This window comes from Sorex araneus, chromosome 3 (genome assembly GCF_027595985.1).
Source record: "Sorex araneus isolate mSorAra2 chromosome 3, mSorAra2.pri, whole genome shotgun sequence".
NCBI classification, from domain to species: Eukaryota; Metazoa; Chordata; class Mammalia; order Eulipotyphla; family Soricidae; genus Sorex; species Sorex araneus.
The window spans coordinates 96,328,363-96,388,866 of record NC_073304.1 but is presented as its reverse complement, the minus strand read 5'-3'; the positions used below and the strand labels follow the sequence as shown (position 1 = coordinate 96,388,866).

General features: G+C 47.5%; 4 protein-coding genes across 5 annotated transcripts in view; 1 reads left to right on the top strand and 3 right to left on the bottom strand.

Moving 5' to 3' along the window:
• Positions 1 to 822: 822 nt before the first annotated feature.
• On the bottom strand, positions 823 to 19,230 carry HYKK (hydroxylysine kinase). Its single transcript, XM_004611763.3, has 5 exons — positions 19,092 to 19,230; positions 15,479 to 15,826; positions 12,321 to 12,460; positions 4,817 to 5,000; positions 823 to 2,963 (listed from the first exon to the last, which is right to left on the bottom strand). Exons 2-5 carry the CDS (start codon positions 15,822 to 15,824, stop codon positions 2,518 to 2,520), a joined length of 1,116 nt encoding a protein of 371 aa, XP_004611820.3. The 5' UTR covers positions 15,825 to 15,826; positions 19,092 to 19,230; the 3' UTR covers positions 823 to 2,517.
• Positions 19,231 to 19,296: 66 nt separating this feature from the next.
• Positions 19,297 to 28,361, top strand: LOC129403682 (uncharacterized). The gene is made up of 2 exons (XM_055133880.1): positions 19,297 to 19,621; positions 27,539 to 28,361. The coding sequence occupies exons 1-2, from the start codon at positions 19,297 to 19,299 to the stop codon at positions 27,709 to 27,711; spliced, it is 498 nt and encodes a 165-aa protein (XP_054989855.1). The 3' UTR covers positions 27,712 to 28,361.
• On the bottom strand, positions 21,198 to 27,553 carry LOC101557263 (zinc finger protein 501-like). Its single transcript, XM_055133879.1, has 2 exons — positions 26,955 to 27,553; positions 21,198 to 24,866 (listed from the first exon to the last, which is right to left on the bottom strand). Exons 1-2 carry the CDS (start codon positions 26,986 to 26,988, stop codon positions 23,644 to 23,646), a joined length of 1,257 nt encoding a protein of 418 aa, XP_054989854.1. The 5' UTR covers positions 26,989 to 27,553; the 3' UTR covers positions 21,198 to 23,643.
• A 28,495-nt stretch (positions 28,362 to 56,856) lies between the features above and the next one.
• Positions 56,857 to 60,504, bottom strand: part of MAPK6 (mitogen-activated protein kinase 6) — a 32,473-nt gene continuing 28,825 nt past the window's right edge. Inside the window, exon 2 of one of the 2 annotated variants that reach the window (XM_055131066.1) lies at positions 56,857 to 59,110. In XM_055131066.1, coding sequence (XP_054987041.1) covers positions 58,009 to 59,110 — 1,102 coding nt within the window. In that variant the 3' untranslated portion in view covers positions 56,857 to 58,008. The remainder of the gene's footprint in view (positions 59,111 to 60,504) is intronic. The other variant, XM_012933498.2, reaches the window with a different exon arrangement.

Here is a 60,504-nt window from a genome sequence, read left to right as displayed (position 1 = left end):
TCAGCAATTACTTCACTATTTTTTAAGTGAACTTTTAAAGCATCTGTTACTCCAGCTGAAAATGGACATTTATCAGAACCATACCACTCATTAATTTATTGTGGAGGTTACATGAGATAACTCACAGAAAACAATAATACATGGTTGGCCTCTGTCCTGAAGCCTGGTACAAAGGTCCTAAAGACCCCTTGTCACTCCTCGGTGAAAATCAGCCCCTTACCTAAACTTACACTCATGAAGTGATGCTAGGGGAGGGGACTGGCTGCCAGAGGTACCTCCATTCATCATCAGACCCTAGAACTTTCCATATAGCCCATGGATCTTTATGCAAGGAGAGAGGTGCTGGGGATTGGCATAATCATCAACCGTCAGTGATTTCATTCTTCTTGCCAACACATTGAGGCCTTCACAGTAACTCCAAATAGAGGGGCCAGAAGGTGGTAAGGCCCAGGTCTCAGGCGCTTCATGAGCCAGGGGGCTGGAGTGATAGTACAGTAGATAGCATGCCTCTCCTCTGGCTCGCCTGTCTTTAATGAGTGCAGAAAGCACTGCCCTGAGTTCTATAAGCTGTTCCAGCACACCGCCAAACTCAAGAGGGCTGTGAATCCTTATTTACACGCCCCTTGGCCAGATGGGAGGCTGAGGACTTGGACCCCTGACTGCTCCTGAGTGGATGCAGTTTTGCGGCTGACTCGGAGTACTTCCAGAATTGTTCAATAGGAGAGAAAAACCCTGTGGCTGGTATCAGAAGGAAGAATGAAGTAAAGTTTTTAAGTAATGGTTTTTATTACATACTGTTACAAACTTAAGGCAAGAGAGGAAGGTTCGCGTAAATTTCTGATTTCTTAAAAAATCATAACACTGTGAGTGGCAAATAAAAAGTCACTCCAATATTATTGCTTTGGGTAATCTGGAATGTTTTACTTAGTAAATATTTATGTCTATTATGTATCAAGGACAGGCTGGAGCGATAGCACAGCAGTAGGGCGTTCACCTTTCATGCGGCCGACCTGTGTTTGATTCCTCCGCCCCTCTCGGAGAGCCCGGCAAGCTACCGAGAGTATTGTGCCTGCACGGCAGAGCCTGGCAAGCTACCTGTGGCATATTGAATATGCCTAAAAACAGTAACAATAAGTCTCACAATGAGAAACGTTACTGGTGCCCACTCAAACAAATCAATGAGCAACGGGATATATCAAGGACTGGAGCGATAGCACAGCGGGTAGGGCGTTTGTCTTGCACACGGCCAACCCAGGTTCGATTCCTCCATCCCTCTCAGAGAGCCCAGCAAGCTACCAAGAGTATCCAACCCGCACGGCAGAACCTGGCAAGCTACCCGTGGCATATTCAATATGCCAAAAACAGTAACAAGTCTCACAATGGAGATGTTACTGGTGCCCACTTGAGCAAATCGATGAACAACAGGACAACAGTGCTACAGAGCATTATGTATCAAACTGGGCTAAGAACTTTGCATTATTCTCTTTAGAATTCTCACAACCCTTGCAATAGATATTATTGTTACTCCAACTTAACTGATAAGGAAGCTAAGTCATAGAGAAGTCTAAGATGAATACAAAAATGATACAAATGAATAATATAAGAAAATTCATTGGGAAACCTAGTTTGGGGACTTTCGATTGACAAGTGGAGAGGTAGATATGTGGATTAACAGAATTACAGTACTTTTCTGCTAATTGAAAGAGTGTTAGGTACAGCGGGAGTGATAGTACAGCGGGTGGAGCACTTGCCTAACAGTAGAGTGGAATTCTAGAATGGAGAGAGAAGAGACAGCTAAGAGAATTGGTGATCTATTAGCTAGGTCTGTATGCTATGGCCGTGATTTAAATATGTGAATATATCTATAAATATGTATCTTTCCAAGTCTAAGTATTGATCTTAGGATGGAAACAGCCCCGAGAGAGGATCTTATTGAAAGTATCATTCTGCATATTTTATACACATGGCACATGAACCCTCCAACAAAACATGCTATTGCTTATGGAGTACTTGAGTTTGAAAGTGATCATGACATTGAAGAACATAGCACTGATTCATTCCACCAATTTATATTTTAGCTGTGCATGGAAATTCTCCATAAAATTAAGATTTTATTCTGGAGCCAGAGGGGAAAGTGCTTGCCTTGCACCCGGGTCAATCCCTGGCATCCCATATGGTTCCCTGAGCACCACCAGGAGTAATTCCTGAGTGTAGAGCCAGGAGTAAACCCTGAGTATTCCTGGAAGTAGCCGAAAAGCAAACAAAAAAATAAAGATTTTGTTCTATTGGGGTTTTGTTTTTAGGCCACACCCAGTGATGCTCAGGAGCTACTCCTGGCTCTGCAATCAGGAATCACTCCCTCAAAGGGCTCAGTGAATCATATAATGTTTCAGAGATCCAACCCAGGCCGGCCGTGTGCAAGGCAAGCCACCTTTCCAGCACTGTACTATCTCTCCAGCCCTCTACTGAGTTTTTAATTACCAGTTCCTGTGAACTTTTATCTAGTCACATGGAAACCTAAGATTTGTAAGACTTGGCAGTTTCGAACCAGATTTCTTCTACCGCTTTTTGACCCATGTCATACAGTTGCTGTAAGTGCTTCCACCCAGTTTTTGCAGTAATCATGATGTATTCTCTGTTCTCTGGCTGGAGCTGGCAAGAATACGCAGCCATGACCAATGACTGGCAAAAGCGACTGCACACAAGTAGGTACAAAGCACTCCTCTCTACAGCTGTCAGCGGAATGATGCTCTCGAACCCCGCCAGAACATGGCCTCCCACTTGAATAGGGTCCTTACTCTCAATCATCATGTACATAATGGTGATAGCCACCTCAAACACATAGTAGCCGTAGCTCATGTCATCAAAGTCGAGAACCCCGGACACTTGGTGTCCATTTCCTGAAGCCGACTTGCTGGGCTCTACCAAGATGTTGTGGTCATTAAGGTCCCCGTGATTGATACCTGAAAGGAGAAAAATCAAACCATGTAAATAAAAAGGTTACTTCAGACCCTACATTAGTCTCTTTTCATTACTCATTCTCAGGCATGATTGCTCAAATAACTGGATGAGCAGTTGAAAGGTAGAAACTCAGGGGCTGGAGAGACCATACAGCGAGTAGGCCCCTTGCCTTGCATACGGCTGACCTGGGATCGATCCCCAGCATCCCATATGGTTCTCCAAGAACTGCCAGGAGTGGATGATCCTGATCACTGTGTCCCAAAAAACAAAACAAAAAGACAGTTGAAACCAGGGGCTGGTGTACATGCTGCATAAATGCCTTACATGCTGTACTATACTCCGGACCCTGGCATGAGACCTTCCTAAGAGACACCAGAGAGCTGCCTCCTCTCTCTCCTGCTGAGCTCAGAAAAGGAGGCCAGCCAGCACCCAGGCACAGCTCTCACCAGGACCCTCACGTGGGGCCTGATAGCAACGTGTCCAATCTCCAAAATGGTGAGAAGTCCTGTTGCATGTGTGAATGAACTAGAAACTCAGAGTAAATGGGTCAATCAAAATAACAAACCAGGGGCTGGAGTGATAGCACAGCAGGTAGGGCGTTTGCCTTGCATGTGGCCAAACCGGGTTCAATTCCCAGCATCCCATATGGTCCCCTGGGTACCGCCAGGGGTGATTCCTGAGTGCTGAGTCAGGAGTAACCCCTGTGCATTGCCAGGTGTGACCCAAAAATTAATTAATTAATTAATTAATTAAATTAAATAAAAAACAAGCCAGTTTAAAAGCAGGTCACAGAATGATGATTTATAGGGTGATGCCATTTATCTAAAGAGTGAAAAGATGCAAAACACAACTATACATCATTTCTTTTTTGTTTGTTTGTTTGTTTTTGTTTTGGGGCCACACCTGGCAGTGCTCAGGGCTTATTCTTGGTTCTATGTACAGAGATGACTCCTGGTGGGGTTCAGGGGATATAAGGAGTGCCAGGGATCAATCAAACCCAGGTCTGTCATAGGAAAGACAAGTACCCTTCCTGCTATACAGTCTATACATAATTTCTGAACACACAAATAGTCATGATGTTGAAACCTATATGGAAATTTAGTTAAAAGAAAGAAGTAAAATACTTAAAGTTTAGAGTGGGCGGGGCTGGAGTAATAGCACAGCGGGTAGGGCGTTTGCCTTGCATGCAGCCGACCCGGGTTCGAATCCCAGCATCCCATATGGTCCCCTGAGCACTGCCAGGAGTGATTCCTGAGTGCAGAGCTAGGAGTAACCCCTGTGCATCGCCAGGTGTAACCCAAAAAGAAAAAAAAAGTTTAGAGTGGGCTTTAAATCTAGAATGTTAAGGAAAGTAAAAGTACTATTTTTTGAAAAGCAACAGGAGGGAACATAGCAAAAAAAAAAAAAAAAAATTGAGGGGGTCATGCCTGGTATTGTTCAGAAGTTAACTCCAGACTCTGCATTCAGGAATTATTCCTGGCAGTGCTCAGGGGACCATAGAGGAAGCTGCAGATCGTGCCCAGGTCAGCTGCGTTCAAGGCAAACACTTTGTACTATCTCTTGGGCCACGTATGGCAATTTTTTTAAAAAATTATTTTGTGTTTATTTTTGGGTCATACCCAGCAGTGCATAGGGGTTACTTCTGGCTCTGCACTCAGGAATTACTCCTGGTGGTGCTCGGGGGACCACATGGGATGCTGTGCATGGAAACCAGGTCAGCTGTGTGCAAGGCAAATGCCCTACCCGCTGTGCTATCAACCCCTGACAAAAATTTTAAAGCAAAGTCATACCTATATACTTTCCTGATGTCTTAAAATTTAACTATCAACTTTAAAAAAAATAGGGGAGTACTCACATTCTCGAAACTGCTTTAACTTGGCTGTTACTTCATTCTTGAACAACTGGATAACGTGCTCAACAATCTCTCGATTTCGATCCTGCCCCAAGGCATGCAGATACTTCTCCAAAAGAGGAACGTTTCTCAGATTCCAGATGAAGTTCTCCCGATGGAGACTACTTAACTTTGGATGCTGGAATTTCTAAATCAAAAGCAAGAAACTCTTAGACTCCTTCTAAGCTAGGGTGGGGCTTCTCAAGCTTTTACACTTGCAGCCCCTTTTTGCATGAGAAATGCAACTTGAAGGAACACTGCCAGAAACAGGCAGATTCCTAAGTAGTTGATCCTAGATTTTTTGCTGGGGACGGGAAGTGTCACACCCAGTGGTGCTCAGGGATTACTCCTGACTCTGTGCTCAGAGACTCTTTGTGGTGTTGAATATCAAATCCAGTTGGCCAGGTACAATCAGATGTCTTACTTGCTGTCCTATCACTCCAGCCCTGAATTTATTTTTTGTTTCTGAACTCTCAGAAATTTTTTATTGCCAGACTTTTCAAGACCCCCACATTCAATTACAACAGCATTTCTCCTAGGGTCCTTGACCTGCTCTAGTTAATGAGCCCACAATATAACAACACTTCATGTGAGTCCCGAGCAATTATTATCTTTAGCAGGGTGGGTGGGGCCCTTGCCCCACATGTGGCTGATTTGGGTTGATCCCTGCTACCCCACCTGCTCTGCAGAGCCTACCAGAGTGATCCCTGACTGCAGAGCCAGGACTAAACTCTTGAGTACAGCTGGGAATAACCCAAAAAAGAAAAGAAAAAAAAGAAAGAAAAAAAATAGCCCGGCAGGCTATCGAGAGTATCCCGCCAGCACCACAGAGTCTGGAAACATACCTGTGGTATATTGTATTCAATATGCCAAAAACAGTAACAAGTCTCAAAATGGACTTGTTACTTGTTACTGGTGCCTGCTCAAGCAAAACCGGAAGACAGTGCTACAGTGCACATTAGTTTCAAGATGAAATATACTTCTTTTTCCATTTAAGCAGTGCTAGGAATACCAAGACCCTCCTGTGCTTGGGGGTCACTCCCAAGGTGTTCAGTGAATCCTATGTTGCTGGGGACTCAACTGAAGGCTTCCAGCTATAAGACATGCACTCCAACTTTTTTTTTTTTTTTGCTTTTTGGGTCACACCCGGCAATGCACAGGGGTCATTCCTGGCTCATGCACTCAGGAATTACTCCTGGCGGTACTCAGGGGACCATATGGGATGCTGGGATTCGAACCCGGGTCGGCCGCGTGCAAGGCAAACGCCCTACCCGCTCTGCTATCACTCCAACCCCAACTCCAACTTTCTAAGCCATCTCCCCATCCCTGAACTACATTCCCCATCACAACCCAGCATACAGACACCCCCACTCATGTAAAGAATATGATCCCGGTCAACAATACAGACCAGAGGCAGGTGATACATCCGGAGGTTTGTATTTTGTTTGATTTCTCATCTTTGTGTGTGTGTGTGTGCATGGTGTGAAACTGAAGCATTGTGGGGGAGACTAGAAATCAAATCTAGGCCCTCAAATATGGGTGGGGGGAAGTGTTCTACCACCGAGCCATATTTCTAGTCCCTATTTTGACTTAAAAAATAAAGTGCTCCTCAAGAGACAGACAAACCAACTTCACTCATTTGTGGGATACAAAAAATAAAAAAACAGTCACTATCACTGTCACTGTCATCCCGTTGCTCATTGATTTGCTCGAGCGGGCACCAGTAATGTCTCCATCGTGATAAAAAAAACACACCATAGTATAAAACTAATATACAAGGACAGTAGAAACAATGGTCCATGCTTGGAAGCTTCCACAAATGGTGGGGGATGGGAGGAATGGATGGTGGGAGGTAACAGGATAGAGAAGGGATCACTATAACAATAATAGCGCTGTAGCACTGTCGTCCTGTGGTTCATTGATTTGCTCGAGTGGGCACCAGTAGCGTCTCCATTGTGAGACTTGTTACTGTTTTTGGCATATTGAATAAGCTACAGGTAGCTTGCCAGGCTCTGCCATGTGGGCGGGATACTCCCAGTAGCTTGCCGGGCTCTCCAGAGGGATGGAGGAATCAAACCTGCGTCAGCCGTGTGCAAGGCAAATGCCCTATCCGCTGTGCTATCGTTCCACCCCAATGACAACGACAATGATAGTTGGAAATAATTACTCTGGACAAGAACTGAGGGCTGGAAGGAGGTAAAGGGATATATATGATTGTTGGATATTAACACAAAGTGTTTTAGGTTTCATCAGCCCCTTTTCCTCTCCACAGAGAAGCTTATCATGCTTTTATGGGCACTTGTATACCCCGAGTTTATCTTTAACCTTTCTTTGTGCTTTACCTCTCATTCTGTTAGCCTCTAGATTCCTCAAGTCAGGCTTAGTTACTTAAAAAGTCAAACCTGTGTCTCTGGATTTGTTTTTCCTTTTGGGTCACACCTAGGGATGCTCAGGAATTACTCCTGGCGGTGCTCAGGGAACTATATGGGATGCCAGGGATTGAACCCAGGTCATCCGCATACAAGGCAAACACCCTACCTGCGGTACTATCGCTCCAGCCCTGACTCTGAATTTATCTGTAGTGAATTACTTGCCTTTCTCTTTCCCTATAACCTTTTCATATTTTACTGTGGAACAATATTCTTTGCTTAAACACAGAAAGACCATTAATGCTATGCTCCCAATATTTCAGTTAGTTGACTCTGAGATATAAGTATCTCAGACTCTGGGCATCCATCATAATTAATTGATTCGGTCTTCAGTTGCCGTCGTTCTTAACACTGGAACAGCATCCCACCAAGGCACCTCTGGGTGGACCCAAAGGGCAAGCAGCAAAGCTCCCCGGCATTGAAATGGGACAGTCTAGAAAGCATAAAGCTCAGTCTCAACATAAGCCATGATGACTAGAGACAGGACCCATGGGGTAGGGAAAGCTAAACCAGACTGAGGGACTAGTCTGGGAATTATGGTAAAAGCCTAGCTGGCTTTTAACCCTTGCTTGCCCTCAGAGCCCAGAGAACTACATTTTAGAATCTATATCTCTGTGTTTACCACATAACTGCAAGCTTTAATAAGAAGTAAGCTTACTTGTTTAGCATGTACTAGCAGCAAGGAAAAAGAGAAAAGCAATATAGGTGGTACTGGGAGACAAAACGTTTCTTTGAGTTAATCCCCCCAAAAGAATTGCCTCCGCCAAAACGCTTTACCTCTGTAAATGGTCAATCACACCTATGTGCAGTCCTGTACCTCGAACCCCCTCAGATCGTCTATATAAGTTATTCAGTTTTGGAATTAAACTGACCATCTGGATCATGTGTCCATGTCATCCCATCTCTTTGTTCCTCTGCTGGGGAGGGCTGGAGGCAGCTCGCCGTCACCAAACATGTTGTGCACCTTGGTACCTTTCAGTACTCATATTGCCAACCATAATGCCCAGAAGGAAAGAGAGAAAGAAAGAGACAGAGACAGAGATAGAGAGAAGAAGGCAGACTGGGGTGAGGAAGGGGTGGCAGGAGGGAAACTGGGGACACTGGTGGTGGGAAATGTACACTGGTGGAGGGATTAGTATTGGAACATTGTATGACTGAAACCATGGACAATTTTATAACTATGCATCTCATGTTGATTCAATTAAATTGTTTTCTTTAATTTTGTTTTAAAAATGCTCCTCAAAATTGGGGGGATAAAAAGATTAGAAAAGTAAAAGGCTGGAGTGATAGTACAGCAAGTAGGGCGTTTGCCTTGCACACAGCAGACCCGGGTTCAATTCCCAACATCCCATATGGTCCCCTGAGCACTGCCAGGAGTAATTCCTGAGTGCAAAACCAGGAGTAACCCCTGTCCATCGCCAGGTGTGACCCAAAAAGCAAAAAAGTAAAAAAATAAAGACAAAATTGAGAGAGCACCTACTCCCAGAGCCTGGTGTTTGAAATCCTTCCCATACCCTTGTTGTCACCATATCCCCTCTGAGCGGCCATGTGTGAACATTTCCCACGTGGTCAGAGAGTACAGGGGTTAAGGCCTCGCGTACAGCTGACCCTGGTTCCATCCCAGCACTACATACGGTCGCCCAAGTATTGCCAGGGGTCACTCCTCAGTACAGAGGCAGGAATAGCCCCTGAGGATTACCTGAGTATGGCCCAACACTACTCTCACCCCACCCGCACTCCCCAAAGAAACATACCTGCCACGCCACACGAGGTGCCTTCCCTCCTGCTGAGCGGCTGGCCTGGCCCCTCCTCTGGCCCAACCTCTCTGATAACACCCACACCAGGGGGTTTACGGTAACAGGGGCCTCACAACAGGATTAATCCTTCACTCCAGGACTGTCCGCCCAGGAGCCAAAGTGTGGACTTGTCCCCTTTCTGCAGAATCAACCTTTCCAGTGCTTCCTCTGCACCGGGACTCACTCTCCTGACCACCCAGTTAACCAATGCCACGCGGACCATGAACCCTGCAGGGTAAGCACTAAAAAGCAGCGAGGGTTGGGTACAGAGTACAGATGGAGGGGATGGAGGGGGAGACCAGTTTGTACCCGAATGCTGCTGTTATACTGCTTATTTTCATATGTTACTTTCATTCTTCAAAAAAATATGAGGGGGGATGGGCCAAAGCGACAGCACAGTGGGGAGGGCATCTGCCTTGCACTCGGCCAACCTGGGCTCGATTCTAAGCACCCCATATGGTCCGCCGAGCACTGTCAGTAGTATTTCCTGAGTGCAGAGCCAGGAACAACCCCTGAGCATTGTTGGGTGTTACCCAAAAATCAAAAAAAAAAAAAATGAGGAGGGCTGGGTTGATAGTACTGCAGATAAGGAGTTTGCCTTGCATGCAGTTGGCCCAGATTTGATTCCTGACACCACATATGATCCCCAAACCCCGCCAGGAGTGATTTCTGAGCGCAGAGCCAGGAGTCAGCCCTCGGCACCACTAGGTGTGGCCAAAAACAAAACAAAAAAAGTGTTTTTAATTAAAATATGAGGGGCTGGAAAGATGCCTCGGATGGAAGAGCAGAACACAGCCTGTGTGAGGCGCTGAGAGGATCCCTGACACTGCAAGCGCACCCCGCGATGCCAGAGCAGAACAGTGCTAGGCTGCACTGGCCTGAGGCACTGCGCCACTGGAGCCTGTCTTTTTGGTTGTTTTTTTTGTTTTGTTTTGTTCTTTTTTGTTTTTTGTTTTTTTTGTCTTTTTGGGTCACACCGGCAATACACAGGAATTACTCCTGGCGGTGCTCAGGGGACCATATGGGATGCTAGGAATTGAACCCAGGTCAGCCGCGTGCAAGGCAAACGCCCTATCCACTGTGCTATCACTCCAGCCCTGGTTTTTGTTTTTTTGGGCTTTTTTTTGAGGAGGGTGTTTGGGCCACACCTGACAATGCTCAGTGGTTACTCCTGGCTTGGCTCTGCACTCAGGAATCACTCCTGACAGTGCTCAGGGAACATATAAGATGCTGGGAACTGAAGCCGGGTCAGCCACATGCAAATCAAGCGCCTTACCCATTGTACTATCTCTCCATTCCTCCATTCCCAAGCAACCCCTATTTTTAAAAGGTGAAATTGGGGGCCGGGGTGTGGCTTAAGTGACAGAACATATGCCTTGAGTGTATGAGATCCTGAATTCAATCCCTGGCACACCATGGTCTCTCAAGCCCTGCTGGGCAGGGGGAAGGGTGGGAGGGAAAGAGGGAGGGAGAATTGTAAGACTGGTTGGGCAGTAGTTCACCAAGGCAGGCTTACGTCACCTTCTATGACAGTGGCACTGTTACCTCGTGTCACCCACAGGAACCTCAGCTCCAAGCACCCTCCAGTGGGCTGGGGGAGGATACTTGGAATCCACTTGTGGAAACAGATTTGGGTTTCAACTGGCCCCACCACTCACCAGTTCAGATCTTTGTCTCAGGGGCCAGAGCAGTAGGACAGTGGGCAGGGTGTTTGCCAATCATGTGGTCAACCCGGTTCAATCCCGGGCAACCAAGAGGGTCATCTGAGCCTGCCAGGGGTGATCCCTGAGTGCAGAGGAAGTCCTGAGCACCACCAGGTGAGACCCAAAATCAAAAAAAGGAATGAAATGAGAGTATGGAGAGCACTCTTACAGTCATCTGCATAGGCGGGAACAGACTGAAGGCCCGGCCCAAACAGGAGCGCCCTGAAAGTGCTGACTCTGCCCGACCCACTCTCCTCCTGTCTCCGGCAAATGCCAGCCTGAGCCTGAGAGTTTAATCCTGGTTCCCATTTCCCACACACTGTTCCCTTCCGTACGAAGCTCCCAGCATGCAGCTCACAGGCATGCTCAGAGTAGTTCCTGCTTATCCTTGTTCCTGCTTCTCCTTGAGGGATACCTTCAGAGCCTGAGGTTGTCCTCCTGTCCTTCCAGCCACAGCCAAACTCCAGTCCAGGCAGCCAGAGCCCTTCACTTCAAAGGCTCCCCTCCCCTCTGCCTCGCACCCCCATACCTAGACTCATCAGTGGCCCAGCAACACCCCCAACAGGCCAGTCCCAACTTCCGCCACACCCACAGGATTAAGGGACTGCACCTGGGCCCTATCCTGAACGGATTCCATGCTCACGCCCAAACTGAGAACTTAAACACCTGCAGAGAGACAGGGTGAGGGGAGGGGAGCCAATACAGGTAAAGATACATTAGACGAAAACTGCAACACTCTACCGAGGGAGGAATGTGCTTCCTGGTTCCCGCTGGGGCTGCCCCTGTGCCTTGTAAGACAATTTCAAATAGTGCTGGGCAGAGGGGCTACAGCGATAGCACAGTGGGGAGGGCGTTTGCCTTGCATGCAAACAACCTGGGTTCGATTCCCAGCATCCTATACGGTCCCCCGAGCACCGCCAGGAGTAATTCCTGAGTGCAGAGCCAGGAGTAACTCCTGTGCATCGCTAGGTGTACCCAAAAAGGAAAAAAAAAGAAACTGCTGAACAGACCCCAGGTAGCTAACTACAGGGCAGAACTGCCTTGCCAAGCACAGACACATGACCGGGGCCAGAACAAAAGCACAGCAGGTAAGGCACTTGCCTTGCACATGGCCAACTGGGGTTCGATCCCCAGCATTGCCTATGGTCCCCTGAGTCCACCACGAGTGATCCCTGAGCACAGAGCCAGGAGTAAGGCCTGAGTGCTGCCAGGTGTGGCCCAAATAACAAACCCAAACCAAAAATTTTTCAAAAATTAACAAAACTCTCATAAACAGGTACACGACTTGCATGCAGCAGACTCCAGGCTGATCCTCAGCACCACCTGGTCCCCCAAGGACCGCCAGGAGCAGCCCTGGAGGACTCTGAGCACTGCTAGGTGTGCCGGGGTCCAGGGTCCCCAGCTCCCTAGGGCCTGAGCAGCACCACATCTGCACGAGTCAGTCTGTAGGCTGAGAATCTCGGGCAGAATCCCCCCTGAGCACTGTTTAGAAGGCCTCCTCCAGACCCAAACTCTTCGAAACAACCCCCCCAAGTCTTACCTCCAGGGTCTGATCCAACCTGGCGGCCAGCTTTCCAATTTCATATAACAGCTGGGGGCTCATGGGGATCTCTGCGATGGGTCTTCCAGGGAGGTAAGTCAGCAGCCTCACCAAGTAGCTTTTGGTTTCAGAGCCTTGATCTAAATGGATGGAATGATACATGCTTTCAACTGGCCTTGAAAAAAAATGACTGGAGACAATTCTGCCTCTGCAAATGATTGCCAAGAATAATAGAGATTAGAGAATATGGACCAAGAGGGAAAGTGCTAACCAAATGAACTGGGCAGGATTATATGAGACAGGGCGGGTGGATCAATCAAGCATGTAAAACAGCCTAAGCATGTGAAACTGCCAAATCGTAAAACACTGGAATCAGCTGTTTAGGTATCAACAAAATTATAACTCCAATTTGTTGGCCTTAGTACTAAACATAAATTATCTGCTTTGATAAATAAATGACTAAAACACCCCTTCATAAGCTTGAAATTGAGCAAAGTGTGGAATTTTTCTTCTTTTTTTATTAATTGAATCATACAACTGTGGGTTTTGGGGTTTTTTTAATGGCTCTCAGAATCACCAGTTTCTTCCAGGGCAAATCAGGAATAGTTTGTGTTTACAACACAGGACGGTATTCATTGAGAACTGTTCTGAGACTTGGTTGTTTAGAGGGAAGCAAATTTAGATAGAAAGGATTAATGATTGAGAGAAAAAAAACAGGGTCCAAGCGATGGTACAATGGGTAGGATGCTTGTCCTGCATGCAGCCAAGCCCAGTTTGAGCCACAGCACCCCATATGGCTCCCTGATTCCTATCAGAAGTGATCCCTGAGTGCAGAATCAGGAGTGTGTTCCCTGAGCATCGCTGGATTGCCCCTCCCCCCCAAATTCCATGCCTTCAAAACAAATTCCAAGCAACTGATTTCAGACAGCAGCTTAGAGGATTCTACTAGACACCTCTGTTATAACATTTGAGCAGTCAGAGGTAAAAGTGACCGAGACTCACAGATGAGAACCTGTTGCTTTATGAATTTCAGTTGTTTGCCCAAGGTCACGTAGACAGTGAAGATAAAAAGTAGAACCCAAACTTTCTGATGTCTACTTCCTATTATTTTTTCCACTATATCACAGCACCAAAGCATACAACTGTTCTGATTCATACCAATACTTCATCATCTTTCTGCTTAAAAACACAACAGAGGGGGCTAGTGCGATAGCACGGTGGGTAGGGCATTTACCTTGCACACAGCTGACTTGGGTTCAATTCCTATCATCCCATTTGGTCCCCCGAGCCAGGAATAATTCCCAAATGCATAATCTAGGAGAGACTGCTGTGCATCACCGGGTATGAAACCCCCCCCCAAAAAAAAGGGGGAAAAAATACAACAGAGGAGCCAGAGCAATAGTACAGCAGGTAAGGGGGGTGTGTCTTACATGTGGCCAACCCAGGTTCTATCCCTGGTACCCCATATGGTGCTCTGAGCCGTCCAGGAGAGGTCCCTGAGAGCAGACCCAGGAATATGTGCTGAGCACAGCTAAGTGTGGCCGACAAAACACCAACCAACCAAACAAAATCATAAGAGATGTTGGAATGGAGCCAAGTGTTAGGGTATATGCCTCACCTGTGTGAGGCCCCAGGTTTATACCAAATAAAACAAACCTTGTTCTGTGATTGTCACATCTTCTCTAAGCAGAACTATTAATACCAGGGGCTAGGAGATAATACAGCAGTTAGGGTACATGCCCAACATGCACATGGCCCAGGTTAGGCGCCAGCAACACATGCCTCCTGGGTGCTGCTGGGTGTATCTGCGGAGGCGCCCAGCACAGCAGGTTCCCAGCAGCTCCACACCCTCAGGCCCGAGCACTGAACCCCAAGCACTGCTGGCCAAGTATCACCAGATTCCCCCAGACTCTGAGCAGTGCTTCGGAATTCCCTCCCGCCCCCCAAAATATTATATCTAGGATAGAGAACTAGTACAGGGGTTAAGCGGCTTGCCTTGCATGTAGCAAACACCAGTCCGATTCCCAGAACTACATGATTCCCCAACACCGCTGGGAGCAGTCCCCTAGCTCCGCAAAGTCCAGCAACTCCCCAAAAGCAGAAGTAGGGGCTGGAGCGATAGCACAGCGGGTAGGGCGTTTGCCTTGCATGCGGCTGACCCAGGTTCGATTCCCAGCATCCCATATAGCCCGCTGAGCACCACCAGGAGTAATTCCTGAGTGCATGAGCCAGGAGTAACCCTTGTGCATTGCCAGGTGTGACCCAAAAAGCAAAAGCAAAAGCAAAAAAAAAAAAAAGAAAAAGCAGACGTAACACCTAATCCCAGGCCTAACAAATTCTGAACCAGAGTCCCAATCTACACTTGAATCATGGCCAGGCCTCTCCCAGCTGCTGAAAAAAAATATCCACATCTATATTTGGAGTCTCTTGCCCCCATGCCTGGCTGTCTTCACTGGGGTCCCTCAGAAAGGGTGGGCTGAGTTTCCCTCCCCACCCCGAGCAGAGTCCCCACAGCCAAAGACCTCCAGAACCCAGCCACAGCCATGCTCAAGGCCCCTCTCCACACGTTTGGATGAGCCTCAGCATGAAGGAACTGGCAGAGGAACCCAGGTGTGTGGGACCTGAGCTGAGACCTCCAAGCCTGCTCGGATGGGGACTGGGCCTCTTCCGCCCAGATTCCCCATTTTCCAGTAGCTAGGTGGTCACACCCAGAAACTGCTCCCAGCACCGTGCAATCCCATCAATAGTCAACATCCAGAGACTATAAAACCAAGCTCCCGGAAGCGACATCTTATAGCCTAGTTCTCCCTCTCGGAGAACCTGGCAAGCTACTGAGAGTCCTGCCCTCATGGGAGAGCCTGGCAAGCTACCTGGGCGTATTCATATGCCAAAACCAGTAACAATGATGGGTCTCATTCCTCTGACCCTGAAAGAGCCTCCAATGCGGCACCCTTGGGAAGGACGAGTAAAGAGAGGCTTCTAAAATCTCAGGGCTAGGATGAATGGAGACGTTACTGAGACTGCTCAAGAAAATCGATGATCAACGGGATGATGATGATGATGATGATGGTGATCTATATTTGGAACTACGAAATCTGGGTCCCTGTAGCCAAAAGGCAGCAACATCCATGGATGGTGGCGCAAGCTGGGAGCCTCACCGATGGACAGGAGTGAGGTGATGCTGTCTCCCTTGGTACGATGCACCGCAGCAGTGGGGAATCCAGCAGCGCTCAGAAACATGATGATGTGGCTCTGTACCTCGATTAGGTCTGGAGTTTTGCTGGACTCAGTGTTGTTGATTTTGAGGACATAATCGGTTGGACCCTGCGGGGTGTCTTCGGCTCTTGAAATGCACACATGAAAATTTTGGTCATCGTAGCTAGGAAGCGGCCGGATCTTGGACACTTTTAACCCAAACACTGATTCCACGAGTGCACTGGCTTGTGCCTCAGTGAAAGCAGGTTTGGTCAGGGCCTGTGCCTGCTGCTCATCAGCATTTGACATGTCTGTGTGGGACATGGAAAGGACACAGTAAATGAATATCTTCATTGAACTGATTTTTGATAAACCAATACTAATTTTTTTCAATACTATTTTTTTTTCATTTTTTATTTTTGAGACATAGCCAGCAGTGCTCAGGGCTTATTCCCTGCTTTGCACTCAGAAGCCACTTCTAGCAGGGCTCAGGGAAACCAAATGGGGTAATGGGGATCAAACCCAGGTGGGCCATGTGCAAGGCAAGTGCCCTTCCCACTGCACAACTGCTCTGGCCCCTATTTCTGCACTTTTCTTGAGAACTAATTTTCACCTAAACTTGGGGGGAAAAAAAGTAAAATCAGCAAAGGAGAGAAAACAGGTGTTCTGTCAGGTGAAGCAATATCTTTGCATCATCAATTATTTTAAGATTTACTTTGCAAACTGGAGGTTTGCTTCCAGGAACAGAACCCAAACCAGGAAAGCAACAGGGCACCCTCTAGACCAGGAGTCTTCAACTGCCTGACTGTAGGCGCAGAAAGGTTGAAAAACCACTGGTCTCCCAACTCAATCAGAACTGCAAATCCAGAGCTGGAGCGACAGTACAGTGAGTAGGGTGTCTGCCTTGCACGTGGCCAGCCTAGTTTGGATCCCCGGCATCCCATGTGGTCCCCCAAGCACCGTCAGAGGTAATTCCTGAGGGCAGAGCCAGGAGTAGGAGTAGTCTCTGAGCATTGCCAGGTGGACATCCCCCACCCACACACCCCACCCCCCAAAAAATTCCCTGTCGGTCCATGGACCTGTATGGAAGATAGGTTCAGGCCTATAGGTATAAAAAGGGTGAAGAGTGCCAGAAGACAGTAAAGTGGGTAAGGTGCTTGCAGGTTCAATTCCAGGCACCCAGATAGATCCCTAGGCCTGCCAGGAGTGTTCCCTGAGTTCAGAGCCAAGAGTAAATCCTGAGCACAGGCGGTGCAGTCCCCTGCCCCCAGAAAAAAAAAAAAACTAAAATATAAATCAAATATTAAAAAGGAGGACGAACTCAGCTTGTCTAATTCCTCCTCTCCCATCTCCCTTTCCCCGACTTTAGTTCCAGAGATAATAATATCCGTCGGTGAGGTTTAGTGCCTTGCCCATGTTACATTACCAAATTACAGAAAATCACTCTGTACACTAAACGCCCAATCCAGGATTATGTCCCTTTGATTATAGTACTGTACATTGTGGTGTTATAACGCATATTCAAATGATTATTTTCATTCACAAATTTTGTTATATCAGAAGGATTGTCTAGTGTATCATGCATAAAGGCAGGAATCAATGTGCAAAGTCTAGAGTGAAGCTCTGTGGGAGATAGGAAATGTGCTTAGTAAGCTCTCGCACATCTGAAAAATAACTCACAAACAGCCTAAGCAATAAAACTTAGAGACTGTTGAAAACAATTTCCCAAGGCGACAAGTACTAAACAGCACTGTAGCACTAGTACTTGTACTAGTACAATACCATTGTTTATCGATTTGCTCGAGCAGGCACCAGTAACATCTCCATTGTGAAACTTGTTGTTACTGTTTCTGGCATATCAAATACGCCACAGGTAGCTTGCCAGGCTCTGCCATGCAGGCAGGATACTCTCCGTAGCTTGCCGGGCTCTCCGAGAGGGACAGAAAAATCGAACCCTGGTCGGGCGCATGCAAGGCAAACACCTTACTGGCTATACTATTGCTCCAGTCCAGATGAAGCCAAAAATGAGCTTGCGGGGGCTGAAGCGATAGCACAGCAGGTAGGGCATTTGCCTTGCACATGGCTGACCCAGGTTTGATTCCCAGCATCCCATATGGTTCCCCCGAGCATGCCAGGAATAATTTCTGAGTGCATGAGCCAGGAGTAAACCCTGTGCATCAACGCCAGATGTGACCCAAAAAGCAAAAAAAGAAGACCTTGGATTAAGTACTACTGAAATGTCCAAAACTGTCTTTATTTAAATTGCAATGAATGGAGCTGGAGTGATAGCACAGCGGGTAGGGCGTTTGCCTTGCACTCGGGCGACCCAGGTTCGATTCCCAGCATCCCACATGGTCCCCTGAGCACCACCAGGAGTAATTTCTGAATGCAGAGCCAGGAGCATTGCTGGGTGTGGCCCCAAAAGCAAAAATAAATTAAAAATAAATAAATAATAATATATTTTCTATTGCTAAGAAGAATTGAACTTGAATTTTTTTTTCAAAAAAAAAAAAAAGAAAGTACAGCAAGTAGGGCACCTGCCTTAGATATTGTCAACTCAGGCTGGATCCCAAACACCATAGGTTCCCTGAGCCCCACCAGGAGTGATACCTGAGCATCGCTGGTGTGGCCCCCAAAACAACAACATAAATTTGTGCTGGAAATTTGTTTTTTAAATCCACAAGTGAGAGAAATAATTACATCCTAAGGAAAGATACTTATTCAAAAGAAGAAATCAAATTGAGATTTTGACTTTATTAGATAAGGTGAGGGTAAGGCCACTTAGGTAATGACAATCTCTGCCACTATCCAGTCAGTGTAGCTCCTGACTATCCAGGGACAAACCAAAAGCACTGGAATATTTCTAAACTTTATTTATTTATTTATTTATTTTTATTTCTGCTTTTTAGGTAATGCTCAGGGGTTACTCCTGGCTCTGCACTCAGGAATTACCCCTGGCGGTAATTTAAGTCCCTAAACTTAATTTTTTAATTTATTTTTATTTTGGGGTGGGGGTTAACACCCAGCAATGCTCAAGGGTTCCTGGCTCTGCACTCAGGAATCATTCCTGGCCGTGCTCGGGGAACCATATGGGATGCCGAAGATGGAACCCGGGTCAGCTGCATGCAAGACAAACACCCTAACTACTGTGCTATCTCTCCGACCCCAAGGGCACTGGAAGATTTCTGAACGTCCTTCAAAAGTTACTTTAATAAGTTCCTTACACTCACTTTTCTCTTTTCCCAAAACACTCCAATTCCAAGCTTCACTCCTGCTAAACTGTAAATAACACAACCCCTTTGCATTTTATGGTACAGTATTGGATGGCCCTTCGATGGATGCTGCATTCTACAAAAAGAATGGTCAGCTCTTGTTGCTCGAAATCAGAACAGATGTTTCTCCTGGTAAGGAACAGGTTTGGGGGAGCTTGCTGGGAGGAAAACGTCCTAGCCCGTTTTTGCAGAGGCTTTGGGTACGCGGGTACGTTTTTCAAAACTTATGCCTGAAACTTACTCATCAGACTTTGCACTCTTGAGTGTCACCGACTTGCAAAGGTGAAAACAGGGAGACACTTACCTCAGTGGGGGACCCGCCGGCCGGGACCAAGGGGTATCGGAGAGCTGATTTTCCCGGGGTGGGGGGCGGCTGCAGACCCTCTTCGGGGGAAGCCTGGGCGTCACTAGGCAGCACCGGCCGGGCCCAGAAAGACTTTTGCAAATCACGGGCTTGCACTCAGTTCTCGCAGGATCTCGTTTCACTGGAAACCAGCCTTTCTGCCCCGATGCGGGATGTGGCGCCGACGGCCTCGGAGCCGCTCTGCCCTACCTGTCCCCGCCCTCGGCGCCGACCCGCTGGACTCTGGCACCCGCCAGGACAAGCGCGGCCGTTGCGGCCCGCCACGCGACGGCGCATGAGCAGCTCGGCCCCAGGCCTCCGGGGCCAACGGGCCGGTTGGAAGTGGGGCCGCTCCCCGCCAGCGGGCTCTCATGCTGGGCTCGCAGGGGCCTCCTGGTCGCGGGGACCTGGGCGAGCCCTGTGCACCTGGCTCCTGAAGTCCCGCGAGACTGGGCACCGAGTCCTCGGGAGGTGTGTCTGGACCGGGCCAGGTGGGTACCCGCTGCGGGGCGGCCTGGCGCCAAGGTGCGCGCGGGGTGGCCCGGCGGCCCTGGTCACCGCAGGGAGCTCGAGCTGTCTCTGAACCGGGGACCTGGCACCAAGCCCGGCGAGCGCCTGATGCGGAATTAGTGTTTTCGCACAACTGATGATTTGGGGCTTCCGGGCCGCAATCCGGTCCCCGGCGTGGATCCGGAAGGCAGGAGCACCCCGAAGCGCCCCCAGAAGCCCCTCCAGATGCCCCCGGTTAGCGCCCGTGCTGCAAAGCTACCTGTAAGCCCCACCCGTTTGCGCCCGAGCGCCTAGTTCCCAGGCTAACGGGCAGAACACGCGGGAGCCGGGCCCGCCCACGCCCTGGGCTCCCGAGTTCCGACTCGTGTTTTCCGGGTCGGCCCGGTCCTGGCCCGCCCGGGGGCGCTCTCTGCTGGCTGGCGGCGCAGCCTCCGGATGCCCCGGAGTCCAGTTTCCCGCCAGGGACCAGGGCCCGGAACGCGCCTGCAGCAGCCCTCGGGGTCCCCCCGGGGAGCTCGCGCCCTAATGAGATGGTCTAGCGGCACGCACGGCAGCGCCGGGGGAAGCCTGATCCGGCCCCCCTGCAGGCCCGCCGAGCTCCTGCGCTGGGTCGCTGCCCGCTGGTACCCGGAGCTGCTGAGCGGCTGGCTGGAAAGTTGGGGCGGAGACCGGGGCAGCAGGTCTCGCAAACCGCCCCGAGTACCTCCGCATCTCTGGGCAACCCGGCGCGTCTTCAAGGGGCGCAGCCACCTTTATCCCGGGCCGGTGCGGACCCCGCCACAGCTCCTGCCCCAAGGGGCAAGACCCCCGCGCAGGAACTGAAGCCCTGAATCGCCAAGCTTTACCCACCCCCCGACCCCCGCAGGGTTTGCCCGAGCTAAATGTGCGCTCTGCAGTAGTGGGTGGGAGTAAGCTCTGTCTGGATAGGGGAAGGTGAACTAGAATAATACCTGCACCTACTACGTGCCAATGAAAAAGTAAAACACAACATTGCATTAAAAATATGTTTGGGGCCAGGGCGATAGTTCATCAGGTACGGCATTTGCCTTACACGCAGTTTTCCAGGGCTCAATGTGGTACCCGGATGTGGTACCCGAAACATTGCCAGGAGTGATCCCTGAGAACCAATGGCTGTGGGCCCCACACCAAAAAAAGTAAACAGCCACCATTGAGGGAAAAAAAAAAACAATTTATTTAAGGGAAAAAAAAGGGGGAGGAAGATCTTTGGTTTTGAATAAGGACATAGTTGTGTTATAGAAAGGGATGGGGTAATTAATCCTAAAGCAGAAAAGAGAAATTAGCTCTGAAATATAGATCATGAAAGACGCAGCTAAGAGAGAATAATGTGTATCATTAACGGAAAAACATTTTTCTTTTTTTTTCTTTTTGGGTCACACCCGGCAATGCCCAGGGGTTACTCCTGGCTCTGTACTCAGGAATTACTCCTGGCAGTGCTGGGGGGACCATTAAGGGGTGCCAGGGATCAAACCCGGGTAGGCCGCATGCAAGGCAAACGCCCTACCCGCTGTGCTATCGCTCCGGCCCCTAACGGAAAAACTCTTAACAAATACTTTAGAAAAAGATCAAATAGCAAAGTTGGGTAAGACATAATCTAAGACCATTCAGTGTTACACAGTGTAAAATATACCTGTGTCAAAAGATGCTCAACTTTCACAATTATCAAAGGAATGCAAAACACAACATCAAAAGGCTGAGCAAAGTTAACAGGAACAGTCAAGTTTAGGGGGAAATATATATGTATCATGAATCTCTTTCACTGCTGCTAAATATGAAATGCAGTAGACCTGAGGAAATGTTTGGTCTACAAGGAGAAGTCCTTCTGACAGAGTTGGTGCACGAGGCACATCCATGCCCATGTACATTTCCTCCTTCCTGGTTCCCATGCTCCTCCAGTGTCAAGTTCAATCAAACCCAAGAGTCTCTCTGCCTTCTGTGGTCCTAAGAAGAGTCCCGTGCAAAGAAATAGGGCAAGAGTTAATAAATTATCATTCACAACTAATAATAGTATGACTATATCATCCTCCTATATAATCTTCATTATGACATTCATCGTGTCCCAGTTGTCAGTGCTTAAATACAAAAGATTAGAATGTATTATCTGTACAAACAATGCTGTTAAATACAATTTTAGTTTCAAGCAAATACGGAAGTTTGCTAAGGGACATATTCTACTGGTACTTAATCTACAGTTACTGTTATCAAAAACTTAGAATGAAAGGTTCATTTTGGTGGCAGGATCACAAGTATTAAAATTCATTCATGAGCTGGAGTGAGAGTAAAGTGGGTAGGGCATTTGCCTTGCACACAGCCGACCCTACTTTGATCAACAGCATCCCATAGGATCCCCGAGTCTACCAGGAGTGGTTCATGAGCACAGAGCCAGGAATAAGGCCTGAGAACCACCTGGTGTGGCCCCCAAAACAAAAATCCATTCTTTTTTATGAGCTAGAGCAAAATAAATTCCATCTAAAGCAATTCTCAATCTCAATCTAAAACAGCCATGTAGGGGCTGGAGTGATAGCACAGCGGATAGGGCATTTGCCTTGCACGCAGCTAACCCGGGTTCGATTCCCAGCATCCCATATGGTCCCCCGAGCACTGCCAGGTGTAATTCCTGAGTGCATGAGCCAGGAGTAAACCCTGTGCATCACGGAGTGTGACCCAAAAAGCAAAAAACAAAAAAACAGCCATGTATTACTTAAGAGGTTCTGATCAATCGATAGGGTCCACCTCCACAATCCTGGTCCCAGAGGGCTCTACCAGATGAGCTTTCGTGTTATTACACTGAATGAGATTTGTACAATAACAAAAATCAACTGTGTATTTCTCAGATGCTGCAAGACACATGTATGTTTTCACAGTCTCAGATTATAAACTCAGAAGTGTACTGCTCTCTGGATATGTATGATCCCAGCATTTCCACCCCTGGGTTTTAAGAATGAGGCAAGTTACAGAGTAAAAGTGGGGTTCCTAAATTTTGATTTTTCAGAGAGCACATACATTTTCTGCAACCTCTTGTTTTGGGGGCCACAATCAGTGCTTAGGGCTTACTGAGCACTGGCTCTAAGCTCAAAGATCACTCTTAGTGGGGTGATCTAATGGGGCTTAGAGGAATCTCAAGGATGGAAACCTAGCTGGCCACATGCAAAGCTTTACCCTCTGTACTATCATTCCAGACCTCTTTTTAGTTTATTTTAGTTTGGGGGTTACACCTGGCCATGCTGAGGGCTTATTCCTGGTGAGGCTCTAGTGAACTATATGGAATGTTGGGGATCAAATCCTGGCCAGCCATGTGTAAGACAAGCATCCTACCTGCTGTACTATCTCTCCAACCCCCTTGATTGCATTTTCAAACAAACATTTTCCCCACTTTTGTCTTGCACCTGTAAAATTTCTTTCAAAAACAAAGTCTCATGTTTTAAATTGTATATTTCATATAGTCTTCTATATTTAATCTAACTTGTATGTTTTCTGCTGTGTAAGCTTTTATGTGCAATAGTTGCAGAATGGGAATGCCTTTGCTACCATCTTCAAAGTATTATTTCTCTTTTAATACCTAGGTAGTCTCAAACTTTCATGTTCTAGATCAGAGGTTCCCAAACTTATTTGTCCTACAGCCCCCTGTAATTACAGGGGAAAAAATAAATCACGCAGCTCCCCTGGAAATCTACCTTCTTAAAGCAAATGAACAGAAAAAAACTCTCAATTGCACCCAAAGTACTACACCCCCCCCCCAACACACACACAACCAAACCAGGGGGTGGGGATGGTGGCAGGGGGTAGGGTATTTGAGGGAAAACCGTTCTTTCCAGATGTCTACTAGTTACAGCATTTCTATAATATTACGATCCTCAAAGTTTGAAGCGTTGGGCACAGGAAAAAGGAACTGCTACATTCTTCATGTATCTGAAGTTTCATTCCAATATGTACCACCTGGAAGACATTTAGAGTTGATTTACTAACACCATTTCCATTCATATCTCTAAGCTTTCTTCCCAGAATGAATTGCCTGATGCAGATTTAGGCCTGAGCACCGGGTGAAGGCTTTGCCACATTCTTCACATTTGTAAGGTTTCTCTCCAGAATGAATTCGCTGATGTCGAGTGAGATCTGAGTACTGTTTAAAGGCCTTGCCACATTCCTCACACTTGTGAGGGTTCTGATCAGAATGAAACCTCTCGTGTCGAGTCAGGTGTGATTTCCAGTTAAAGGCTTTGCCACATTTTTTGCATTGGTGAGGCTTCTCTCCAGAATGAATTCTCTGATGTGGAATAAGGGTTGAGTATCGGCTAAAGGCTTTTCCACATTCTTTACATTTGTAAGGTCTATCCCCAGAATGGATCATCTCGTGCCGAGTAAGGTCTGTGTATCGGATAAAAGCTTTCCCACAATCTTTACACATGTGAGGTTTCTCTCCAGAATGATTTTTCTGATGTATAACCAGGTTTCCCTTCTGGTTAAAAAATTTGCCACATTGTTGGCATGTATAGGGCTTCTCTCCAGTATGTGTTCTATAATGCACAGCCAGACCTGTGGAGTAACTGAAGGATTTACTGCATTCTTTACATTTGTAAGGCTTCTCACCACTGTGATGCTGCTGATGCTGTTTAAAGCTTGTAGCCCATTTAAAGGTTTTGCCACAATCTCCACATTTGTAGGGCCTCGCTCCAGAGTGAATGACCTTATGTCTCCTTAGATATGACGAATCTCGGAAGACCTTCCCACAGTCTTGACATTTGGTAGGTTTCTCCCCGTTGTGAATTCTCTGACCCTGAGTCAGTTTTGAGAGTTGATTACAATCTTTGCCACATTTTTTATGTTTGCGAGGCCTCTCTCCATGGTGGGTTCTCTGATGTGTAGTGAGATCTGAGCAATGTCCAAAGCCTTTCCCACACTGTCTACATTCATAATAGTGCTGTGGGTCCCGTGTTCTCTCAAGTTCTACTTTATGGATGGATCTGCTGTGGAAGTCTTGCCCACAGTCTGAGCTTCCTTCCCCACATGAACTCTGCTTGCCTTTCATACAGTGATTAGGTACCTCGGAACATCCTGTCAGCCCTTCATACCCATGCTTCTTTTCCCTGTGCGTCCTGAAGAACAAATACCCAAAGTCACAGCTTCCATATCGTTGCAGCATCACATTCTTGAATGAATCGTCTATGTTCTTCTTCAGCAAAAGGCCCTCTGTGTCATTAGATGACATAGCTAAAATTTAAATAAATAACAAATTACCACAAGAGTCAGGTCAATCTGCTTTTCTTAAATATAGTTCACTTGCCTTCAGCCAACCCAAGTTTGATCCCCAGCACCCCATGTGGTCACCCAAGCCCCACAAAGGAGTGATCCCTGAGTGCAGGGCCAGAAGTGAGACTTAAGCAGAGCCAGATGTGGCCCAAAAACAACAATATAAGTAAAATATGGTTCCCTGAGCACCACCAGCGGTCACTTATAGGCAGAGTCAGGAATTATCCCCTGAGCATCAAGAGTCCCCCTGCCTAACCCTCTCACCCCACTCCACCACCACCCAAACAAGCACTGGCAATTTTCAGCCAACTGGATAAGATGGTTTAATACTAGTGCCCAACACAGAGACTGGGAGATAATATCTGCCCACACTCTTCTGACAAAGGATTAAAATACAAGCACTAGTAAATATTAATGAAAAAACAACCTTTGAGCCAGAGCAATAGTACAGCAGGTAGGACACTTGCCATGCCTATGGCCAAGCAGGGTTGATTCTGATTCCCCGGCATCCCATATGGTCCCCCGAGGCAATGCCAGGAGTAATTCCTTAGTGCAGAGCTAGGAGTAACCCCTGACCATGGCCAAAAAGCCAAAAAGAAAAAAAAAAAAAAACATCAAACAATGGAGAAAGATGAACAGAAACTTCCTCTAAGAAGACACAGATGGCCGAAAGACATATAAAAAATACTCTGCATCACTTATCACTAGGTAAATGCAAATCAAAATAATGAGGTTATTACCTTACACCAGTGAGAATGGCACACATCAAAAAAAAAAAAAAAAAGAAGAAGAAAAACTATCAGTGTTGGTGTGGATGTGAGCAAAATGACCCCTCATCCACTGTGCGTGGGAATGCTTCGTGGTTCAATCTCTTTGGAAAACAAGATGGACACTCCCCCCAAAATTAAGAATTGAGTTCCTATATGACACAGCAGTTCCACTTCTCAAAAAAATTCTAATCAGAAAAGACATTTGGGGGCTGGAGTGATAGCACAGCGGGTAGGGCGTTTGCCTTGCACGCGGCCGACCCAGGTTCGAATCCCAGCATCCCATATGGTCCCCTGAGCACCGCCAGGGTGATTCCTGAGTGCATGAGCCAGGAGTGACCCCTGTGCATCGCCGGGTGTGACCCAAAAAGCAAAAAAAAAAAAAAAAAAAAGACATTTGTGCTCTTATGTTCATTGCAGCACGTAAATAGTAAATCGTAAATAGACAAAATCTGGAAATAAGCCAAGCTACCAAGAATAGATAACTGGATAAAGAAACTAATGGTACATGTACACAGTGGAATATTACTAGGCTACAAGAAAAATTAAATCATGCAACTTGCTGCTATATGGATGGATTTGGAGGGGATCATGGTATAGAATGATTTCTCAGCATGCTTGGGGGTCTCCAGGGCTACCTCCAGTGATGCTCAGGACACAGGCACAGATTCTTAACTCCTCCACTAACTCACTGGCCCCAGATGACTTTGTGAAAGGTCAAAACATCTCAGCACAGGAGGTAAGGCATCTGCTCTGCATGCAGGTGACCTGTTTGACCCCTGGTATTGAATATGAGCACTGCTAGAGGTCACTCTTGCGCTAAGTCAGGAGTAGCTCCTGAACATCACCAGTATAGCCCACAAGAAACAAAATTGATAAATTAAAAGTAAAGTGGGGTTTTTTTAATTAAAAAGGACTGATAAGGGACCTTATTAGTCTAAATGTATAGCAGGCAGGGTGCTTGTCTTGCATAGGCCAACCCAGATTCAATCCTTGCATCCCATATGATCCCCTGAGGCCACCAGGAATAATTCCTTATCTCTGAGCACCATTGGGTGTGGCCCCAAAACAAAACCAAAAAAAGCCTAATAGTGTTGGAATGACAGTATAAAAGGCAGGACCCTAGCCTTGCACACAGCTGACACAAGTACTTCATATGGTCCCTTTGTACCACCAGGAGTGATACCTGAAGTACAGCCAAGAGTATGCCCTGAGCCCTGCTGGGTATGACACCAAAACAAAACAAAAAAAAATTAAAACTCTGGAGGCAAGTTATCCTCACCCAAGAAAACCAGGTTCCTGTAGTTCTCCAGCATCACATCCCTGTATAATGAGCGCTGGGCCTGGTCCAGGCAATCCCACTCCTTCTGAGAGAATTCTATGGCCACGTCTCTGAATGTCAAAAGACCCTGAAATAAACAAAACACATTTTTTTAACCAAGTGGCATACAGAACTGATAATTTGATCTAATATAAAATAGTTAACCTTGCTGGGGCTGGAGTGATAGCACAGCAGGTAGGGTGTTTGCCTTGCATGCAGCCGACCCGGGTTCGAATCCCAGCATCCCATATGGTTCCCTGAGCACCGCCAGGAGTAATTCCTGAGTGCAGAGCCAGAGTAACTCCTGTGCATCGCCAGGGTGTGACCCAAAAAGCAAAAAAAAAAAAAGTTAACCTTGCCATGCTGATCTACATACACAGATTCTCCCATTATCAGTACCCCTAACAAGAGTGAACTATTTTCTATCACTGATGAACATACTTAAAAAAAATCATAATTCCTCCAAAGCTCTGTTTGCATGAGGGTTCACTCTTCGTGGCATACATGTGACAGATTTAGTTAAATATAGGAATGTATTTTTCTAGTTCTTAAAGAGTTAAGAGGGGCTGGACAGATCCGAGCCGCGGGGGCCACTGGAGTGGGGCAGCGCCAGCCCAAAACTCCAAGTGGTCCCGGCCGCTGGAAGTCACGCCCTCGACCCACCCTCGGCGCCATCTTCATGCCACAATCCACAGAGAAGCGGCAGGCATTCTGGTGAGCAACGCGGCCTGGAAAATGCTCCGGACCCGAGTCGGGGCCAGCAACACCGGGGGGCCGGAAGGAGGAGGTGCCGCCAGCACACCTTCTCCAGATGGAACCCTGGCGCCACTGAGCAGCAACTAACACGGCTCCAGGATTCGGGACTGGGACAGATCCGAGCCGCGGGGGCCACTGGAGTGGGGCAGCGCCAGCCCAAAACTCCAAGTGGTCCCGGCCGCTGGAAGTCACGCCCTCGACCCACCCTCGGCGCCATCTTCATGCCACAATCCACAGAGAAGCGGCAGGCATTCTGGTGAGCAACGCGGCCTGGAAAATGCTCCGGACCCGAGTCGGGGCCAGCAACACCGGGGGGCCGGAAGGAGGAGGTGCCGCCAGCACACCTTCTCCAGATGGAACCCTGGCGCCACTGAGCAGCAACTAACACGGCTCCAGGATTCGGGACTGGGACAGATCCGAGCCGCGCGGCCGCTAACGCGGCCGCGCGACCTTTTCTAACACCTGAGAACATACAATCTTTGAATGGAAAACTAATTATCAAATGCCTCCTTATTAGGGTTATCTTTTTTGGGGATATAACTTCCACAACAATAGTGAGTTTTGTGTTGAAATATGGAACTTAATCAAGGTGAAGAGAAAATAAAGTGAGGTTCATCAGTTATACAGTTGGGGTGGAGGGCGGGGGGTATACCGGGGATTTGGGTGGTGGAATATGGGCACTGGTGAAGGGATGGTGTTTGAATACGGTATAAATGAGACATAAACCTGAGAACTCTGTAACTTTCCACATGGTGATAAAATTAAAAAAAAATAAAAAAAAAAGTGATTTCAGAAAAAAAAATAAAAAAAAAATAAAAAAGGAGTAAAAAAAAAAAAAAAAAAAAAAAAAAAAAAAAAGAGGGGCTGGAGCAATAGCACAGCAGGTAGGGCATTTGTCTTGCATGCGGCCAACCCTGGTTCAATTCCCATTATCCCATATGGTCCCCCGAGCACCACCAGGAGTAACCCCTGAGCATCGCCGGGTGTGACCCAAAAAAGCAAAAAAACAAGAGTTAAGAGAACCTGTTTCTAACTTAGGTGAATTATCCAATAAGATAACATTACAAATATATATTCTCTAATATTGTCATACCTAGGATAGATGACAAATATTCCATAAAACTGATACAGATACTACCATTTTATGGAAGATAAGACATAATGATTGGGCTGGAGAGACAGACAGTATGTGGCTAAGGGCTTGCACGTGCCCAGCCAGGTTCAATCTCCATCACATTATCATCCCCTGAACACCACCAAGGGTTATTCCTGAATGCAGAGTCAAGAGGAATCCCTGAGCATTGCCACTCCCCCCCCCAAAAAAAAGACAAAACAAGGGGCCGGAGCGATAGCATAGCGGGCAGGGCGTTTGCCGACCCGGGTTCGATCCCCGGCATCCCATATGGTCCCCCAAGCACCGCTAGGAGTAATTCCTGAGTGCAAAGCCAGGAATAACCCCTGAGCATCGCTGGGTGTGACCCAAAAAGAAAAAAAAAACATAATAAAGGTATCATTGTCACGTATATTTATGTGTGCTATATTTGGACCTTATGCAGCAAGTGGTGTGCATTTCTGAGATAGAAAGTCAAAGTACATTTTTTTCAAAGTAAATTAGAAGCACAGGAGTGAAGGTACAATGTGTTCAACAATAAAGCTGTTCAAATTCAGATGACTCAGGAGTTGTGCAGTTTCTCAATTTTCCAAGAGCCTACCCAGGCCTCTCCTTCACGGGTCACATTTTTTAATTACAAAGCTCTACTGCTGAATTATAGTTCCAAGTATTTTAGGCTTAACATTGGTTTGTCCTTTCTCCTCCAGCTGGGATTTTAGATTAATTGAATTACACCCACTCTAATGCTCCTGGGGACACACCCAATCCTAGGAGGTTATCTAACCTCTCCTTTGTGTTCTTCTTTCCCTGTCTGTTGGTCACAAATATTTCCGAATCAGATGTGGTAAATTATGCAGTCAAACCTGATAGCCTTGGGTTTTGTATATGTAAGTGAAATACTGCTTTTCTCTTTCCTTTATCCTTTGTATATATTTTAATTTTAGAACAATGTCCTTTTTGTATAGACATAGGCAGACAGTTAATGCTAAGCTTTTGTAATATGGGAGTTAACTGACTCTGAAATATTTATTCCTGGGCATCCATCATATTTACCTGACTCAGTTTCCCTTAGATTGACCTTAGTTCCTTACACCCCAAAAGGGGGTCCTGCCAAGGGACCTGGGGCAAGTTATAAGTTACCCTGGCTTTGACACTGGACAACCTAAGTGCCATGAGAAGTATAAAAAGTTAAGAGCACAGTCATGGAACAAACTCTGACATGACCCAAACAGAAGTAACTGAGTAAGGACCCTGTTGGGGTTAGGACAGACTAACCTGGCCTGAGGACTGTAGCCTGGAAACATAGCACAATGTCCCCAGGGAAAAAAACCCTTTACCATGAGTCCAGAGAGGCCATTTAAAGCTTAATCGAGAGTACAGATAAAAGCCTATATCTCTTATTGTGCTTATATAAAATGATTAGAAATATTAAGAAGTAAATGTAATATGATTATTTAAACGGATTACCAGTACAGGAAAGAAGAAAGAAAGATGCCTGTAGGTGGAATTCCACACCCGGGCAGAGCTCCCAGAAGGAATCTAGAGTTGCCGAGCTCCTACGTGGGGTGCAGAGTTTGGGTAGATGGGAATCTCCTGGGAAACTCCCTCTGAAGGAGGGCCTTTGCATCTGTTCCCTGTTCACGTTAATATTCAACCACACCTATGTGTAATTGCTGACCCCTAACCCGACACGATTTCTCTATAGTAACCCTGAATGATTTGAATCAATTGCCACTGTTTACCAGCTGTTGTGCCCATTCCTTTGTTCATTGGCCGGGGGAGGGGGGCGGGATGGTCATTGGTGAACACACCAGGGGGACCCCAGTCACCATGGGACAGTGACCCAGACAACTAGTACCTGGACAGTAATGCATCAGACAAACGGCATCCCAACAGGGACACCTCCAAATTCAGATACGGCACAACAAAATATAGAATATTTTCTGATATTGTCTTTGAGCCTGGCAAGCTACTGAGAGTATCGCGCCCACACGGCAGAGCCTGGCAAGCTACCCGTGGCATATTGGATATGCCAAAAGCAGTAACAATAAGCCTCACAATGAGAGATGTTACTGGTGCCTGCACGAACAAATCAATGAGCAACGGGATGACAGTGACAGTGATTGTCTTTGAAAATAACAAATGTGAATTATATAAATCATCAATTTATTTATGGATAATGTTGTATCCTATTTGTTTGGGGACCACACAAGGGCTTACTCCTGGCTCTGTGCTCAGGGATCATTCCTGGAGGGTTCAGGGGACCACATATGGTGCTGGGAACTGAACTGGGTGAACTGTGCATAGGGCAAGCCTCCACTGCTCAGGCCCCAATTTTCGTTTTTTGGTTTGGGGACCACACCCAGCAATGCTGACGGCTTACTCTTGGCCCTGCACTCAGGGATCACTTCTGGAAGGCTTGGGGGATCATATGGGGTACCAAGAATCGAACCCAGGTCAATAGCATGCAAGGCAAGAACCCTACCCACTATACTATTGTCACAAAAATGAACATAGAAAATGATATAAACTCTACGGGAGAGATAGTACAAGAATTAGGCTCTTGCCTTGCCCAGGGGAACCCCGTTAGAATCCATGATGCATGGTCCTCTGAGTGCTTTCTGGAGTGAATCCTGAGCACAGAGCCAGGAGTAAGTCCCAAGCACCACTGGGATTTCCTCCTGGATCTGGTTTATGCACATTATTTAGTTAATCTCCAAAAACCCTCATTCATGCTAATGGGGAGAATATTAACTGGCAGAGAGCCTTTGAATCCCATGTGGTCCCCCCGGTACTGCTAGGAGCAACAACTGAGCTCTGCTGGGTATGACCCAAACTCCGCCTCCAATACAAAAGTCTTCAAGGCTAGCGAGAGAAAAGCATAGGGGCTAAGGCACTCACCTTGCATCAGGCTGACCCCAGTTTGATGCATGCAGTCAACCTCAGTTTGAGCGCCAGCACCTTATTTGGTCCCCTGAGCAATGAGCCAGGAGTTGCCCCTGAGCACCAACAGGTGTGGTCCAAACTTTCTCTCAAAAAAGAAGACGCTTTCCCAAAACAAAACTAAGAGCTGAATTCAAAATTTTGAAAAGCCAGAAAGCTCTACAGAAACCAAACAAATGCCGTTTCCTTTTTTGTCTGTTAGTTTTGTTTGCTTGTTTGGGGGACATACCCAGTGATGCTCAGGTGTCAAAGAGAAATCCTTATTGAAAGAGCAGTTTTTCTTCTTTCAAAAGCCTAAGATGGGGGGTCCTGGAGAGATGATGGCTCAAGGGGCTGGAGCACATGCTTTACACTGAAGTCCCATATTAGATCCCGTTCCTAGGTCCCCTCCACCCCCAGAGCACCAAGTCCAGAACAGACCCTGAACACCAAGGGGCGTAGCACCCAAAACAAAAACAAGATAAGAACTCACTGAGCACCTCACCCACCGCTGAAACCTCTGGCTGAGGTTTGCAGTTGAAGTGGAGCAGGCCTTGAAGACACGGTACAGCATATAAGGTGTTTGCCGTGCATGCACCAAGTGCAGATTTGATTCCAGCACCCCATATGGTGGTCTCCAAGCTCAGGAATGGTCTCTGAGCAGAGCCAGGAGTAAGCCCCTAGCACTGTCAGATGGGCCCTTCCCCCAAAAAAAAACAAAACCAAAGGGAAAAAGGAACAGGCTTCAGGGACCAACCCAGGAGGGAATGAGAAATTTGCTGGCCATGTTGGAGCCCACCAGAGCACCCCACATTTCCTAAAAATGTGCTTCCCTATTCTCTTTTCTAGGATATACTTATGACAGTCTGCTTGTTGCAGAAAAAGTCAAGGTCACCTCCTCCCACCCAGACGGCAGTGGAAAGGGCCTTTATGGTAACCAAGGCCAGGCATATTACTGCTGCGGCTGGCAAAAATAAGTGGACATAATATGAATCAACTCAAGAGAAAAAGCAATTTATGCGCATTTCAAGTCACATACCTAGTGCTTCCATTCAAGGAATGTAATCACTACTACATTCTAAGTGGTGTTTCCTCTTGAACATGCTAGAGGCCACAGCTTTCTTTCTTCCAGAACTTTCTGGGTAATTTTGGACAACAAATCCATTCTGCTTATGCATTTGGAGGTGGGGAGCATCTGAGCACATCTGGCAGTGCTGAGAGGCCACTGCTGGCTCTGTGCTCAGGAGGGACCTCTCAGAGCTGTGGGAATACATGTCATACTGGAGATTGGAACTATGGTCGTAGCATCCACAACAGCAGGCAAAGCAAGTGGCTTGCCGTACCACCTGGGCCCTATTTGTGCATTTTCTTATTCCCTAAGTGTCCATTACTGCACTCCAAGCATGTGATCCATGAGGAATCTTGGATAAGTTTGCTTTTCCATGTGTCATAAGAGAAACATTTCAATCGGTACAGGTCACTAACTCATGGTGAGATTTCCCATGACCTAGGTGAAGGCAGGATACAGAGGATGCAGAGACAGTGCTGCGGAGTTGGGAGAAATGTTCTAAAGAGCTAACCTGGATGGTCAGAACGCTGGGACCAGGTAGGAACAACGGAATTGCTGTTCCTGGAATTGCAGAATTCCAGGGTTACAAGGTTGTAAGCATAGGTCATTGCAGGAAGGAGGATGTAGCCCACACTGGGGACATGACAGTTACCTGAGAACCCATGTCTTCCTGTTCCTCCGCCTTCTCCAATTTTGTTCCCAGAGGGTATCACCAGAGAAGCCACACTTGCATCTGGAGAGTGCAGATGTCCCAAGGGGGCCACTCCTTCCACCAGGCCCAGACTTGCAATGCAAAGCAGGTCACTCGCTCTGGGGTCCTTGTCATAGGACACTCGGGAACAATGAGCTCCTAGGAGAAGACCAAAAAAGACCGAAAGGTGATCTTCTGCCTCCTTGTCTCAGAAGTCCCCCTTCCAGACAGCTGTGGGGGGCAGGGGAGACTGCACAAGCCCACAGAGAACCGTATCCTTGGACCACTTGGAGCCAAGGCAGGGCACCGCTCATACACTAACTGCTCAAACTGCCCAGCTCTCGCTCTCACTAAAGAGGTTGACTATGGGGCTGGAACTATTACAGTCCGAGTCTGCAGTGATCTGAACAATCCATGAAAAAAAAATTTTTTTTTTTATGCAGTAATACCATTTAATGGGGCTGGAGCCATAGCACAGCGGTTGGGCGTTCGCCTTTCATGCGGCCGACCCGAGTTCAATTCCTCCGCCCCTCTGGGAGAGCCCGGCAAGCTACCGAGACTATGGAGCCCCGGAGGCAGAGCCTGGCAAGCTACCTGTGCGTATTGGATATGCCAAAAACGGTAACAATAAGTCTCTCGATGGGAGACGTTACTGGTGCCCGCTCGAACAAATCGATGAGCAACGGTATGAGTTACTGTTTAATGAGCTTCCTAAGGAAGAAAAAGAGAATGACACAGGATCCACAAAACAAGGCAGCCCAAGTCACTCCTATTTCCTAGGAAGCAAACGACACATTTCCGAGTGCTTCTTTTTTTTGCTTTTTGGGCCACACCCGGCGTTGCACGGGGGTTACTCCTGGCTCTGCACTCAGAAATTACTCCTGGCGGTGCTCAGGGGACCATATGGGATACCGGGGATTGAATCCGGGTCGGGGATTGAATCCGGGTCGCTGAGTGAAAAGCAAACGCCCTCCCCGCTGTGCTAACGCTCTGGCCCCTCTGAGTGCTCTTTGTGTGTAAATGGTGTCTGCTTCTCCAACAAAATGTCTCTGGGAGAGGCTGGGGCGATAGCACAGCGGGGAGGGCATTTGCCTTGCACGCGGCCCACCGGGTTCCGTCTCCAGCATCCAGTACCCCCACCAGTACCCCCACAGCATCGCCAAGAGTAACTCCTGAGCGCAGAGCCAGGAATGACCCCCCCAAAAGAAAAAGTTTCGGAGAATAAAAAGTGCGCTTCCCGGGCTGGAGCGGTGCTGGCTTTGCACGTGGGGTTCTTGGGTTGGCCCCCTGACGCCCCATGGGGCCCCAGCCCAGGCAGGCGTGATCCCTGGGTGCAGAGCCAGGAGCAGGAGCACTACTGGAGGAGACAGGGAGGAGGCGGCCAGGGGCAGGAGCACTACTGGAGGAGACAGGGAGGAGGCGGCCAGGGGCAGGAGCACCGCCGGAGGAGACAGGGGGGAGGCGGCCAGGGGCAGGAGCACCGCCGGAGGAGGCAGGGGGAGGCGGCCAGCACCGCCGGAGGAGACAGGGGGGAGGCGGCCAGGGGCAGGAGCACCGCCGGAGGAGACAGGAAGGAGGCGTCCAGGGGCAGGAGCACCACCGAAGGAGGCAGGGAGGAGGCGGCCAGGGGCAAGAGCACCGCCGGAGGAAACAGGAAGGAGGCGGCCAGGGGCAGGAGCACCGCCGGAGGAGACAGGGGGGAGGCGGCCAGGGGCAGGAGCACCGCCAGAGGAGGCAGGGAGGCGGCAGAGGAAGACGGGACGCACCAGCGCTTGTCCCGGGAGGCCCAAGTACACCCCGCACACGGTGCCGCTGACCTCGGCCGCCCGGGCGCCGACCGCAGGGCGACAGCGGCAGGCGACCCCACGCCCGCCCCACGCGCCGGCCGGGCGCCCCGGAGTCGCCCGCGGGGTCAGCAGGCGGCCGCCATCTTCAAAGCGCCCGCCGGCGCCGCCAGCCAATGGGAGCGCGCGGACGGAGAGCCGGACGGGCCAAGCCGAGCCCGGCGCCACGCCCCGAGCCAGCCCCGCCTGGAGTAGGTTGCACCCACCCTCCGAGAGAGCCGCCAGCCCGAAGAGAGATCTAGAGAAGGAAGTTCTCGACCAAGGGTAGTAGAGATAAGGGCCAGGAGGTTGGCTCCACGGCCTGGAAGCCGGCCTCACATGCTGGGGTGAAAGGCAGCTCAGACAGAGAAGGGACCACCAAGTAAAGGGTGCTTGGGAGGGCCCACTCCCGAGCGGAAATGCAAGCTGAAAGTAGACTATAGAATGAAATTGATGGCCACTTAATACCTGCATTGCAAATCACAACACCCTAAAGGAGAGAGAGAGAGAGAGAGAGAGAGAGAGAGAGAGAGAGAGAGAGAGAGAGAGAGAGTATAAGTGAATGCCTCTGCCACAGAGTGGGAGGGATGGGGTGGGGGTGATGGGAGGGAGAAGACTGGGACCATTGGTGGTGGAGAATGGACACTGGTGGAGGGATGGGTACTCGATCATTGTATGACTGGAACGCAATCACGAAAGTTTATAAGTCTAACTGTACCTTACGGTGATTCAATCAATCAAAGAAAAAGGTTTTTGAATAATATCTGGTGTTTGAATAATATCTGTAATAAATTATTGTGAATTAATTTTATGAATATATATATCACTGTAATCGCGTTGCTCATCAATTTGCTCGAGCAGGCACCAGTAACATCTCCACTGTGAGACTTGTTACTGTTTTTGGCATATCGAATACGCCACAGGTAGCTTGCCAGGCTCTGCCGTGCGGGGGAGATACTCTCCGTAGTTTGCCGGGCTCTCTGAGAGGGGCAGAGGAATCAATATGCAGAAAAGGAGGTTCAGGGGACCAGACCCATAGTAAAGTGGGTTGCCTTGCATGCAGCTGACCTGGGTTCCATCCCTGGCATCCCATATGGTCCCCTGACTATAGGTACAGCCAGGAGTAATTTCTGAGTGCAGAGTCAGGAGTAACTCCTGAGTACCCCTAGGGTATGGCCCCCCAAAAAAGAAAAAAAAAGGTAGGGGGCCAGAGCAATAGTACAGCCGATAAGGCATTTGCCTTACACAAGGTCAACCTGGGTTCGATCCCCGTTGTCCCATATGGTCCCTCAAGCACTGCCAGGAGTAATTTCTGAGTGCAGAGCCAGGAGTAAACCTGCCAGGGATGGAACCCAGGTCAGTCGCGTGCAAGGCAACCAACTTTACTATAGGTCTGGCCCCCTGAACCTTCTTTTATACATATATATATGTACATATATATATATATTCATAAAAGTAGTTCACAATGAGGCTGGAGCGATAGCACAGCAAGTAGGGCGTTTTCCTTACACATGGCTGACCTGAGTCGATTCCCATATGGTCCCCCGAGCACCGCCAGGAGTAATTCCTGAGTGCATGAGCCAAGAGTAACCCCTGTGCATCGCTGGATGTGACCCCCAAAAAAAGCAAAAAAAAAAAAGTAGTTCACAATAGTTCATTACAGATAATATTCAAACACCAATCCCACCAGCATTGCTGGGTGTGGCCCAAAAAGAGAAAAGAAAAAGAAAAAAAGGGGGGGAAGAGTTTTCAAAGAAGACCATTCCAACTCTACCCCTTGGTAACCCCCTTGGCAACAGAACTCTTATCTAGGTAGAAAGCCCCACGTGGGGCAGCTTGGAGAAACCCTTAAGAGCCACCTTGAAAAAAGGAAGGATCCAAGACCTTTTGCTGTGTGCACTGCCTGTGTCCCATGGTCAGGCACATGTCACATGTGTCCCTTCTTGAGATGTGTACTGGGGCTCTCTTCGCCTTTGGAGAACCACTGGTTCTTTCGAGCACATTCTCATTTTCTCTCTTCTCTCTCTCTCTCTCTCTCTCTCTCTCTCTCTCTCTCTCTCTCTCTCTCTCTATCTCTCTCTCCCTCCCCCTCCCTCCCCCCACTCCAGATTTGTGTCTCTCAATTATGTGGACTGAAGAAGGTGAGGCCATAAGGCCCATCACGCAATTCTCAGAGGCTTTGGGGATTCCTTGCTGACTCCAACAAGCCCCTCTAACCCCAGGAGTAACCTGCTGCGGCTTCCCCTGCCCCTTCCTCCCAGGCATCTTGGGATCTTGGGGACATGTTATTTCATTAAAGTGTTTCTAACAAGAATCATTTCATCATTTCACCTAAGCATCTAAGGCCACACCTTGTCCCTGTGCCCCAGACATGGAGTCTAAGCTTCCAGAGAGTCTTGGTCCCATTTCTTGCCCACAAAATTTATACGACACAGGTTCTGCAACAAGAGAAGTGGTAATAGGCTGGAGCGATAGCACAGCGGGTAGGGCGTTTGCCTTGCACGTGGCCGACCCGGGTTCGATCCCCAGCATCCCATATGATCCCCTGAGCACTGCCAGGGGTAATTCCTGAGTGCAGAGCCAGGAGTAACCCCTGTGCATCACCAGGTGTGACCCAAAAAGCAAAAAAAAAAAAAAAAAAAAAAGAGAGAGAGAGAGAAGTGGTAATGATGCAGGCAGGTAGGTTAGGGAAGCCCCTCCCCCACACACACACATGATGACAATGAAATATCTGGAAGTAATAAAGCCACCAGTCCTAAGTCTGACCCTCCTTGTGGATTCTGAAAGCAAGATGTAGTAAGACCTTCTCCAGTGACAGACCCTGAGGAGACTGGACCCATCCCTACAGAAAGAGCCTGAAGGAAATTACTGGAGAACCCTCTATCCTTCCGTTAGTCTGATTAACCCTCAGCTAGCCCAGACCAGAGAAGGCTGGACTCACCCTCTGAGAGAAGATCCAGCAGGACCAAAGGTCAGCAATAAAAGGAGTTCTACCCACTTATCAACAACCCCAGCAATGGACTCTCATCTAGGTAGAAGCCCCACGTGGGGGCAGGTTGGTAAAACCTTGACCAGAGGAAGGGCGCACACATGGTGCCTGAACCCTTGTGCTGCTTGCACCCATGTGGCAGAGCACATGTGGCACCTGAGCACATGTGGCACCCGCCATCTCCCCTCTAGAGATGTGTATACTTTCATTTCTTTTTTTTTCCTAATTTATTTTTTATTGAATCACCATGTGGAAAGTTACAAAGCTTTCAGGCTTAAGTCTCAGTTACATAATGCTCGAACACCCATCCCTTCACCAGTGCACATATTCCACCACCAATGTATACTTTCATTTCTAATGCTGGGATGTGTGTCAGGGCTCTCTCTGCCCTTGGAGAAGCCCAGGTTCTCTCTTGAGCACGTTACTCTCCACTCTCTCCCACTGTCTCTTCCTACTCCCCTTCAAAACCTCCAAATAAAGACTCTTTCACTTCACTGCTTGTGTACTTCTGAAATTCTTTTCTGTGAGACAAGACAAGAACCCGGGAACCCTAGGTCCTGGGTGGCAGAGGCGAATAGGGAGAAAGTGACTGTCTTTCTTCTCCCTGCTTCACATAAGCTATCCTGAGGCCCACTGACATCAGTAAGAAATAGTTCATGAAACCCCTACTCCCATGAGCCTCTAAGTGACCCCAAATTCCTGGCCTGTTGGGTTTCTGGGAGTCAGTCCAGATGCTCCAGAATGAGGAGCAGTGGGACAGGGTGCAGATCCTCATGCAGGCCCTGGGGTGACCGTGTCAAAAGGGAGACAGCGGGCGACACTTTGCCCACACCCTAACAACAAACCAGAGGTGGGGCAGTTTGGGGGAGCCCTCTTCTGCACCCTACCCGCTGTCTGAAGTGCAGGCCTCTAGTCTTTTCTTCCAGGGAAAAAGACAACCTGGAAAAGCTGGGTAGAGGCCAGGATTAACATTCCTTTTTCTGCAAAAGCAGTTCCTGGCTCCAGCCCAAGTCCGTGGCTCCTCCAGAGATTGACTGTAAGGACAGTCTCAGTGCCTTGGATGGCAGGTGGACTTAAGGCATCATCAGGCTGGCGGGACAACACCATCAGTTACAGGTGAAGGAACTGCCAGAATTAGTCCCCTCCCTTGTATACCACAACCCATCCCTTGACATATGGGATGCCGGGGATCGAACCCAGCTCCTGCAAGATAGACTATACCCACTGTACTGTTGCTCGGGCCCCCTCCACTCAAATTTTTTTCTTTTTTTTTTTCTTTTTGGGTCACATCCGGCGATGCACAGGGGTCACTCCTGGCTCTGCACCCTGGAATTACTCCTGGCGGTGCTCTGGGGACCATATGGGATGCTGGGAATCAAACCCAGGTCGGCTGCGTGCAAGGCAAATGCCCTACCCACTGTGCTATCTCTCCAGCCTCCTCAAATTTTTTCTAAGTAAATTTTCAATAAAAATTTGGAATGATAGTATAGTAGGGAGGGCACTTGGCTTGTACATGCAGAACCAGGAGTCACCTCTGAGCATCACCGGGTGTGGACCCCCTGAAAAATACATCTTAAAGAAAAGAAAGATTTTCTCCCACAAAGCTCCCATGGCAAGAGCAAAAACAGTACAGCAGATGAGGGAGATGTCTCTGGAAGCTGGCTGAGTAATAAATAGGTATGTGGCCTGGCTTCCTACCCTCAAATATCTAGCTCTAGCTTGTTTCCCAGTGGGTCTGGAACAAATATCGTTTCCTGAAAGGAGATTTCTGCAAGGGAGCTGCCTTGAGTGAAAACTGACCCTGAGGTGCAGCAAGTCTGGCCCGGAGATCACCCAGGATCACATGTGCACACGAACACACACACACACACACACACACACACACACACACACACACACAGGAACTGTGTCTATACAAGACAACTGAGAGTTCGCTGCCGTCTACCTGACTCTCAGGGTTGTCCCTCCTAGGGTTCCACAATTATCCAGAGCTTTCCAGGCCCCACTTCAGCTGTATATATTTCCTGGTGACCGAACACAGTCACCTGAGTTCGTATTACCTGCGTCCCCATCATCACATCGCTGTATTTCCCACAGCTCCCTATAGAGCTGGCCCTGGAACTCACACCCCCACACACTTGCCGAGAGTTGGTTGTTTTTTTAGGCCAGGGGTGGGGGTGGGGGAGTACTTGGGGTCACACCCAGCAATGCTTAGGGGGTTACTCCTGGCTCTGTATGCACAAATTACTCCTGGCGGTGCTCAGGATACCATATGGGATGTCAGGGATCAAACCCAGGTCGTTGGTGTGTAAGCCTAATACCCAACTCGCTGTACTATCGCTCCAGCCCCACCCTCCACCCCGAGTTTTCTGACCCCTGTAATCAACTAAGATAAAATTCCCTTGGGCTGATGAGATAGTACAGCAGGTAGGGCATGAGCCAGAAGTAACCTCCAGATTAGTTTTGACCAGGTGTGGTCTAAAAATAATACAGACATATAGGTAGGTAGAGAGATTTTACTTGATCTTGGGATCAAATCTGGGTTCTCATACATGTGAGAAACGTGCTCTATTCAGAGCTGCATCCTTGATCCTGATTTTATCTGTTTTTATGTTTTCAACATTTGATAAACTTTATAACAGCAGCAGGCAACATTTATTACTAGAAATAAAAGTGATACAGGGCTGGAGCAATAGCACAGCGGGTAGGGTGTTCACCTTGCACGCGGCTGACCCGGGTTGATTCCTCCATCTCTCTTGGAGAGCCTGGTAAAATACCGAGAGTATCCCGCCCGCACGGCAGAGCCTGGCAAGCTACCCATGGCGTATTTGATATGCCAAAAACAGTAACAAGTCTCACAATGGAGACATTACTGGTGCCCGCTCGAGCAAATCGATGAGCAACAGGATGACAGTGACAGTGACAGTGACAGGATCTTAACACGGTTTTGTTGTGGCCACACTTGGCAGTGCTCAGAGTTTGCTTCTCTGTCTTCAGGGATCACTTCTGGTGGGGTTTGGGATGGAACCTGGGTCAGTGACCTGGGTGAGTGCAAGGCAAGTCCAGCCCCTCAGCAAGGTTTTTTAAAAAAGAGTTAATCCACCCTTTAATTCTAAGAAAATACTGGGAGCTGTCAAGCGTTTCTGAAAAGACAGTACTTATCCACAAGAGGGCGCCTTGCCTCTAAGGAAGAACTGCCTGAGACTGCATTAGAATTTAATTCTTTTTTTCTTGGTTTTTTGTTTGTTTGCCATACTAAGGGTGCTCAAGGGGTCTGCCTGGTTCTGCACTCAGTGGTTGCTTCTGGAGGTGTTCAGGGGACCATGCAGCCTTTGGGATGGAAACCAGGCCTCCTGTATATAAAGCCTATGCTCACCTCTCTATCTCTCTCCACCCTAGAATTCAGATTTAAGGAAGCAGCATGTAAAGGGTAAGTCTGGCATGATTCCACCTGAGAGCCCAAAACCCATGCTCAGAGGGGCTCAGAAACTCCTCGCACTCGAACGCCTGGCTCTTTGGTCAGTGATAATTAATATATAACTTCAAGGGACCAAGGCAGCTCAAAGGTCTAAAGTGTCAGTTCTGCCGTCAGGAGCGCTGGGTTCCAATCCAGCCACTTCATGATCCCCCCCAAGCTTTAGCAATAGCAATCCAAGATCCTCAGGCCAAGTAGCCCGCAAGCACCATAGTGTGTGTTGCCCAAACTAAATAAATACATCAGATGTCTATTCCCTAGCATCCCTTAGCGAGTACCGTTTAGTGAGACTTGGGCACCGCCAAGTCTAAGGAGGAAGAACAGGCTTGTTGCTGGAGGTCAGGATTGGGGGTGGGGTAAAAACACCCTCCCACCAGACAGGCCAACTCATGCTGTCTTTCTCAGAGTAGGTGTTGGGAGAGATGGGGGTGTGTGGGACCAGGGGGGAGGCGGCAGTGGCTCAGGAAACCAGGCTCCATAGGACGACAGAAGAGCAGAGAACCCTCACGCCTCCACGTCACACAGATCCCCGAGGGAAGGAAGGGCCCAAGTGACTTGCAAGCATCATTTGGTTGGTCAGGGGGAGGCAACAACCCGCCCCCAGCCCATGGCTTGCTTCCCTGCTTGCTCTGAACAGATGGGGGGCGGCCCTGGCCAGAGGGCTGGGAGCAGGAAGGCCCGGAAGTCATGCTCCTGGGGTCAACGTACCTTCTTCTCCCCAGACTCCGTGGAAGGAGCATAGAGGAACTCCCCACAACCGCACCCAAGCAAAGGAACAAGAGAAAGTTCCTGGCGGAGAGGGTGCTCCCGTGCTCTGGAGAGCTGGGAGGAGCCTGGGTGTGCGGGTGCTGGAAGCAGCAGAGGGATGAGCAGAGTGAAAGGGCCTGTGACCTGGGCCCAAGCAGTGCTTGGAGGATGTCCGGGAAATGAACCCACGGATGCCACCTGCCAACCAGGTGCTCCAGCTCTTTTTGCTGTGCCCCCAAGCTGCAGTGGGGTTACCTGATGATCCATGGAGACTTCTGCTAAAGCCACCAAATGACCTCTGTGTTGCCGAATCCGCTGGATACACTTCTTTAAAAGAAAAAAAATTTTTAGGGCTGGAGTTAAAATACCTAGCACAGCAGGTGTGGCACTTGCCGTTCATGCGGCCAGCCTAAGCATGGTCTTCAGCATCCCATATGGTCCCCTGGAGCCCACCAGGAATGACTCCTGAGCACTGGTGGGTGTGGACCCAAAACAAAAACAAAAATTTTAGGGGCTGGAGAGCTGGTACAGGAGGTAAGAGACTTGCGTTGCACGCAGCTCACTCAAGTCAGCTACAAATCTGGTTTGAATCCCAGAACCATGCATAGTCCCCTGAGCACTGCCAGAGATCACTCCTGAGCACAGAGCTAGGAATAGCCTCTTAGCTCAGCAGAATGTGGCCCCAACCTACCCCCACCACAGTCCATACATTAAAAAAAAAAATTTGATGAAAAATAAAATTATAGATTTACACTCCTGGCAGTGCTCTGGGAACTATGTGGGGCAGGATTAAAGTTATTTGAAGTGCCAGAGCAATAGGACAGTGGGTAGGGCATTTGCCCTGATACAGGGTCAATCCGTGGCACCCCATACGGTCCCCTAAACCCCTCCAGGAGTGATTCCTGAACACAGAGCCAGGAGCAAGCCCTGAGCATAGCCGGGTGTAATCTCAAAACAAAACAAAAATTATTCGAAGACATGTATACACCCTATCACTTGAGTCACATCCTGGGCCTTTTGGGGGACTTTGCAGCCTGCATCATAAGTGAGTTCCCAGTCCCCTGTGGCATTGCTGTCCCATCTTCCTCTTTTGCATTCCCATGCCTCGAGTCCCCATCACCATGTCTCCGTCTCTACCTCTCTGGCCCCACTTCTCTCTTCCCTTGCACACTGCTCTTCTCTGCACTCTAGATGCTGGCGTGCTCCAGGGTTCACTTCTGATTCCTCTGCACCATGAACTCTTTTTTTTTTTTCCGCTTTTTGGGTCACACCTGGAAATGCACAGGGGTTACTCCTGGCTCTGCACTCAGGAATTACTCCTGGCGGTGCTCAGGGGACCATATGGGATGCTGGGAATCGAACCCGGGTTGGCTGTGTGCAAGGCAAATGCCCTACCCGCTGTGCTATTGCTCCAGTTCCTGCACCGTGAACTCTTGTCCTCACCCCCGATGGCTCCATGTGGGCTAATAGGCATATTATATAGGACAGCAAAATGGGGAGAAGACTGGGCCAGAGCCAGGATCCAGCCCCAGCGTGTGAGCATGGGGATGAGCAAACACCGCCAGGCAGCTGACTCAGGAGCAGCCTCGGATGCGCCACTGCATGGTCAAGACAAGGATTCTGGGCTGCACAGAGGCACATCCCTCAGCAGTTGAAGCGACTGATTTACCTTGTCTGTGTCCTGGACTGAAAGAAGGCGGAATCCAAGACTCCAGTTTCCCTGGGATGGAGAAGAAGCAAGCAGCGTGAAGTGTGTTAGAAGGTGGAGGCTAAGCGTGAGTTTCCAAGAAGCGTGGGCGTGCAGAACTTGAGCGTTCGGTGACCGAGAACCGTTCCCCTGGCCGGCCCACGGCAACGGACGGACGATCGAAGGACCAGGGGAACGGAGAAATGGTGGGTAGTTAGTTTATCTCTCTCTCCTCCCCAGCATAGTCATCAAAGTTCCGTTCTAGTCCTCTTCCTAGTCCCATGATCCAAGTGCCCTCTTTCCCTTACAGCATAGTTACATAGTAATCATGAAGGGTGGGGGCTGGAACTGTAGCACAGCGGGTAGGGCGTTTGCCCTGCACACGGCTGACCCAGGTTTGATTCCTCCGCTCCTCTCAGAGAGCCTGGCAAGCTACCGAGAGTATCTCACCTGCTACACCAGGGCCACGAGAGCTACCCATGGTGTATTCGATATGCCAAAAAACAGTAACAAGAAGTCTCACAATGGAGATGTTACTGGTGCCCACTCAGCAAATCGATGAACAATAGGATGACTGTGCTGTGCTCTGAAGGGTGGGGTACACATAGGTGGGGTTGAACATTGTCATAACAACAAACAGAGGTAAAACCACTCCTTCAGGGGAAGTTCTAGGAGATTAACTCAAGGACAAGATCGCATCTGAGGGGCCAGAGAGATAGTACAGTGGAGAGGGCCTGGCAATGCGGCTGACCCAGGTTTGATCCCCAGCATCCCATATGGTTCCCCAGCACCGCCGGGGTAATTCTTGAGTGCAGAGCCAGGAGTAACCCCTGAGCATCGCTGGGTATGACCCAAAAAACAAAAATCAAACAAACAATAATCTCATCTGAGGGTCCAGCACTCTAGATTACTAGATTACTAGATTCCTCTCTAGGACAGGATTCCATCTAGGGTGTATTTCTTTCTCCTAGTAACCCATTTAACTAATCACAGTAAATTTACTTCTTAGACTATTTCTAGTCATTTTGTATGAACACAGTAAGAGATATATTAAACTTAAAGGTTGGCTCTTCCTGGGGACATCTCGCTCTATATCCCAGAACACAGTCCTCAGACCAGGTTAGTCTTTCCTAACCCCAGCAGGGTCCTTATTCAGTTACTTCTTTTTGGGTCATGACAGATCTTGTTCCATGACTATGCTCTTAACTTATTATACTTCTTATGGCACTTCGCTTGTCCCCTTCCCAATGCCAGGTAGCGTACAGCTTGCCCTGGGTCCATCCTTGTCCCTTGCTGGGACCTTCATTTGTGCGGTATTAGGAAGTAAGGGCAACTGAGGCTTAAATCAGGTAAATATGACAGATTCCCAGAAGTAAATATTATTTCAGAGTCAATTAACTCCCATGTTACTAAAGGGCTGGAGTGATATAGCACAGATTTAGGGCGTTTGCCTTGCACATGGCTGATCCGGGTTCGATTCCTCCGACCCTCTTGGAGAGCCTGGCAAGCTACCAAGAGTATCCACCTGCACAGCAGAGCCTGGCAAGCTACCCATGGCATATTCAGTATGCCAAAAACAGTAACAACAAGTCTCACAATGGAGACATTACTGGTGCCCGCTAGAGCAAATTGATGAGCAATGGGGTGACTGATAGAGTGATGCAGTTACAAAAGCATAGCATCAACTTTCTTCCTGTGTCTATACAAAAAGGACATTGCTGAATAAACCATGCAAATGGCATAAAGGAAAGAGAAAAGCCATATAGGTTTATTAGTGCCTGATGGAATTGGGTGTGTCTCAGGGGCACTGTTGTGGGAGTAACTCAATAAATCTAAGCTCCCTGAGGGAGGAGCAAGGACAACCCAATCTTTTGGCTGGCTTTTTGGGTCACACCTGGTGATGCTCAGAGGTTACTCCAACAGCCAAAGTCTGAGGGCAGTGTTAATGCAGGGAGGTGGGAGGCTATGAGCAACCAGGTCAGCTGAGTCCCAAAGCCAGGAAGTCATCCAACACAGGGGCCTGGCCACACCAGCTGGGTGGTGGCCTCCAGAGAGACCTGGATCTTTGCTCCATGGGGCTTGTGGGTCTCTCGGGAAGTGCTCCCAGCTTGGGAGATGAGGCCTGGGGTGCAGGTGGGCTCTGTGCACAGAACCCACTGACACATCCAGGGGGCAGTTTAGAACCTGTTCAGGAACTTCTATTTCCACACCTTGTTTGTGAACAGGACCACAGTGAATTCCTCAAAGCTCCAAAATGATGGCTATGAAGAAAATAAATCCATTTTGTGCCCCATCAGGAATACAGTTGTAATCAAGACCCAGACTGGGCCTAGAGCAATAGGACAGCATTCATCTTGCATGTGGCCAATCTGGGTTCAATCCCCAGCACCCAAGATGGTCCCCTGAGTGGAGATTGATCCCTGAGTGCAGAGCTAGGAGTAAGCCTTGAGCACCATCAGGTGTGTGCACCCTCCTTCAACCCTGGCAAAAAAAAAAAAAAATCCTAAACTGGCTAAGAACATTTCTGTGACATCTAATTGCTTTTGCTTGTTAGGGCTTACTCCTGGCTCTGCACTCAGTGATCACTCCTGATGGGATTTAAGGGCCCATGTGGGGTGCTGGGGACGCAAACCTAGCACAACTATGTGCAAAGCTTTCTACCTGCTGCACTACCTCTCCAGCTGCACATCTAATTGCTATTTATAGGAGAATCCCCCAGTCATGCTCAGGCCAGAGGGACAGGCCTGAAGGCACAGAGCACTGAGCCCTGGCTTGACAGTGCTCGGAAGCTCCTCGGCCACCACAGGGCAGCTCAAGTGGCATATAAAATAGGCAGCCATTGATGAGATCAGAGGTGCCCATCACTTACGACGTTGCAAGATGCTTTGCAACGTATTGTCAGAGAAGAAAAGCAACAGAGGGGTCGGAGTGATAGTACAGGAGGTAGGATGTTCACCTTGTGTGCAGCCAACCCACTTTTGATTCCTGGCATCCTATATGGTCGCCTGAGCACCACCAGGAGTAATTCCTGAGTGCAGAGCCAGGAATAGCCTCTGAGCATCACCAGGTGTGATCCAAAAAGCCAACCAAAAAAAAAAAAAGAAAGAAAGAAAGAAAAAGAAAAGCAACAGAACTCTATGTATAATATGATCCCCATTTTGAAAAAAAAAAGTATATGCGCGCATATACTTTTTTTATGTATGTGTATACACACACACATACATATATACACATATCTCCTAGGTAAAATTTCAACCAGTCTTGTGACTGAATAATGTTTCAATCAAATCAGGCAGAATGAGCACATGACAGATCTCTTTGAAGGCCTAAGTCAGTGCCACCGTCTGCATTTGCGTCATGACCACTGGACCGGCACAAAACACCATGTCACAGAGAGACCGCAGTCCAAGACACCTGATCCGAGTCAGGGGTTCCTGTGGGGTGGAATTCGGGGAGGGAGCGATTGTATCAGAGACAACTGTTACATACCCCTTTGAGTCCTTTTTGTACTTTGTGTAAACATGGCCAAAGAATGCAGTTGGTCAGCCTGGAGTCAGGCGGGAGGGGACAGTGTGTAGCAGTGAACAGTGACCGTGTTTAGGTGAGAAGATGAAGGGGGTTTTGCATTATTTGTTTACTAGCGTTTTCTCATTTTCAACAATGAGTGCTTAATGTTTTTACAAGTGGGAAATAAAAAGAGGTCACAGGCTTTTCTACTCACCAGCTGGACAGATAAGAAGCCTTGCGCTGCAGCTGCTCCCAGATTGACACAACGAGGCGGGAGAGCAGGAATGGAGCCCGGGTAAGAACACAATTCCCCGGAGCCAGAGAACTAGTGCAGCAGGGAAGGCGCTTGTCTTGCAGGCAGCTGACCCGAGAGTTCGATTCCTGCAGCCCCTAGGCCCTGCCAGGAGAGACCCCCCTGAGCTCAGAGCCAGGACCAAGCCATGAGCACTGCTGGGGGTGGCCCCCAAATAAAAAATAAATAAAGTCTAAAATGTTTGTGTGCATGTATAATGCATGTTGATTTATTTGTGGGTGGGGGTGTTTGAGCCACAATCAGCTGTGCTCAGGGGTCACTAGCAGAGTTTGGAGGGCCATATGGGAGGTTGGGGATCAACCCTTAGGCATGCAAGGCAGGTGCCTAACCCTCTGTACTGTCTCTCTGGCCCCTGCAATGTATGCTTATACATATACACGTATATGTATGAAACGCACTCTGCACGCTGTGTGCGGGTATATTTGATTGATTGGTAGGTGTGTCAGGCCTTTGGAGTAGACAGCTGGGGAGAACCAGGCAGAGCGCATATTTAAATGCATGATAAAATGTTTTCAGGGGCTGGAGAGATAGGTCAGCGGGTAGGGCACTTGCCTTGCATGTGGACAGCCCAGGTTTGGCCCCACATCCCATATGGCCCCCCAAGCACTACCAGCAGTAATCCCTGAATGCAGAGCCAAGAGTACCCCTAAAACATCACCGGATGTGGTACAAAAAAATGCTTTAAGCAAAAAAGAAAAATGTTTTAAGCGTTTGTGTAAAATTAAAAAGTGGGGCCTGGGATCTAGCTCAGCAATATAGCAAAATATAGCAATTGCTTTCTTTATGAGGCTCTGAATCCCATTTCCTGACTCCTGACAACACACACACACACACACACACACACACACACACACACACACACACCCCTATATGTATGTTACATATGTATATGTGAATGTGCATGTTATGTTTATAGTGTTATATATGTATGTGTGTATGTGAACATCGACAAATATCCAAGGGTTTACTATATGCAAATCCTGTTCTCAGTGTCCTGGCCTATCAGCAGATCCCTCATCAGACATTTTCCCAATCCTAATAAGGTCTCCTTGGATCAAAAAGCTTGTTGAGAGGAGGCAGCAGACACGAGCATCTGTGTCCTCCTTGGATGGCCAGCACCCTACGGCTTGGTTCCAGCTGGTTCCACCTGAGACCCAGTTAGTTTTGTGTTCCTTGCTTTGAATCCTGACATTTCTTTCTTTTTTCTTTTCTTTTTTTTTTTTTTTTGCCATACCCATTGATGCTCCAGCCTTACTCCTTGCTCTGCACTCATGGATCACTCCTGGTAGGCTCAGGGGCCGTAATGGGGTACCAGGAATCATAACTGTATCAAGAATATGACAAGCAAGTGCCCTTCATGCTGTACCATCACTCTGATCCAGATTTCTTATTGTTTATTTTCTGTTTGTTTCTTGTTTTGTTTTTACTTTTTGGATCACACCCAGAAGTGCTCAGGGGTTATTCCTGGCTCTGCACTCAGAAATTACTCCCAGCAGTGCTCAGGAGACCATAGAGGATTGAACTTGGGTCGACCATGTGCAAGGCAAACACCCTACCCTACCACTGTACTATCACTCCAGCTTCCTCTCCTTTTAAAAAAAATGTTCACAAAAGGTGCTTTGTGTGGTCAAAGATCTTTAGCTAAACACGTCACTCTAGCCCGGTTTCCTTGGGCAGGTTCTGAGGACCGGGACTGATATAGGCACCTACAAAAGGCACCTGCCCCATCTGAACTGGGTCACAAACAGGACAGTCATTCCCACAAAGAGCAGACAAAGAGGTGAGCAGCTGAGCTGGGAGCAGCCCAGCCCATACACACCATACAGCACCCACATCTGACAACACAAGTCAGCGTGACAACTTTCTGGAAGTTTCTAACTGTGCTTGCCTCTGCAACTTATAGAGCTTGCTGGTTCTGGAATCTGTTATCTGGAATTCCCAATCTGGTTCTGCCCCCTGCAGCTCTGTGGTGTTGGAGAGGCATAAATACTACAACTTCAAAATGCACAGTACCTCACAGCTCCTGCGCTCCACTGGTCCGGAAGGAATTTCAAAAGCAGCAATCATTAGTATCCTACACATTTTTTTTTTTGCCAGGGCTGGGACTGTTGAGCCACAACGGTGTCAGGGTTTACTCCTGCCTTGGTGCTCAGCGATCACTCCTGGAGGGACTCCGGGGGACCATCTGGGGTGCCAGGGATCAGACCTAGATCAGCTGCATGCAAAGCAAGTGCCCTACCGCTGTGCTATCGTTCTGGCAGTTGATTCCTGATTTAAAATGAATACACTGGCTGCTTCTGAGAACAAACTGGAGAGGGACAGGAACATCAGTTAGGAGGGTCTTGCCATACTCATGATGAATTCAGAGCCAGGGGTAGTGACAGTGAGGAGTGGTCAGATATTGTCATGGAACTAATTCACTGTGAAACTGGATGCTTCCAGATAAAGTGATGCAAAGTGGGCTTTTGGCTTCCAACTACAGGTGCTTTCTGGGTCGGGGCTGGAAGCGCGGGCAATGTAGATTGCTCCAGGCAGACCCAGGGCCCAGGAATTGTCTAGCTTTAGGAATCTGAGTGCTGCCTGTGCTGTTCTTTCAGGCAAGGCTCTGGACTGGTGAGGACCAATCACACACCGGAGCTAAGGTTGGGTAGAGCTATTACCCGGGCTAGAACAGAGAGCTATCTGCAGGTCAAGGCCAGAAGGGAAGACACTCAGATAAGGAGACACAGTACTGAAAGCAGAGTCAGAGTTCACAGTTCCAGTCCAACTGGGAAGGCTGGGACAGTCATCCAAACATCATAAATGCCCATGGTGATTTATTAAACACTGGGCATTCTGCTAAAAGCTTTTGTTTACAAGATGTGTCATTGGATCCCAATCACCACCCATGAAGTAGGTATCATTAACACTGAATGAGGAAGTCCAAGAGGGTGAGTCTATGAGTGCTGGGCAGTGGTACTCTGACTCTGAAAGGTGTGTGCTTTAGGACTTATTGATACTACGAGGTTCAGGACTTGAGTTTGCAGCTGAAATCATCTGAGAGTTCCAGTCGGGTAGAGATAGTGAGCAAAGATGATGGCAGAGCCCCAAGGATACAGGCAAATATCGAACCAAATGTGTGGACTAGCCTGGGTGTGAAAAAACAGCCTGGGGTAGGGGCTGGAGAGAGAGTATGGCTCGCAAGGCACTTATCTTGCACATGGACAGCCCGGGTTTGATCCCCAGCATCCCATATGGTTCCCTGAGCACCACCAGTAGTAATTCCTGAGTTCAGAGCCAGGAGTAATCCCTGAACATTGCTGGGTGTGACCAAAAAAAAAAAAACCCAACACTGTATCACTGTCATCCCATTGCTCATCAATTTGCTCTAGTGGGCACCAGTAACGCCTCCATCGTGAGACTTGTTGTTACTGTTTTTGGCATATTGAATACACCACAGGGAGCTTGCCATGCTCTGCCGTGCGGGCAGGATACTCTTGGTAGCTTGCCGGGCTCTCCGAGAGGGACGGAGGAAAAAAAACCAAAAAATTACAATAAAAAAATAGTTGGGGTGGTTTGAACCAGGAATTCAGGAGCAGTGTTAGATCTAGACCCCACATCAAGGTGCTCCCCCCACCCCCTCTGCTTCCAGCTGCTTCTGTAGCACCTTGAGCTAAGCAGGGGAGGCACTGATGTTGCAAAGGAAGGTAAGTATCCTTTAGCTAGATCTGTAACACTGCAGCTGCATTATACAAAAAACATGCAGATCTAATTAATCATGCAGGTCACAAGGCATCTGAGAAAAGACACAGAGCCCAATGAAATGGGTTTACAACTTCTGTATTAGAGCTGACACAGCTTCTAATATAACCAGACTCCTGTCTTCCAGGAGATTATTTGTCCACAGCAACTGGAAGGGCTCACCAATCTCTTCAGCCTTTTTAAAGGCTGTCTCCAGGGGGCCGGAGCCATTTAGTACAGCGGGTAGGGCAGTTGCCTTTTATGCTGCCGACCTGAGTTTGATCCCTGGCATCCCATATGGTCTCCTGAGCACTGCCAGGAGTAATTCCTGAGTGCAGAGTCAGGAATAACCCCTGATTATCTCTGGATGTGACCCAAGAAGCTAAAGAAAGAAAGATTGTCTCCAGGCACTAGATGGAAGGAGCTTGGTGAGTTCCCACTGCTCTTTCAAAGGTAAACCACCCCAGGGGACCAATACTCATGTCTCTTTTGTTCTACCAGACACTAAGGATGCAGTGAACAGAAACTTTGCTTCTAAACCATCTTAAAAGGCCATCAAGGAGCTGCATCTATAGCACAACTGGTAGAGCACTTGCCTTGCATGCAGCTGACCCTGGTTCAATCCCTTGCACCCGATATATTTTCCTTTGAGCCCCTCCAGAAACCATCGCTGAGTTCAGAGTCACAAATAAACCCTGAGCACCACCAGGCATAGCCTGAACACAGATAAAATGCGCATCAACACACCCTGCTCAATAAAGCTATTGTAGAGATAAAGTGTAAGCAGCATATACTGGTGAAGACTAGTTACTGTGACTCTTACAGTGAGTCACACTGCCCTAGGCTCAAGTAATATGCAGGTTTTACTTAATAAGAAACTTGGGAGGCAAGAGAGATAGTGAGCTGAGGGTGCTTCCCTTGCATGTGGCCAACTCCAGTTCAATCCCCAACATAGTATCTGGTTCTTCATCACTTCCAGAAGTGACCCTTAGGCACAGAGCCAGGGATAACCCCTGATCTCTCCCAGGTGTAGCTCAAACTCAGCCCCCTCCAAAAAATTTCTGATACCAACTATAAAAACAAGTTCACGAGGATTAAGGAAATGGAATAATTTGGTTTTCTGTCTCAGAGGATATGGATGAGTTGAAACTCTTCTGCAATACTGGCAAGAGTGAATCATTGAAACCACCTCAGACCGCAATATTGCAGAAGAGATGCATTCTCTATGACCTAGCACGCCAACTTCTAAGATACATATCTGAATATACTCTCACACATGTTCGCAAGAGTTATCACTGCAAATGTGTTTGTAGGAGTAAAATTTTGAAAACACATGTCATTTAAAAAGTGAATACACATTGCAACATAATGGTGAAAATGAGATTTATTAGAGCTCAATGTAAGTTTCAGAAACAGGTTTAATGAAAAAAATGCAAGTTGCAAAAAGGGGGTGTAATACTGGCTCCAAATGAAGCTAGTTACGTAAACTTCAGAAATAGCTCTAAAAATTGTGATGCCAAGTCATCAGTTCAGAGATGTGACAAATCTAATGACACAAGATCATTCCAAGTCTGCAAGCCGCGTGATAGCTGGAGCATTTCATCTAAGTCAGAATTAGTCATTTTTTTTGGTTTGTTCTAGGGGGCCACACCCAGTGATGTTCAGGGCCTACTCCCAGCTCTGTGCTTTGGGGGCTGCACCTGGTGGCACTCAGAGGATCTGGGAGCAAATGTGATGCTGGGATCAAACCCCAACCTTTTGCTTGCAAAGTATGTGCTCAACCCATTGAATTCTCCCTCCAGTCTTAGAATTGGTTTAAAAATCAAATTATCAGGGGGGGCGAGCGATAGCACAACGGGTAGGATGCTTGACTTGCATGCGGCCAACCCGGGTTCAATCTCCTGAGCATCGCCAGGAGGGATTCCTGCTGCAGAGCCAGGAATAACCCCTGAGCATCGCCAGGTGTGACCCAAAAAGGAAAATAAAATTATCAGGACTGAAAGAACTGGAGGGCATTTTATGAGTTCCTGGTTCAAGCCCCCATCAGTCAGCACTAGTCCTGAGCACCCCAGATGACAACCAATCTCCCCCACTGTTTTAAAATTCTTCTGTTGGTGTAATGTCTACTGGTTATGCCTCTATGAAAAAATGTATGGAGCTGTCTTAAAGAATTAAAAACTAAACTTAGAGATGACACAGCAATTCCACTCCTTGGCTTCTATCCCAACACAAAAACATCAACTCCAAAAGATAGATGCACACTTACATTCACTGCAGTGTTTTGTACCAAATCCAAGTTATGGAAACAATCCAAATGCCCCAAACTGGAAGTCAATAAAGTTGTCATTGTAGATGGAATATGATGCAGCTCTAAGGAAAGATGAAATCTTGCCTTTTGCTATTGCCACAGGATATTATGGTCAGAGGGAGGACAGATAGCAGATGATGTCAGCTGTGGCATACAGAAGCAGAATAGACTCGTGCTTCCCAAAGTGGGTGATACTGTCCTTGAGGGGGTACTTGAGCAATTCAGGGGAGCGGTAGTTGCCTCAGGTGTGTGTGTCTTACGTTGTTTAAATGAAGGGAAGATTTCCCGGAGGGAATGTGGAGTAATCTTTCTCTGAAGCAGGCAGAGAGCCCAATAGATGTGGAACTTCCAGAGAGGCCCAGATCTAATAACAAACTCTTGGTCTTTATCTACAGAACTGGGGATCCCAGGCCGGGGCGGCGGGTGGACTAGAAGGGGCACCACCAGGATAGCAGTGGACGATCTTGGGCATTTTGGTGGTGGTGGTAGTACAATAGTTTGTACATCAAAACTATAAACATGAACACTATTTTAACCATGTCAAGACAAAAATTATTTTTGAATACATGCATGAATTAAAATTCTAGGCTTCACTACCTAACAGGCTTAACATATGGTTAAAAAGCCCTTATGCGAATTATGGAAATCAGTAGTCACGGTACCCCAGTTGACTTCAAAGCCAAGGATAGAGTTGCATGAAAACAGTTAAGAAAAAGTTATTGCATAGCAAGCAAGCCAACCCCTCTCCTGAGTCAACAGTTCCAAACTGGAAGAAAAGTCAGAGTCATTTTTCACACAGTCTGTGTCTGGGAGGGCTGCCCAAACCAACCTAGAGAACGGTTTTGGTCTAGCAGGGCTCAGAGCACTTCTCTGCATGTCTGTGAGCCACTGAGAAAAGCTTGGTGGGTCGTGGGAACTCAAGAATTCAAACTTGGGCTGGAATGATAGCACAGCGGGTAGGACATTTGCCTTGCACACCTGGGTACGATCCCCAGCATTCCATATGGTCCCCTGAGCACCACCAGGAGTAATTCCTGAGTGCAGAGCCAGGAGTAACCTCTGTGCATCTCCTGGTGTGACACAGAGCCAAAAAAAACAAAAGAAGAAAAAAAAAAGAGTTCAACCTCCTGAAAAGAAATGAGGTGCCCGAGTCTCAACAAAAAAATAACAGGGCATGAAGAAATGGGAGATATAGGCCAATCAAAACAACTGTCATAAACTGAAAAAAGATTTATGAATGATCAGATGTGATCCAACATAATCACCTGAGAGGTGGTGGTACAAGTTAACAGATACAAAAATCAGGAAGGGGCCAGAGCAATCAAACAGCAAGTAGGGCATACTACTTGCACACAACCAACCTGGGTTTGATCCCTGGGACCCCATGTGGTCCCCTGAGAACTTAAAAGTGATCCCTGAGCACAGAGCCAGGAGTAACGCACGAGCACCATTGGGTATGGCCCCAAAAAAACAAAAATCAAGATATGCGGAAAAAAAAAAAGTAACAAAGATATAAAAAATTTAACTAAAGAACTAGAAATTCTGAAGCTGAAAAACCAAGAATTGACATGAAAACCTCAATAAAGGATCAATCAACAGCAGATTTAGTCAAGCAGAAAATCAGCAAATTTAAGAGAACAATTTTCTGAAACCAAGTCAGAGGAACAAATACAAAAAACAAACTAGAATGAAGAAAACTCAAAGGATTTTTTGAGGCATTGTGCAGGCCAAAAGCATGTCGTAAAGACAGAGCAAGTATGAAAGGCTACATACAGGAGATTTGTTTTTTTTTTTTTTGCTTTTTGGGTCACACCCAGCGATGCACAGGGGTCACTCCTGGCTCTGCACTCAGGAATTACCCCTGGCGGTGCTCAGGGGACCATATGGGATGCAAGGCAAACGCCCTACCCGCTGTGCTATCACTCCAGCCCTACATACAGGAGATTTGTACTACAGGACCTTGTGGAAAAGGGTAAGCTCCGGAGAGAATAAAAAATGGTTGAGGCTGGGCAGAAGGAATCAGTAAGCAAACAAGATTTGAGGCCACTGGTATTCTTCTAGACACTGTGACAGTAGACACATCATTACACATTTATTCAAATCTCTGTGTAACAGAGTGCACTTGAGTGCGAACTATGAACTCTGGGACATTAACATTATCATGATGTCTCAATCAATGAAGGTTATCAATTAACAAATGTGCTACTCTAGTAGATATTGAAGATGGGAAAGGCCATGCATGTGATAGGTACAGAAATGCCTACACCTTAATCTTGCTGTGAATGCAAAACTGCTCTAAAAATCTCTTGAATGTATTGAAAACAAGTATCAAGGCTTGCCTTGCGAGCAGCCATCTAAAGGTTCCATCTCAGGCAGCCCATATGGTCCCCTGAGCACTGCCAGGAAGTTTCCTGAGTGCAGAGCCAGGAGTAACCCCCTGAGTATCACCAGGTATGACCCAAAAACAAAGAACTAAAAACAAAGCAAAACCCCCCCCAAATCTCAATTCTGTGTCAAATTTTTACCTCAAGGAACTAGAAAAATCACGAGTTCTTGATCCAGATTTTGTTAATAATTTTCATCCCAGCAGCTAGTTTTCATTACCTAAGGACTGAAACAGGAGCTGTATTTGCTGGTCATGTTTTATTTGTCCTTGTTTTCTTTAAACAGGATAACCAAAGATACAGAGTATTCAATAAAACAAAAGAGATGAAACAAATTCTAAGAGACTGCAATGCCACATGCTACATTTAACCTAATTTTATTCATGCTTGCCTTGGGATGGGGAATAGATCATTCAGTAAAAACATACAGTAAAAACAAAACGTCTTATCATGTACAACTTTTAAACTACAATAATGATGTACCTTAATTACTTCCATGCACACATCTAACATTACAGGTTTTATTTCTTTAAAAAATAAACACAATTAAGACTTCTAGGAGCATTTTATAATAAAGTAATTCCTAATTTTTCTTTGTAGATAGATCAAGCACCTCCAAAATACAAATTCCTATACACAGTGAGCACTTTACTTAAAATGGGTATTATGTAAATTAAGTACGCGGACAGCCTTAGTAAGAGCTGACATTCTATTATCAGCCACGTAGGCAACAACAAACCATAGTGCCAAATGGAAAAAGTGTATTTGCAAATAATTTCAAAAACTAAGTTAACTTTTTAATAATTAAATACAGAAAATATACTGGATTTGCTAAAATAAATAAGAGGTGATGTAGTAACACTTCACTATAAAAGAACGCATACCAGAACATGTATAAACGGTGAGTGAATCTTAAGAAGAGTTTACTCTAATAAACGCTGGCTAAATAGAAGTGCATATTGTGAAGCACTATGGGTGGTATATGTTTTGCCACATACTTTTGTTACCTTGAGGTAGATAACACATGTGTACCAAACTCGGCATTCATTTTCAGTTGCTGCTGGTATCATGTGTTTTAAGAAATGTGTACAGTATGAAAAACTTGAAAATACTCATGAATGAAAAATGCTTTAGGAAAAAAATAGATATTTCCATGCAATTATGTACAGTCTCACTGTGTAAATTTCAAGGCAAGATTTTTGTTTCCTGTAAAACAGATCATTGTTCTATGAGAGAATGTTGTTATTTAATTTGTCTTAGTGCATTTCTTTTGTCTCCTCCTGCATTGCATTATTTTGCTCTATCTTAATTTTGTGTGCAAACGACATGCCAGTTAAAATGAAAACCATCTCACGTGTAGAAAAAAAGTTTGGATTTTAAAAACCAAAAACTAATAAAATCCTTTCTAAATGACACCATCTGATTCAAGTTAAAAAAAAATGACTTAAACACTAATAATAAAAGACAAAACACACTTCATGAAGAATACAGAGAGAAATGTCTGCTGAGTGTTTTAGTTCAGATGTTTCAGAATGCTGCTGTATGTCTTATGAGGAATCTGAGGGGAAGCTTTCATAGCAGAAGGTGTTAACGTGGCCTGGATTGACTTGAGTGGTGAGCCCACGGGGCTGTGAAACTGCGGGATACCTATGGACTCGAGCTGCTTGTTAAAAAGGAACTCCCCGCCGTGGCTCAGAAACCCTTCCTCATTCCCTCTCTCCCCCAGCTTTCCCTCCTCCACTGGCTCAGTTTCTAGCATTTCGGCATCTTCTTTCCTGCTAAAGAACTTGTCCAAGTAAGTGGTGTAAGTGTTTTCCTTCTCAACCTGTTCGTCTTTCCTCACCTCACAACAAAACTGATTTATCAGAAAACAGTCCTCCCCACCACCCACAAACTGGCTATCCCAGGAAGATTGGTATAAGGCTTCTAATTGAGCCAAATTGGCCATTCCTTTTTCCTGTTTTTCTTGGCTTACTGACTTTGATATCAAGCTTTTCAGTTCTAGCTGGGACACTGAGCTATTCAAGTCATTTAACTTATCCACAACATCAGATGGCTCATGCTGTGAACTGAGCTGAATCGTTCCTGCAATGAAAGAATCAAAGTCAAACCCCTGATTCTTTTCCCTTTCTTTTTCAGCCAGTTGCTGGGATGCTTCCTCCAGAGCTATCTGAGCTTTAACCAATCCATTCCTTTCACATTTTGACTTGCCTCTCTTATCAGGTTTTTCTTTGCTTTGCTCCTTCCAATTGGAAAGATCTATAATAAGTTTGGGTTCATAGTAATGGTTAACTTCACTCTCTCTCCAAACTAAGTTATCTAAATATGATGATGACCTCATTTTGTAGTTACAAGTATGGCTACATTCCAAATCACAATATTTGTTTTCATGATGGTCTGAGTACTGCCAACAAGGCTCAGTAGAGTAACTGGTATCAAAGGCAGGATCCTCCAAATACTTCTCACGATCTCCATCCAAGTATTTTCGAGGATCGACTTGTACTTCTTCTTCATCAGTTACATCGGACAGAGCCCTTGGGTCAAGCTGAACTTCATCAATATCAAAATTGTTATGTATGGGCCAGTCATGCTCTGAAAACTGACAATCATGGTACCTGGGGGGGGGAAATCATCAATGCATTAGGTTACACCATACGTATGAGTCCATTTTCAAATTCACTAAGTGCCAAAAGCCAAGGTGCAAGATGCGTGAGATCACAAGAGTATACTCATAAGCTTTCCCTGATAATAAGGTAAGATCTGTAAATAAAGCAATTATGCAACTACAACAGATGATACTAACAACTGCTTCCTCCTGCAGTTGTTTTTAGGTGGGGCTTCCCGAGCAATACTCTGGAGGACCCAAAGCCACACCCAGGCCCCAAGTCCCAGCTGTGCGCAGGGACAGCTGGGAACACCCAGCAGTGGTGTGAAGGATGAAACTCTGGGTCTCTAGACTTTACTGGGGCGCGGGGGATGGACTCCTTTGCAATGCTCAAGGGTTACTCGAGGCTCTGCACTCAGGAATTACTCCAGGCTGTGCTTGGGGGACCATACACTGAGGGCTGAACCCTCAGTTCTCAATCTATGGCTGTGTGCCTCAGTGGTTGGCTGCGTGCAGGACAAACACCCAACTGACTATACTATCGCTCCCCTTCGGAGTCACTCTACAGACTTTTGAGTCAATAACAGTAAATTCTATTAAGACAAAAATAATTAGGGGTCAGAGAGGTACAATCTCAGTGAGTGGTAAGGTGCTTGCTTTGCATGAGTTTGTCCTGGGGTTCAATCCCCAAGTACAGTAATCCTTACAGTCCCCAGCACTACCAGGAGTGATCCCTGAGCACAACCAAGAGCATAACCAAGAGTAAGTTCTGACTAAATCTCCCGGTTGCATGGAGGCAGAGGTCCCCGCCCACTGAGTAGACTGGCTGTCATGCCCACAATTTGCCTCCAGATTCCATCTTAGTGCACCAACAGTCCTGGTCCACAGACTCCCAGTTGAATCCCAAAATGGATTAGTGCCATACAGAGATGTCTCTGGAACCCAACCATTTACAATTTAGAAATTTACATTTATACTTTTTATTTTTTTCCTCTTTGGGTCACACCCAGTGGGCGATGCACAGGGGTCACTCCTAGCTCTCTACACTCAGGAATTACCCCTGGCAGTGCTCAGGGGACCATATGGGATGTTGGGAATTGAACCTGGGTTGGCCGCGTGCAAAGCAAATGCCCTACTGCTGTGCTATTGCTCCAGCCCCTAGAAATTTACATTTATACTGCAGCCGTGCGAGCTCTCATGATACTCAAAATGAGCAATGGAAAATAAATTATCTAGCATCTGCCCCTGGCAGGTAAGCTTGAATGGTGGTGGGAAATTTCGAGCAAAACATAATGCCCAAAATGAGAGAATGAGTATTGGGGAAATTGTCTGCCATAGAGGCAAGGTGAGGACTGGGATATAGGTGGTGGAAAGTGTGCACTGGTGGAGGGATAGGGGATGGGT

What these genes read in the sequence shown, in the direction of transcription:
- HYKK (XM_004611763.3), bottom strand. Translation starts at nt 15,824, where the DNA reads ATGTCAAATGCTGATGAGCAGCAGGCACAGGCCCTGACCAAACCTGCT. An exon ending in CACCTCACTCCTGTCCATCG is followed by an intron (nt 12,461 to 15,478) that starts GTGAGGCTCCCA and finishes CCATCCATTTAG; the next exon opens with ATCAAGGCTCTGAAACCAAA. An exon ending in GGTTGGATCAGACCCTGGAG is followed by an intron (nt 5,001 to 12,320) that starts GTAAGACTTGGG and finishes CTTTTGATTTAG; the next exon opens with AAATTCCAGCATCCAAAGTT.
- LOC101557263 (XM_055133879.1), bottom strand. Translation starts at nt 26,988, where the DNA reads ATGCTGGAGAACTACAGGAACCTGGTTTTCTTGG. An exon ending in CAGGAACCTGGTTTTCTTGG is followed by an intron (nt 24,867 to 26,954) that starts GTGAGGATAACT and finishes TTTAAATTTTAG; the next exon opens with CTATGTCATCTAATGACACA.
- LOC129403682 (XM_055133880.1), top strand. Translation starts at nt 19,297, where the DNA reads ATGCGGGATGTGGCGCCGACGGCCTCGGAGCCGCTCTGCCCTACCTGT. An exon ending in GTGTGTCTGGACCGGGCCAG is followed by an intron (nt 19,622 to 27,538) that starts GTGGGTACCCGC and finishes GTATTTTTCTAG; the next exon opens with TTCTTAAAGAGTTAAGAGGG.